At 40.2% G+C, this 72089-nt stretch overlaps 3 protein-coding genes across 3 annotated transcripts; 1 reads left to right on the top strand and 2 right to left on the bottom strand.

Annotated features, from left to right (window-relative positions):
* The first annotated feature begins 14059 nt into the window (after nucleotides 1–14059).
* LOC131683065 (ecdysteroid-phosphate phosphatase-like) lies at nucleotides 14060–15419 on the top strand. The gene is made up of 3 exons (XM_058964887.1): nucleotides 14060–14449; nucleotides 14510–14916; nucleotides 14986–15419. Exons 1-3 carry the CDS (start codon nucleotides 14163–14165, stop codon nucleotides 15231–15233), a joined length of 942 nt encoding a protein of 313 aa, XP_058820870.1. The 5' UTR covers nucleotides 14060–14162; the 3' UTR covers nucleotides 15234–15419.
* Nucleotides 15420–36843: 21424 nt separating this feature from the next.
* LOC131686249 (uncharacterized) lies at nucleotides 36844–39804 on the bottom strand. Its single transcript, XM_058970514.1, has one exon. It carries the CDS (start codon nucleotides 39802–39804, stop codon nucleotides 36844–36846), a length of 2961 nt encoding a protein of 986 aa, XP_058826497.1.
* A 4705-nt stretch (nucleotides 39805–44509) lies between these two features.
* LOC131686248 (uncharacterized) lies at nucleotides 44510–63398 on the bottom strand. Its single transcript, XM_058970513.1, has 3 exons — nucleotides 61565–63398; nucleotides 61232–61405; nucleotides 44510–44670 (listed from the first exon to the last, which is right to left on the bottom strand). Exons 1-3 carry the CDS (start codon nucleotides 63396–63398, stop codon nucleotides 44510–44512), a joined length of 2169 nt encoding a protein of 722 aa, XP_058826496.1.
* Between the last annotated feature and the right edge of the window lie 8691 nt (nucleotides 63399–72089).

Below are 72089 nucleotides of genomic sequence, written 5' to 3'. Positions count from 1 at the left end.
GGTCTTCCGTAACGATGAGTGCGAGGCTCTGTGAGGCTGATGGTCCACGCGCCCTCTCACGCACCGCCTGCTACCTATCGGAATGGAGAACGTGGGTAACGCGAAGATGGGCGGTTTTTTCTTCGATATAATGCGGCGTCCGGGATGTGTGCATGAAGAGTGTATGTGTCAATATAGTTAACGGAACCTTTTGCGACGGTAATAAAGGTAAGCACCTAATATGTTTGAGTCTGAACAAAAACTCTGGAGAAATTTTCCAATATGGAATCTAGTAGCATTGTTTATTGCAGTATCATAGTTTAAAACAATTCAGTGTCATTGGATTATGATAGTCATAAATATCAAATAAACAATATATTAAAGTAATTGCTTTTATTCTCTTTTTATAGTAAACTGACCTTACAAAAGCTTATCACTTTCAGTGACAAAACTCTACCACACATAACGGCATCCTTTCCTCATTCACAAAGTCTACGCCAAAGTTAAGTGTTAGAAGAGATTTTTCACAACATTCTGATGCATACTGCAAACTTTATAATTGCCTCGCAATGAGGATTTATGGTTCATAAATTAAATATAAGGGTACACTGCTGTTCCCACTGCTGGCAAGCCGGCGCAAGCCGTGTCGGTGAAAAACACTCTTCACGCGGGAAACTCCGGAACATCACGTCACGTGCCCCGTTCGACGCATCTTCCTTATCCCGAGAAGCATCAAACATTCCAGAAACAGCAGGCAGCAGCAGCAGTAGTGGCGCAAGAAAGCCGAGGAGAATTGAAACAAACTTGTACATACTGTAAAACGGAGGAAAAATCGCAAAGCCAAAGCTCGGTTGGATTATGTTCGCCGGAGGGCACGGCGCAGATTTTTCTTCATTTCCCTGTTTAACATTCAGCTCCCATCTTTCGGAAAGTTTTCCACTCTGTGTTGTAGTAAAAGTGAAGATGAGTTTTTCTTCGACTGCGTTTGGATTTGGTACGGCCCCGATGAATTATGATTTTTTTTTTCGCATGGTGGAATTATCTAGCATTCTTCAAAGTCTGGCGAGTCTGTATACTAGTTCAAGTATAGTTGCCCGAATAGTATTTCTGAAAGAGTTTGAGTAACAATTCAAGTAAAACAAATTATGGACCGTAATTTATATTCGATGCCTTATTTTGTGTTGATTTTAGAATTCAAAGAAACATATGTTGAAGCACGAAATCCAAATACCAACAGTCAGAAATATGAACACCATGAAAATTCCACGCATCAGGTTATGCTTCGCATTCCAACAGTCTTGCCCTCAGTGGGTACAATTACTAAAGTATGCATACGAATCCGATTTGCATCTCAAGCAGACGCGTTCTCGGAAGCGAGTGACGGAATTCATGTAGCTAAGATGATGCCAGTGAACGATGATAACGTTCTTCTGGAATTCTGACAGCGAGGGAACAAACTTCATTTGAATAATACCACAATTCGCTCCGATTTCATTCCTTTGGATCTTGTTTGAATCTTGCTGTGGGATGATATTTGGGTGGTTTGCCTTGGGCAATGTTGGTGCTTGGGGATAGTACTTCCAAGCCAGGAGTGCATTGCACTTTCGATAATGCAGTGGTGGTGCGATTTATTTGTGATATGCTCAAGGTTTGTGAGTGCTTGATCCATATCATCGCATATTTTTCGTGGCTTACCTGTTTCTTATTCAAAAAAGAAATATTATCTTGAAGGATCCCAGATTCGCAAAACAACGGATGATATTCAAATAATCATCAAACTGCAATTTGCAGATAGAATGCGAGAACAGGTATGGTTGATAAATAGAACAAAGAACAATGGTCATAGGCGAATTCCTCGAGGAACAAGCTAGAGTAACAATTCTAACGTATGCATAATATTACAACGGTCGGAAAATCGAAATACATCTTCTTTTTCTCTATTATTTATGTGCACTATCAAATTCTGAGTAGTAGAGAGTTTATTCACTCATCCAAAATGATAAACCAAATTTCCAAAAACAAGTGATTTCTAATTCAATATATTACGTCTTCAGCCACAGGTAGTGACTTTTTATCACTATTGCTTACATGATTCAGTTGATTATTATTGAGATATAATACGCTTTCGCAGTTAAGTGATTTTTGCAGTAGAAAGTTTTAAGCCTGCTTGTCGTGTGAATAAGGATCTAAACAAATCTTAAAAACTAACTTATAAACTATAAAGAGGGCTAATCGTTATAATTGATGAGTGTAACCTTTTTTGTCGGAAATTTCTTATAAAACTGTAATTCATTTATACTAAGCCACGAAGGACGCTTCAAAGTCATTTTCAGAATTTTGTTCTGAATCCTTTGAAGTACTTTCTTCCTTGTAGCACAACAACTAGCGAAAGCCCCCCGGAATGTTTAAAAAATCAATTTAAGAAATATGATATCGATTTTTAACAATTTTGTAGCCCGTTTGGTGCGAACAAATTATTGAGAAACAGTGAAAAAAGATTGCTGTTTCCAACAACCAAAAACAATGGTCACGAAACCCAGTGTGGTTTATGCTTCTGTCTGAGCCAGTGCGAAGCGAATGATAAATATAGTTTCTTTTATATTGAGCGCATTGTCTGAAGGACAAAGGAACTTCTACTATACTTCTTGCCCTAGTAATTTGTTGAGATGAGTAAGTCGCAGAAGCAATAAGTGGTGCTCCGGCCACTGAAGGTTTAACTTACGGTAGTCACCTTTATCGAGTTCTATCATATCAGGTATTCTGCGCTCAAAGCATTCAATAAATTGGCCAAGGTGAAACCATTCATTTTGAATAATTTAAAACACATGGTTGTGTGACAATGCTATAATTAAGAGAATCATATAAATGGACAGTGAGAGAATCAATGTTCGGTTACAAGACCGGATAACGCTTACTTGCAGGTACATGTCACATTTGGGAGAAATGTAGTACCAAACATAATGCGATGGTGCAATTACACATAGAATTCTTTGCACATATAAATACAAACGTTACATTACGGTTTACTCTGATCAGAAACCCTCTGAACACAAACAATTACCAAATTTGTAGCACCTGTCGAGGTAATATTGACAACGGCAACCATTCACGAATCGATGGTCTTACCGGACATTTCGAGAATTCATCAGCAACACAGTTTGCCCGCGACGGGATGTAAACTTGCTTGGCATTGTCACTCATTGTTTGTTCACGTTTCACACACTAGGTAGAAGGAATCAATTTTTTGCTTCTGCAAATAGACCAAGCGGCGCACGGGTAAATTTGATTACTTGTCCTGCTATAGCAGTAGAGCGATTTCTAGCTTCTGAACTGAGCAAGACGAGAAACTGGACTGGATTGGCACTTAGTTTCATTTTTATGTGAGGAATTTGTTCCATATTAAAACACTGTTGCGACTAAAATGTTGAATTTATAAGTTCAATAATTCCGATTTCATGTCTTCAGTATATGGCAGCCTCTTGGTCTGTTTTTTATCGATTCTGAATAAAATGAGAGCGAGATGATCAGAAATCACAGAACAGGAAAAAGAATCAGCTAATCGAAGTCGCCTCAAGAGGATCTCTTCTATCTTTTCTATGCACTCAGAACAAGAGCATTCGAAAATGAGCTCTAATCCTCTCAATTCGGTTTGAATAAAACGGCATTTTCTAAATCAACTTTCGTTACCCGCACAAACTTCAACGTTAGGTGCAACAACCTTAATTGGAATTATTTCCCAAATTTTGGTAAAACAAACCTGTAATCAAAAAGCATTACAACTTTCTTCAAGAAGTCATGCATCTCTTCCAAACTTGATGATTGTAGAAAAAACTTGAGCTAATTAAAAACGAACCAATTTTTGAGCAGATTAGTTTTAATATGTAAGAAAGTGTAACTGCAAGCATCATAGAAAATCTAACTGCCAGAAGGACTACTAGACAGTGCACATGCACATGCACACTGCGGCTGGCAAAAAATTTGCAAAAGATTCACAGGAAACGGATAAATCAGAGCCGTCTTAAGACCACTCGGGGCCCCTGGGCACAACTGAGCTAAGGGGCCCCTATAATTGAACAGATATAAACTGCTGTAGGGTAGGATGATCTAAAAATGATCCCCAGCATCAGGGACCCATCTATGCCATCTTGAGTTTTATTTTTCAAATTTAAGCCAAATCATGTGAAATATTAAAAATACTGTAGGAATTAAAATATATGGAAAAAAATGTTTAGTTTTCCATCACTACAGGTGGCATTGTAAATGTCCAGGTACCGTCGAAAAACGGAAGATGATTTTGATAGATCTTAAAAAGATATTATCATTTCTGACCAATCTGACCGAAAGTGACAATGGGCCTCACACACTATTTGCGGTTGTGGTAGTTCGAACTTACGTGAGCTGCGTACAGTGTAATTTACTTACCAGCTGCACTATTCCCCCTCCATATGATATAATCTGACCTTCATTGTCGTAAGACGTTGTTTGAGGCTGAAGAGTGCCTTCGTCAATAATGAGGAATGATGGAGTAAGACGGTGTCGATGTTTTATTCAATAATAGTCCCTACACTATGACAATATACGATAAATGTTTAGCAATATGCCAATAAAATTCAAATTGTTAGTAAATTACGACTACGTGATTTTCAAAAATTATATTGATTCGTACAATATTGTTCTCAATTTCTTTCTTTTCCGCCCTCGGCATGATACTGTACTTTGATGTGGTTCGGGGGCTTTTCCACCAAAGCAGTATTACAGTGATTATATCACAGAAACTTGGGATTCGATTATTTTCTTTTTAGTTAAGCTACATTGTTGTGATCAATTTTAGTACTTAACTTGGCGAACTTTATTATCCACCGCCATGGTCAAATAATATACAATATGAGTTTAGGGCCCAATTCTCTCTGCTGGAGGCACCCTTCTTTTGTTGCTATATATTAAATTAACACTAACACTCACCGACACAAATTGCTTATTGTCTCGTATACACTCACAATCTCTCATTCCAAACGTACAAACGTGACCTTCGCGATAACACAAACCTGGTCACAAATGCAAACGCCCGCGATCTCGCCAACATTCAAACACTCCGGTAATTAAGTGAACGTTTGAACCTAAAAATTTACTAAAGCGGTCTCAAGCATCAACCCACCGCTCGCGCGATCATGAATCGGTCACGTCCGGAAGTCTCTGCTCTTGATCCTAGCAGCCCAAACTCATGCTTTCAGTTGGACCAATAGAAATAAAAACTAGACAAGACATCCACGCGCAATCATTTAAGGATACGCGAACATGCGAATGGTCACATGCTTATAAAAATAATGTGTCCACGCGAAATTACATACACACTACGCGACAAAAACGTCAATATACGGTCGCTCAAGTCCTTCGCGATCATCCACACACAACAGCACGCACGATCTCGCATTTATAAATTCACAAACGCAGTCTCAAGAGTGAACCTCCAAAAGCCCGTGTTCGCGTGATCATGAATGAGTTTCGTCCGGAAATCCATATTCCCGACCCTAGTAGCATAAGTCCAATGCCTTCAGGTGGACCAATCACATAGGTGATGCTCATATCCACTAAACTACACGTTCCATGGCGACATAAAATTTGAATTTATAAACACGAAGTCACATACACGCGGTAAACAAATATATCATCGATCATCCACGTAACCTACACCCGCGCTCTCGCAGACATGATAACATCCCGGTGATCATATGAACGTCTCAGCACTTATAAACATTCAAATGCGATCTCAAGCGTGGCGACATGACCGGGAACTCTAATGATATGGAGTAACTCACTCCCTGTCAGAATGTGATCCGTACACCGAAAACTAAATATCAGAATGACGGTCCACGTGACACACCTACGTTCGCAATCGCGCAAACTTTATAACACTCCGGTAACAATGTGAACGTTTTAGTACTTACGGTCAAATGCGAACCCACAAACGGGTCTCAAACGCAAACCCGCAAACGTGCGCGATCATGAATCGGTCACGTCCGGAAACCTTTACTCTCCATTCTAGCAACTTAGGTCCATACATTCAGTTATAGACATAAAAAATAGAGCTCATATCCACTAGACCAGACGTTCCATGGCGACATGACTGGGAACTCTAGTGATATGGAAGAACCCACTTTGTTCTAGAATCTGAACTGTACACGAAAAATTAAGTATTAGATTCACGGTATGCTCGCGATGATTCTAGAATGCGAATACAAACGGTTTTAATATAGAATTTATACACGTGAAGTTACATACACGTTAACACACGCGACATACAAACAAACACGCGATCGAACACGTTAACGTATAAATACTCGAGTGCTTCGCGATGATATACGCGATCACGGAGTCCCTACGCCCGCACATACCTGAATCGTACAATAAATATCACATTCAGAATCACTGTCCCCTACAATTGGCCTAAAGCAGTGTTTTGGTGGGCGCCATTGCCTGTCTCGTCTGTAATTGTAGTGTGTTTCTGACGGGGAGCCCTTCCGAGGTCCGGTTGGACAACCCTCGAAAAAAAATTTTCAATCATAATTCAACTATATTTACAGTAGGCAACATTGAATTTTGCATCCATTGAAATCAGTCGATATTATGTCGATTCTAAGTGCCGATTCGAGGTTTTAGATATTCGCATTTTTCGCTGTAGGAATAGAACGAAATAGTGAAATAGTGTCTCTTCATGCCCAAATTGTTAGTGAGGTAAATCTTTGTTATAGATTCTGACAAGTTTTGTGGTTTCTTTTATAGCGAACGGTTCTGAGAGGCGACGATAGCAAACAAGTACATTATAAGTAATATCAATATTTTCATATTCAACGAATTAGTATCTCAAAGACAGCACCGGTAGTTAAATGGCAAGTCTAGTGTTTTGATGGTAGAGTCGCCACTCTGGTGTCGGTGATAGGCATTCAATGCAGAAGGAGACCGAAGGAAAAAAAATAATAATAACAATAAATAGCCTTTTCACCATTCGAATGTATAAATGTTCAAACCTTCATTGTTACGCAAACAAATGAACATAGCGAAACATCGAAATTACTCAAATCTATTAATATGAGTAACACAATTCATTTCACTAACACAGTTTTTAGGAGTTCATTCATAATTAGCCACAAACAGAAATGCAACAATTTACCAACGAAGCTCGTCAAAGACGAAAAGAAAATGCTATATCTAAGTGACTGCAATATTATACAAAATGTAAATAAATGAATAAAAATTTAAGTTAAAAGAAATTATTTCAATACCAGTCATATAAAACAGTCGAACTAAGAAACACATCAAATGCACGCTGCCGTGAGGTACAAATACTCGACTTCCTACGGGATACGTTCTATTTGAGCCAGTATATTCTGATTCCTGATTCTGACGGCCTCAAATATTTTTGATAAGGCGGAATTTCGTACAAAAATAACATAATTGGTACTATATCGGACTACGACGGCTTAGTGGAAAATGCCCAATCTGGCCGCGAAAGTATTGTGAGACCTCAAGAAGTCCAGGAGTCATTTTTAGAATGATTCGATATTCATTCTAAGTTGGGGGCCCCTAAAAACCCGGGGCCCCTGGCCCTGGCCCAGTGTGCCCATGCGTAAAGACGATACTGGGATAAATTGCAGTAATTTAAACACAGAGGAATCTAAAAGATAGTCTCTTCGGTACAGAAGAAGCAAGTGCGATGTGTTCTCTTTGATTTGGCGTAAGCAAGTACGATGCTACAATTAATGAGCTCACTCATATTTATAGTTTCTACTGATTTTGGTGGTGTGATCAATATTACATTTAACAAATTTTACGAAAATTAGAAGATAATAGTAATCAGTGCTAAGTACAGCACTTTCCTTTCGAACAGTTCTTTAGTCGATAAAATTCCGGTTAGTTTATTTAGTAGATTAATTAATTGAAACATATCTTTCGTATTGTCCAAAAATCCATAAATTCCGAAATAAAACCTAGAAGCTTCGTATGTTCAAATATAATAGTTAGTAAATCTACGTAATCTTATAGAGTCTCAACGATCTTGAAAGATTGTAAGTCAATAGAGCTAAAGTTCTTATTTATTCTTTGTAGAGAAAACAGTAGTTTTTGTACACATTTGATAAAATCTGAATACTTAAATAGGTAAATAATTAGTTGTTCTCACTTGTCTGGTAACATTGCCGAAAATAATCTTAAACACTGAGTTTTAAGGTTGCACAAAGAATGCGCAAAATTCGCAAACGAAAAAAGCAGTTTTTTTTTCCACACCGTATGTCAGATCTTCATAAAAATTAATCAGCGTGTGTAGAATGTTGTTACAGTACTGCTGATTGATTTTTATGAAGATCTGACATACGGTGTGGAAAAAAACTGCTTTTTTCGTTTGCGAATTTTGCGCATTCTCTGTGCAACCTTAATGTACTAAACTAATAAGAAGTTACCTATAATGGCTACACACATTTTTATATTTTTGCAAGACTTTGTTTGCATTAGAACTCACAAGGTTAGATTAAAATTAGAGACACTCTCGAACTGCAGCAAATTTTCGAGCCTTTTCTCTATTTGTGGGAAGTCTGTGTCACCTTCATTCAAAGTTGGATTTGGTTTCTAAGATTTTTTAAGAGCCTTTGAAAGTTTCCCGAAAGGCTGCTTCTTTCGCAAAATTTTTATTCCCAAAGAGTCTAAATGTATGTTTATTTTCTTCTTCCAGATCCTGATAGATAAATTTCATAACAGGATGACGAAAACGTGGATAACACAGCATTTTCGAATATTCTTCAAGTTAATCAGAAATTAAAGATTGACATGAATAATAAGAGTAATAAAATTTGTCTATGTTGTTAGTCTTGATAAATTCTTAACATGAACTATAGAATCACTTAAATTTTGTAATGCTGTATTTATGTCAGCTTAATTTTTTACATCATGGTCATGATTAAAATTATTCTCAATATAAGTTTTGTACCTTTCCCAATTCGCTTTGTGATAATTGAACACTGAGCTAATGATGTTGGAAAAACCTTCTTAATAAAGTGACAAAGTTACTGGAAAGTGATCAGAATCAAAGCCAGCATGTGTAATCAATTAGCTACAAATGTGACTTTGATCTGTCAAAACTAAATTTATTGTCGATGGATTCCTTACAGCCGAATAGCCCGTAGGTCCAACAAAATTGAATAGTAACCAGCAGAGTAATACCATTTGAATTGCTTTGAGCATTATTCCAGGATTGGTGTTTAGCGTTAAAATCACTGATTAAAATGAATTTCGACCGATTTCTTTTAAGTTTTTGTGAGTATTTTTGGTGTTGTCAAACGGGAATAACAGATCGGAACGATGCGTAAAACGACAGAAATCATGTATAAAAAATTACCCCAGAGGCAAGATTCGAATCTGCAACCCTGAGGAAGCAGTTCAACTTCATTTACCACCAATAGATTACACTCGTGCATTATTAACTTTGCTGATACGAAGAAACGTACACAGTAGTAATAGGACTAACGGTCGGGGTTTTGTCCTTTCCTTCAGCCGAATGCCAAATTGCTGCTAATTCATATATTAGTAATTTAATCATATAAGTTCCTATCGATTTTTGCTTCCAATTTTCACTCTTCGGATATATTCACACGATGAACTTAATATTACAACCAGAAGCAGCATTTTAGTCGCTTTCTACGGTATATAATTAATGCCGACAGGCTTGAAAATTATGTGACGATACAGCGAATAAACATCAATAGGCAATAGCGAAGAGCGACTAAATTGTTGTGACTGGTTGAATCTATAAATCAATAATTTGGGATTAACGCTTCCTGTTTTCAGTATGTGGTAATCTCCTGTTCCTGATTTTTGGTTCGTCATTGAATAAAGGATGATCATCAGAATGAAATCACGAAAAATAGCGGGGAAAACGAATCATGCTATTTTCAGTATCATCACCTACGCAATGCAGGGCTGATATTCCACAGGTTAGAAGAAGCTGAAAGATTTGTTTTGCAGAGACCTAAAACACGTGGTTAAAAGTGACAGCGTTGCAAGCAAGACTCTCATGTCTATGTAAAATGACATTATGGAGGTCAGGCTACATGACTTATCACCACGTTCCCCTCTTGTGCCAATTGATAAATACATGCCGTAATTCGGAGAAGTAGAATCTGTTTGTTCAGTTCGCAACGCGGTCTGAAGGAAACACATCAAACAGCCAATAAGAAGTCAAGGAAAAACATTGCATCAATATATGGGAACGCCGCAAAGTAACCGAACGCGCAATATCCGAAGAAGACGAAGAATAGTGAGAAAGCACTGAATCTGTGCCATTAAAGGGGGGCGTCTGGTGTCGACTTCTTTTTTGTCCGCCTAATTGTTAGTATTGAATCGCTAGAATTGTCTGCCGCAATGTCGATGGCCGCGCTGAACTTCTATATTTACTATAAAAAAGTACAGTGTAAACAATATCCAAATTTTCAAGAGAAAATACCCAACGGATTTTTTTCTACAGCGTTTTTCCCGTGATGTAAGAAACCCTTTAATAGAGTTTTTCTCGAAACCGCGTTTTTCAAACTTAAAAACTAATCAACCAATTGACTTGATCTTTTTATGAGAATACACAATAAGTGTAGCCTGTCGATGAACCACAGAAAACTGATTTTTTGCCTATTATTTTGAAGAAAAGGGAGCGAATTTTACAGTAAAATTCGAGATTTTTCGATTTTCATGAAGCCAAATTCCGAAACTCGAACTTTGCTGTATTTCTTTTTTTTTTGTTCAACGAGTAACTACAAGTGTAAGCTCCAATGTTTCGGCTTATGTCCAACCACTACACATGCGTATTTGCGACGTGTTGGGCTTGCAGAGAGTAGTCTGTGTGCTTGTGACGAGGGCTATCACGACATTGAGCACATTGTCTGGGCGTGCGCCGGGAATTGTGACGCTAGGGTTCAATTAAAGGATTTCTTTTGGGTCCGAGGTAGACCACTCAATGTCCCAGTTCGTGATATTCTGGCAAATCGCGGTCTTCCATATATGTCCCTCATTTACATTTTTATAAAAACTATAAATATCCTAATCTAGCCCATATCCTTTACCTCTCGTTGTTAGAAGTTCCCTGTCCTGCCTTTTGGAGCCGACCAGCACCAGAGTGCCACTGTGTGACTGCCGTCACCCTTACCACGCCTGCATAAAATGAGTTTAAAGCGAGAGCAAGTCGATGGTCGGATCACTCTTGAAGGAGTCTCCGCGGGTCCGAAGAATTCCACCCGTCAACCCGATCCTTGGCATCTTGGTAGCCTGAGACTCTTACTCATGCCGTTGATCTTCTTTTTGCCGGAAAGTTGTAAGTTTTGTTCTTTTCCTGTCATCATGCCTGCCTACTCCCTCTATTACTGATGCAATTGCTGCTGCTGTTACAAAAACCAATTTGTGTTATATTCCTAGTTTTAAGATTTTTTTTGTTAGGTGAAACTTTGCCACTGCGACCACTATTCAGGTTATCTTTTGTGGCTGTAGTTTTAAAATAGCTTTAAGCTTTTTCATAAATAAAACTATCGTTTCTCATCTTGTATATCTAATTGTATTCTTAGTTTTAAGATAGCTGTGAAATTTCTGATGAAACTTGTTCCCCGTTGTATAATGTATTGTATAATTATAGTCTTAAGATAGCTGTAATTTTTTTGTGGAAAAAACTATTGTACAATCTTGTATATCGAATCGTATTTTTAGTTTAAGATAGTGGTAAAAAATGTTCCTCTCAATATTTTATGTTTGTATATTGTAACCTCTTAGCTTTAAGATATTCGAAATGTAAAAAAAAAGAATTTGGCTCCGCCAAAATAACGCATGTCTATTAAATAAACAAACTGAACGAAAAGGTCTAAGCTCCACAAATCTTATTGAATTTCCTGTGTCAGACGAGCTCATCAAGAGTTATAGTGTTCACCGTGGCGCTCGTCGACGTAGAAATGGTTGGACGTCTACCGACGTCAAACCGCGATAAAGGAGCCAACATCCCAGCCGCGCCCAGGGATGCCATTATGCCAAAATTTTCTGGCACAGTCGACATTGCGACTCGATGACGCATCTTTCTGTAGAACGTCTCTGGAAAAACACGATTTGCGGTGTTAACTGCCATTCAAAAACTACTTAACCGATTTCTTTCAAACTTTGCATAGACATTCGATGTAAAAAATACCTAACCCTTACGTTGAGTTTTCGAGATAATTTTTTCATTAGGTTTTTTTATCATTTGAAATAAAAATTGTTATTTATCACGAAAAATACCAACTTTTATGAGTAAAAATCCCCTTAATTGAAAAATTATTCTGAAAACTCAACGTAGGGGTTAGGTATTTTTACATCGAATGTCTATGCAAAGTTTGAAATAAATCGGTTAAGTAGTTTTTGAATGGCAGTTAACACCCCAAATCGTATTTTTTTCCAGAGTCGTTATACAAAAAGCTTCGTGACCGAGTCGTTTGTCGATATTTTAGCATAGAAAAATTGCAGAATGTTATTTTAATGATACATTGTAATATACAAATGATTTAATAAATGCGCTTTACCCAAAATTCTAAAAAAAGTGTTTTTTTTTCACGCTGAAACCTTTAGAACATTAAGAATCGGAAAGAAGTCTGTCTAATCAGAACGTCAGGTTCCACTACGCTTTGCTTTTAAGTTCGGTGATATAGCAGGCATCAATTTCATAAAAAATAGGATTATGGAAGAATCTGAATGTTTAAATAGATAAATGAATTGCTGGTCCACTTGTCTGATAATATTGAGTGAAAGTACACAAAAGTCTTGAATGTAGTTTCATTTCAATTGAAAATGTCATAAAATTGAGTTAGCGCCAAATTTGCGTGATGCTACGGAACTGGTAGTAAGAGTTAAACCATTTGACCGCATCTACAAATCGCCTGCCAAATCAGTGAACTTAGTAAATTTCTAGAGTAAATTTCAACATTCTCTTCGCAGGCTTCGTCCTCCATCAGAATGGAACACCACTTGATGAGCAACTGCGTGTAAAGTTTTAAGAGTGCGGTTTTTGGATGATATTTTTATACTCATTCCGATTGAGCATCTTCTACACATTGTAAACGTGTAGTCCTTTTCTAGTACCACCATGGATTTTCATGTTAGATTGCCTTTAAATACTTTGAACTTTTAAATATCCGTTGTTATACCTAGAGTAAAGCTGCAACTGTAAATAATAAAAATCAAATTCAAAATAAAAATTCGTCGATGTATTGTAGGTTTTCTTGTAACATAGTACATATTTTTAGGATGAATGGTTTCTATTGTCTTAGTTTTCACTAAAAACTTTTTAAAATTTCATTCAGTTTCTAGAGAACATCTCAAACCATCGGAACTAATACATTTATGCAATAATTGTTTAATCCCCTCCCAAAGCAAAATCCTGGCTACGGGCCTGATCGTAAATAAATTCGAAATCACAATTAGTTCGATACTTGTTTTCCCTTTTAGGTATATTGTTCTGCTAGTGTTTTTCTGTTGAAGCTAGTTGCGCACAGCAAAAACGATGCTAGAAACAGTGTAGTTTAAAATGAACTACCAACAGTTGAAAGATGGGATGAAAAAGTATCGAAATCTAAAATGAAATCACAAGTTGTTACATCTTTTTCTCGGAGTGTGTTGGATTGACTTCGCACATACTCGCACTACTATACTAATGATGGCGCCTATCGGTTCAACCGATACGCGAGTGCGCGCTGCGATGAATCATAGCAACCCGCGCCAAACTGCGTTGTCATTACTACCTATTCACAGTCCAAATAGAAACTCTACCGTAAGATTGAACAAAATAGAACGATTTTATTGGTACAGTTCGTTTTGATTTTGATGCAAGATAACGATCAATATTACTCAATAGAGATAATTAAAAGGGAATATAAACACTCATCCATCCCAATAACGAATCGACGAATATTCACGTGTGTTCTAATCTGTAAGCACACCATTGTCACTCAGTGATATCACCCGCGTTGCCACTCACTCACGGGCATCGGAAAGCTCAAATCGCACCCACCAACAATGATATCGCAAAATTATAGTCCACTCTAATCGAGCGTGAGTTCGGAAATAAATACAAACGATAACGGACGCCGTCGGCCAATTCGTGCGCAGTTCTCAGTAGGTAATCATTTGGACACGACGGAATGGAGCAGCAACTCGAAGAAATGCAGCGTTTGCCCGATGGACAAAAGAGCGACGTGGACGAACTGCAAGAATTTTACGACAACGCGAAAAAACGCATCTCAGCGACGGTTCTAGCATCAGGAACCAATCGCATTGAAAAGCAGGCACCAACGGGGCGCCGAATTTACATTGCTCGGCATGCCGAGAGAATTGATTTCGCTTTCGGCGATTGGATTCCCTACAGCTTCGATGAGACCGGGAATTATATCCGGAAGGATTTGAACATGCCGAAAACGTTGCCCAAAAGGTTAGTACCGTCGCCATCTTTTTTTTTAACAGCTTTGCTATAGACTATTTTATTAAACAGAAGCAGCAGTTTATGGAAGTCAGACACTCCGTTGACTGTCCTGGGTCGATATCATGCCCGTTTAACTGGGGAGGCCATGAAGGAGGCGGGTGTTCAGATTGATCTAGTGTACAGTTCGCCATCTTTCCGGTGCATTCAAACAGCTGCGTCTATCCTAGAAGGCCTCGGATTGCAGGAATCGCATTCAATTCGTGTGGAACCTGGGTTGTTCGAGTGGACGCAATGGTATCAAAGTGGACTACCCAAGTGGTTGACACACCGGGAACTGGTCGCTGCGGGCTACAACGTAGCGACGGATTACGAGCCATTTTCCACGGTTGAATATCTGAACCAGAGAATGCAGGAAACTATACCAGACTACTTCCAGCGGAACACGGAGCTGATGAAAGAATTGATCAAAACTACGTGTATGTCACGTGAAGTTCAATGATGGTTGCACTTTTTAACCTTTTGTTTTTGTGTTTCGCAATTTATAGATGGTAACATTTTGGTGGTCGGCCATGCTGCTACTCTAAACACTTGCACCAGGCATTTCGTGGGGACCGAGATGCTCCCGATCGTCAAGTTCTATCAGTTATTACACAAAATTCCCTACTGCAGTATGGCTGTGCTTGAGTCGAAGAATTATGGCGGTAGGGGTGACGGTTGGAAACTGGTAGAACCTCCCTGTTATCCCCTGACCAATACCAAAACTGAACGCTACGATTGGAAGGTTTTACTCTGAAGTGAAAATGTTTTGAATTGTCAGTGGATTTAGATTTCAATAAGTAGTGATGCATCTGTGTCTAGATTTTAGGATTGATCTCAACGCACAATTTTTAACGCCTTTGTTTTATTGAGATTTTGGTATTAACTATGTAAAATTGGAAACGAATATAGTGTCGTAATAATGGCTGTAATACAAATACAATAGTGTTTTAATGCAAACTTACAATTATTCGGTCACCGTTTAAGTATTTTGGCGGGAAATTAATACGATATTTCAACCTTTAACGACCTTCGTTGAATTGAACGAAGAAAGTTAGTTTGTTCGTTCTTTCATTCTACACTGTGGTTTGGCAAATTTTATTTCGCTTCTTTTTTATATTTAACTATTTTTAATTAAAAATAATATCTAGGTCCCTAAGACGGTCTAACTTTTCATCAGAATGTTTAATGCTGCAAAATATTAGTCGCACCCCGTCTTATATTTAACTTATACATTTACCGAGTCAGCAAATAAATTGGTTAATCGGCTCAAATCCTCGCACAGCACAAATCACAAAACTCAGCTGGGTTGAGAAAGAAAAAAAAACTCCTATCTCACTTCTCTGGGTAGACGTGTATAATAGTGTTTGCTCTGATAAATTCCGACTTGAAAGAAAAGTTTTCTTCGGTGCTTTTTGCACCCACACCTTAGCCTTTTTGCAACATTGTGGACTAGGACTCCCGAAGGATAGCGCGCTGCTGCTGGCGGGTGTGAAAAGATTTGCGCTTGGAAAAGTTACTCACTGCTGCGGGTTTTTTTTTTTGCTTGCTCGCTAGCTTGTTTGTTTCGTTTGGGTGTTTCATACCCCAGCTGCCCTCTCTAAGATTTCAGACAGAGAGCTAAGCTAAGAAATAATAAAGAAAAAGTGTGGCTTTGATGATTGCAGCCTTCCCCAGAGAGAGGGAGAGAGAGGGAAACTTTCTCGCTTTTCTTGAGAGGTGCAAAATTTTTTATTTCACGGTGGCTTCTGTTTTTCCCCGTGTGTTTGAAAGTATTTCTAACAACTCGACTAAAAGTGATTGAGTCTCGGGAGGCAAAAAACTGGCAGAATGTTGGAGTATTAACGAGAGTCATTTGAACAAAAATAAGAAAAAATAATGGTGTGATAGAGGGGTACGAAGATGAGCAATTGATGAAATCCACTTTTGTAATATCCACTTGTCAATAAAGAAATTTCATGAATTTTAGCAAACTGTGACAATTTGTCAATTAAGAATTAAACCACAAGAGTATTTACAATGAATCTGTAGAATGTAGGAGGAAGAAATTTTAATTCTATTGTTTTAAAAGCCGGTTGTATTGGCTTTGATAGTCGGAATATCGTTTATCATGTGTGGTACGACTACCTCATCGATATTTTCCGTAAGTGTTGCTTTATTAATGACCCAATCTTCTTTACTTTCTTCTAGACCATGATAATATGTCTCTTTTCGATTTATAATCGTAAATTATTCATATTGCTAACTGGAAGAACGACCACTTTGTTTTCAACAGATGAAGCTGGCTTTTGGTCACGGTTTTAGCAAATATTATTTTATTTTGTCTGTCGGCGATAGACAAAATAAAATAATATTTGCTAAAACCGTGACCAAAAGCCATCTCCATCTGTTTATTATTCATATTTTACTTTGGATGACAAATTGAAAAACGTTATAGCTCTTTGCAATAACCTAATTGATCGCAGGTTTCTATGGACCAATTTTAGAGTAAATTTAAGGAAGGGGTAGGAGTTTCAGCTTAAATACTTTTTTTGTGATTTTTTTAGAAATTTGGGTGAAGCGAATTGATCAAAATTTGTGTGCATTATACTGTATCTTTTCAATAATATTCTGTATTTTTCTATGTAAAAATATCGACAAGTGACTCGGTGACGAAGCTTTTTGTAGAATGTCTCCGAAAAAAACACGAAATAATGCTTATTCGCTATGTTGAGTTTTCGAGATAATTTTTCAATAAGGGAGTTTTTACTCATTTGAAGTAATTGCTATTTTTCATTTTTTATGAGTAAAAACCTGGATTGGTAAACCTGGTAAAATTGTGCCTTTTTCATATCTCCAAACTAGAATTCCATGGCTAGTTTAGACCTGTGCGCCGCCGCGCCACGCTGCCGCCGCGCCACGCCGCCGCCGCCGGAAAATTTCAACAAACGCCGACGCCGAAAGGTAGACCGGCAGCGCGCCGCCGACGTTTTTTCTCTCGCCGACAATTCGCGAACTCGAAAATCATTGACTCATAATTTTATCCACAAATCTATGAACATTGTCTATGGTCCGAATATACGACGTTAACTGATTCATGATTTATCACATATTGATCTTTATTTGGTATTAGTGGTTGTGAATTAGATCACAAAATTAACAAATTCTTGATATTATCTCGAAAATCATTACACGACACTCGGAATATAATTCATGGATCCATTCTTGCTTCGTTAACTGGTTATGATTGCGAGCATAAAAGTTACAATTCACCATTCGTGGAATGGTTCACAAATTAAAAAAAAAAACACTTCCACTGTCAAGATATAGTTGATTCCTAATAATTAAGAAAACTATAATACACGTGACTCTGTCTAAAAAATCCGAAGCTCAAGACTAAAATATCACGATAACACGACGAGAATTTACGAAAATCGTTGCACATCCTAGGGGCCGATCATTCTAGAAATATATAACAAATTTGCATCAAATTAGAAAAAATGCATTTAATTTCCATTTTTGCATCAACTTTGCAATCCATCGCAGAAAAGTTTGTTTAACAAACGTCCTACGCTGATTCACTTTGTTCGACGTTTTGTTGAATGTAGGGCTAATTTTTTTAAGGGTTTTGACGTCTTACACGCAACGCAAAATACATTATGAATTTCTATTTTGATGGAAAGAAATACATTTAATTTAGCTGATTTTTAAAAATGCATCTCAAGTGATCTGCTCCTAGTGCACATCGTTCAATTCTTGACCTTTTTAGTCAATAAAGTTAATATAAATCAATGTATCATCAAGTTATGAACTAGAATCATAAAAATATTAAACACATTCAGATACAACCACCTACTAAACATTTGAGTATAATGGAATCTTTTTATTGCGTGAACTAGTTTTGTAAAAACAGAAAAAATATTTTCAATACGAGGTTTATTTATCATTAATTGAATCGTGACTTATTTTGAAATTTTTTTCTTGAAGAATAGTTGGGCATAGTTATCTTGACTTTTCGCGACGTTGGTGCACTAATGTGGCGATGCAGAGGGTAAGATTTCTGGTCTCATAAATTATTCATCGTGTGATCTAGCCCCACTCAGGAAAGATTTTCAGTGTCAGTTGCATCAGCCCGGTATTACAGACAAATAGGACGTAACCAAAACAAACAAAATGGGCTGGAAATGTTAAACTCATTCTTGACGAAGTGCCCAAGGCGGGAGTTGTTCACAGCCATTTCTTAAGTTACAACACGATGCCGATCTGTGAGTAAGCACATAATAGGATGTTAGTAAATTAATTGATTCGGTGTATCGAATCTAACTAGATGTATGCAATGGATTAGAATTTGTTGATCCCCGGAACTGCTGGAGAAATTGGCCGTGTGCAGGTGCAACGAAAACTAGAGATACGCTCAGATCATTTTCAATCAGACTTGTTTAGTGATCAGTTTCAACCCAACACACAGTGGTGCGAAACTGAAAAAAGACGGTCAAAAGTCTTTCCTGAGTTTCACAGATATTTTCATGCTTTGATGTCTTCAGGAAAGTTTCCTAGGATTACATTCTACATCTTTTAGGAATAGCACCTTAATTTTACTTAAGGTGCAACTATCATTAAAAAAATAATTTACCTCGACAATAAAAAAATTGGAATATTGTAGATCAATTTATTTTGAACATCTTTGGTGAACATACCCGCCATGTATATATTTTTTCTTAAGAGATATATACGTTGCACCTTAAAATCAGTTTTTTAACTTTCTCTTCTACAACTTAATTTTTCCTACATTGGTATGTTCTAGAAAGTTTTAGATATCATCAAAACACGTTACTTTTCTGAAGACTCCAATAGTGTATGACATGTACTTCGGGAAATAAATCGATTTTTCTCTAAAAAATGCTCTTTTTCATTACAAAATTTCTCAAAATTGTGAAACTTTGTGAACCAAAACTCAGCATGATTATATTCGCCATGTTATGTAGTATATGTAAGCGAAGTATAACAATCCGGACTTTTCGGGCTTTTTAGTTTTCATGCATTTTTATACTGTGTAATGCCCATTAGTAAATCAACACGTCATAATGCAGAATACTAAACTCAATGCAAAATATATCTACTATTAACAATCAACATGTAGAAACAAGCAAAGTGTATGAAGCACTTATTACACATTAGAAGTATTTTATATTGAGTACTAAAACTATAATTCTTGGAAAGATTATATAATTTTGGCATTATCCCTCTTATTCTTCGTTCAAGTAACATGTGATAAGTAGTACGAGACTTCATTTACAGCTTTCATACACTCGTTCAGAAATTACAGTATCGGCATTTTGCCAATCTTTTGTTTAATTAACCTGTGCTGTGCTGATAGCTTCTCAATTAGCTCGTCGTGCTTCCGGGTTTAGTACACCCAAAACGCGAACCGTATGAATTACATGCGAATAAGCATGATTCTAATGAGAATTTTGCATTGTAACTGGTATAATGCATATAAAGCGATATTGGCCCGGGACAAAAATGCATTAAGGCGATTACACCACAGAAACTTACACAAACCCACAGTTGGGAACGTATTAGTGAATTTAACGATATCGGAGTATTAGTATTAAAATGACTCCGCATTAATACACATATAAAGGACTCTCCACTCGGATACATGTGCGCTCTGAAAACAGTTTCCATTTCGCCTTTCTACTGATCACATGCTGCCTATTGGAGAGAACAATTTATAGCATCATCAAATTGGTGGGGTGTGGGTGATGATTTTGTTTTGATAATATGTTGAGCTTTCGGCGTTCTCTAAACCCTAAATTTACCAGCGATATGCGACTTCTAACCACTAGATAGTAGGGTGTCCCAAAATGACATCAAGTTAAAAAAGTCATCGGGCTCACTTCTTAAATGAAAGGTTAGGGTATTGGGACCACTTTCTTCTTCGGAGTGAGTTTGCTAAAACGCTCCCTACTGGTGGCGACTTTTGATTTTTTGAAAAATGGGCCGATTTTGGATAAAATTTCAAATTTATGCCTGTTAAAGTGGTCCTGAACTGTCTTAGATTTTTTTTTCAGCATTTTTTATTTTTCTGGAGATCCAAACGGAGAAGTTTGGTTAGTTACTTTGTACAAATTTAGAATTATAAGAGCGACAGTTCACAAATACATGAATTAAATTTAATGTTTTCGTGAGCTATTTCACGATTACGAATGGTAAGACTATTGTACTAGGAATCATTGCACCAGTTCATGAATACATGAATAACGCTTTGTAGTTTATTTATTTCATGGGCACGCATGATAAGTCGTGACTATTATACTAGGAATCATGGTACGATAGCCACAAATTTGAGATGCAATGTGTCAACGCTGAAACACTTGAAACCAGCGGCTAGTCCAGGAGGAGGGTCCGCTAGATTTTGTTAAATGAGGTTATTGCGTATCACGTAATGTGTTCATTTCAAAATCGAAATTTCAGATCCACTAGAAAATTTTGTTATGGATCCGCTCCTGCATGTCAGAAAAATATATAATATTTAATTAGCTTAAGGGGTTACACCACTGCAGAGTACGAAAAAATAGGCAGATTTCGAGAATTTTTCTTGACCCTATAAAAAGAGTTGAATCGAGATCTTGTTGAATGGGATTTATAACATAAGTATTGAATCACACAAAATAGTTGTTTCGAACAATTTGATCATAAGATGGCGGTTGTGCAGCATTTTCCGCCATGAAAGTTTTTTTTGGAAGTAGTCCACGGCCGGAAATCTATCTCCCGTAATTTTTGACCTAGAGCCAAAAACCAAAGTTTTTCTGATTTCCTATATCAGTTGCAAGCGTCATAGTAGGATTTTTTTTCGATATTTTGATTTTACGCGAAATGGCACACTTTTGAGTGAAAAAACGCAGAAAATTACATAAAAATCGACACAAAATTGCTAATTAAAAAAAAAATAGGATATAAAAAAATAAAATATGTGCGGCGCTAAAAATCAATTTTGACTATACTTTGAAAATTTCAAAACAATCAAAATGCATTTGTTCGAGTTACATTTCCGGCCAGCTCAAAAGAGTGGCTTCGAGAAAAACGCGGTTAATGTACTCAGTACACACAGGATATACTTTTATTTTTATTTTATTTTATTGATCATCTGACCTAGTTGGTCTTAATGAAAATGGGGATAGGGAAAAGCCAATTTGAGTGAAACATTAACTCTTCTAAAATTGGCAGAAAAACCCCATATCTTTTCAATTGAATACACAATACAGAACTTAACAAAAGACAATAATAACTTAACAATAAAAATAAAAGAAAAAATGTAACGAAACAGTCTAATACAAAGGAAACAAAAGTAAAAAATATAAAAGAAAAGCAGCAAATAAAAACTTCCAAAATTTGTTGAACTTGTAACCTTGAGTTTATCTGACCACGTATTGAAATGTTGCTTTTAAATCGCAGATTATCAATGAGAGAAGAACAACTTCTTTCCTTGGATACGAATCAAAAGGGGACTCGGTGAAAAAAAGAAATCTTTTCCAACCGTGAAATCTGGAATGCTTTTCATCCGGTCATGAAAATAGAACAGATCGAATGAAAATTGTTCCCAGTGTGTTGAAGCCTCTAGCCTACTCGTCTCCCGCACTGATGGATCACACATATGCGTATTTCATCACCAATGACTGCGACTCATTTAACTGGTCTGAGGATAACGACAGTGCGATTATGGATAACAAATATCTCAAACTACCTGTAATTAAATCGGAACCAAAGGCTTCGGAAGGATCATCAAATTTCAAATTCTACAAGTAGTGTACACATATATTTTTATCAATAACTTCGATAACGGTAATGCAAACTTTCAGGATAGCAAAGCATTGGAAAGAACTAGCTGGAAAATGGAAAAAAAACTTCCAACGGATTTTAAATATAAATTTGAAAACAAAGACGGAATTTAAGAAATTTAAGCAATTCTATAGAAAGGACCACATGGATCTTGTTTTTGGAAGGGTAAAAAAGCCAAAAAGTGGCCCAATAAAACGTTGATAGAAGGGTTACAGTCAGACGAGATTCGTTTGCGGCGGAGGGTACGAAAAAATGAGAAAACTGCCCTACGTAGCTTTGCAAGTGGCAGGACCTTGTTTAATAAAATAATGCCAATTCACTTCGACACACACACCTAGAAAAAATAGTGTAAATTTACGTCTCCTGACCCTGACATATACGAGCATCAAAAATGACTTAGTTTTACGTTTGATTTTAATTTTACATGACGTTTAATTTGTAATGTAAATGTAAATCATGTAATTTTATTCCACATACAGCGTTTATTCTGAATGGTAGGAAGTGTAGTTTTATGTCATTGCGCATGTAAAGTATATGTTTCGTGTAAAATTAAACGGAACACGGTAATGTTCCGTCATTTGGTAAATTACGGTTTGTTGAATTATTTCATGTTTGCAATTACGTCAACGATAAAATTCAGATTTTTTTGGTGTGCAGGTACGGTCAAATTGAAAATATCCTATAATAGTCATCTGATTCCTAGGTCCAGTATCTAATTGTGCATGTAAGGATTTATTACCACATCTTCTACATTCATTCTAAATAACGAATTCAAAACACTAATATTTTTATAAGGTCCTTTGGACCAGATTTGTATATGCTTATGTATGTATCAATTAGAATCGTACAGAGCTAAATTAGTCCAGTTCCATTTTAAATAATTCAATTCATTTCGTAATGTTGCAGGGTTTTTGTACGAAGTTTTCGATTTGATGCAACATAAGGTTGAAACAATATCTGCATATGGACTTATAATCGACGAAATGAGCTGTGATGAAGTGATTGAGTTCTGTTCTAAAAGTTCGAAATATTTCGGAACGGCGACAATCCCACCAAGTGATGAATTAGCAACTCACGAATTGGTGTTTATGTTGGCAGGAATAAGCCTTCGATGGAAGCAGATCATAGCATATTATTTCACGAGAAATTCAATCCCAAAAGGATGCCTTAAAGCTGCAGTCGATTTGATTAAGGTACACCGAGCAAGGGTAAGTTGGAACGAAAGTCTGAACCTTAATCAGAAAAGAAAATTTGCCGAGATTATTTTTTCCATCAAAAAGCTTCCTTATTTGTCGTTGTCCTACATTTTTTGTATCCTGATACTTTTATTTGCTGGTATTGATAAAAAAAAAACAATTGTATTCTGCATCATCAATTAAACAAATAAGCTGAATGTTTTATGAAACACAACGGATAAAATGTATCAAAATAATAAAAATATATTTTTTTTACACTTTGAATAGTTTCTACATACACCTGCATTGGAGAAACTTCATCCAACCGTACCTTCTTAAAGTTTCACGCAGTTTTACATTTCTTACAAAAGAAATGTATAGGATTCGCTCAAACTTTGAAAACTTTTTCCGAGGCCCGGAGGGCCGTGTTTCATATACCAATCGACTCAGCTCGACAAATTGAGACAATGTCTGTATGTGTGTGTATGTATGTATGTATGTAAAAAATGTCATGTAATTATCTCAGCAATGGCTGAAACGATCCTCATGAAACTAGTTTCAAATGAAAGGCCTAACGTTGCCATTTGACACTATTTTTTTCGATTTTTGATATGTTGTTTACTTTCTGAGATATGGGCAATTTTGTCAAAACACGGCAGGTTTTTGCAAATAACTTTCTAACAATGCAACATTGCAAACTGCACATAAATAGAAAGCTTGTAAAAATACCTTTCTAACAAGTTATAGATTGTCAAAATCCGTGCACGAGCGGCGGAGATGTTAAACATTTTGTATTTTTATTCCTCGCTTTCCGATTTTTACTAACTAAAAATGAGATTGTTTCATACAGAGTATTGCTTTACTGGTGTTTTAGGGACAAAACTAAACCGATTTTGAATATCGGGGTATGAAAACACATCTACGTGATTCAAGGAATTCGATGTTGAGAACATTTTGTGAATTACCTCTATAATAAATGAACTATTTCTCAAAAATCAATATACAAGTTCACTTCAAAGACAAAAAAATGTGTTGATAGTGAAACAGCGAGTTCTAGTATTTATCCCTTGGATTAGGCGTTGTGTTCAATCATGAAGTAAATGTTGGATGGTATATCAATACACAGATCAAAAAGTAATTCACCTAGTAGTGAGATAAAAGATTTCTCATATAATTATACTCGTGGCGTCACCGAAAGCAACTGTCTGTTTGAAGCCCAAAACTCTAACGAAAATTTAGCTCTTTTGCAAGATTTAGGTTATACTGGTTATGGCACAAAAATTACTACTTACATTATTTATGATAATAATGTAAGGAATCAATATATCGCATAATATACCTTTAAAATTAAGGTATAGCTTAGGCTTAGCCATTCCTCACACGCCCCCCCCATCACTCTCTCTCTCCTCTCTCTCTCTATCTCTTTCTCTCTATCTCCCTTCTATCGCATCTATCTAGCTATTTCTGTATCCATTTCTAAGTTGTGTGATAAGATCTTCTGCTAATCTGAAATATTTATTTATATCCAAGCCAATTTCATGTGTGCGATGTAATTGTGAAGGTTTGATAAAACAGAACTATTTTTTGTCTACTACTACATCAAGTCAAATTTAATTCAGTTGTATTCAAAGCCTGTATCTACACTATAATTAAGGAAATTCATGGCTATATCAGAAAAATATTTGGCTTAACTGGGTAATATGGATGTTTAACGATGACAATTTTCAAAAGAGACATTCCACGTGCGCTATTTAAACTATTCGTATCTCTATTGAAATTTGAATGAAACATATGCTCAAAGACTGAAAGCTGAAGCCAGCAGGATTGGACTTGCCATCAACGTTTCGAAGACAAAATACATGAGAGGAAGAGGTTCTAGAGACGACAATGTGAACCTCCCACCCCGAGTTCGGATTGACGGTGACGAAATCGAGATGATCGACGAATTCATGTATTTGGGTTCACTGGTAACCGCCGATAATGATAACAGCAGAGAAATTCAGAGACGGATCTTGGCGGGAAATCGTGCCTACTTTGGACTCCGCAGGACGCTCTGGTCGAACAAAATTCGCCGCCGCACGAAATTAATTATCTACAAGACGCTGATTAGATCGGTGGTCCTCTACGGCCACGAGACCTGGACTATGCTCATGGAGGACCAACGCGCCCTTGGAGTTTTCGAACGAAAGGTGTTGCGTACCATCTATGGTGGCGTGCTGATGGAAGAGAAACGTGGCGCAGGCAAATTATCCATGAGTTGTATCAGGTGGTGGAAGAACTATTCATCGCGCATACCTCAAAAATAGGACGTTTGCGATGGGCTGTACACGTCATGAGAATGTCAGACGACGACCCGGTGAAGATGGTTCTTGAGGGCTACCCTACAGGAACAAGAAGACGGGGCGCACAGCGAGCACGGTGGATCGACCAGATAGAGGACGACCTGCGGACCCTTCGAAGACTGCGAGGCTGGCGACAAGGAACAATGGACCGAGTGGAGTGGGGACGGCTTCTGCATACAGCAAGAGACAAAAAGGCTCTAACCTGAACGGTAAGCTAAGTATATGCCCAAATATGTCATGTGAAAACTAAGAACAACTTTTTTGTAATTATATTATTGAAAATGCACATTCGTTGTATTGGTACGAACTTTCATGAAAAATAACGGACCAAAGACCAAAAATATCCACAAATTAGATCCAGAAAAAGAAGTCTTCCAAAGTCCCAACTCTCGATGGGGAATGCAACTACAATGTGTCTTCTAACTTATCGTCGTCCATATCTGCATATACTGAGTAGTTTGAACCATTTCTTTTTCACAGTATTGGTTTGTATAGGACTTATTTATCCATATTTCCTGCACGAGAATTCCAAACGAAACAATATGCAAGCTATAAGGATGAATGGAAAGAGACTGCATTGCAATCAACTGAATGCATGGCTTTTATGCTATCGACATAGCCCAGACATTCCACACTATTTACTTCAATGCAAATAAAAACTTTGAAATATCTACCTGTCTCATTCACGAATCGCATTCTCCCTCTGTCGTTCTCTGTTCAAGGTACTTGAAAGCACATGTGACCTTGTCTCACTTTACTATATTCAATTGCGCGTTAAAATACTGGACCAGTAAATTCTGTTCTGCACATAAATCTTTTTTCGGGAATATGTGACCAAAAAGTAAACTTCGAATTCCAAAGCAAATTGAGCGTTCCAGATTCCTGATAACTAATTAAGGTCCAACAATAAAGTAAATACACCAGATAATCTTAAAACGACGCCGTCAAGTAAAGAAGCATGAAAACGAAAAGAATAAAACCAAAAAAGACGGAAGCCCTAGAAAGTCCATTGTATATTTATTAGCCTTTTCTCAGAAGATGGGATTTTCAAAAACATTTCAAAACTTTCTGATGCAATGGTTCTCAAATTCGTACAATCCGGTTTATTCATTTTCTTTATTCAAAAATGTTTTTTAACTTTAAATATATGATCATTTCATTTAAATTACTTATTCCATTCAGCATATTTTTATTAGTTTTGTTCATCTGCGTCATTTTACTTACTTTATTCGTTTCATTCTTTGGATTCGCTCTGATCAGTTTAGTTTTTTTGTGCATTTTACTCATATTATTCATTTAATTTATTTTATTCATTGTTTTCATTGCGTGCGTTCTATTCATTTTTTACAATTTATTCATTTTGTTCAGTTTCTTCATTTTAATAATCTGACTACTTCTTCAGTTTTAATCATTTCATCCAAATAGTTTATTTGATACAATTAAATTTAAAGAATATTATTTTATAACCTTTTACCATCGTTTAATTTTTCATTTTAATCAATGCATTTTATTCTACTCATTTTCTTTTTTTATTTATTTTATCACTTTAGCTCATTTTGTTTATTTGATTCCTTTGTTTTATTTATGCATTTCATTTATTTTTTACTTTATTCATTTTGTTCATCCATTCATTTTATTCATTTGATCCATTTCATTCATTTGATTCATTGTATTCACTGGATGAATTAAATCAATTTGATTCATTTGTCTCATATTTTACTTCCTTTCTTTTTATGCATTTTCCATGTAAATTGTCAAAAAATCCCATACAAACTTCAGGCACGTTGGTCCGGAAGCTAGACTTGTCCGATTTGTTTCAAATTAGGAGCAAGTACTCCTGGTGGGACTAGGAATCGACTTAGGGGTGGGCACAGTGGCGTAGATGACCAGTTTAATTTAAAAAAAAAAAATTGTTAAGTAAGAGTTTTAGAAGTTTACTATCTGATCACAACAGTGAGAACTTAATATATTAAACACTGTTAGGACTTTTGGTAAATTGTGGCAATGGGATTTTTTAAATGATCTCTTAGTGAGGAGCTTATAATTGACAAATCATGTCAATATGAAATAAAATATCTGCATGGAAACATCCACATAAAAACTGATGTAAAAAGGCATTTTCCGTTGGGTTCTAGTAGGCCAGGATCAGATTTTATGAGAATTTTACTTTTTTTTGGGATATCGATTGTTTAAATAGCCATCAAGTAGGATCGAAAATGAAAAAAAAAAATAAAAAAGCACATTTGAGTACTGAATTAAATGGCGTAATACAATTAGTACTGAATTAATGGCGTAATTTCGTATGCAAGGACTCGTTCTTATGTTATGAACTTTAATAGCGAAGAAAAGTAAAATAAATGCTTGAAAACAGTTTTTTCGCTCAATATCATAAAGTCAACAGTTGTTACGGCATTTAATTAGCAAGGGACTGGAAGGTGAAGTATATTTTTCAATATTTAGAGCCATAGTACTCAAGGGAGAGCAAGGAGTTGAAGAGAGAAAGTTTAGAAAAGCGTGGAAGGATCATATATGCAAGCTTAGAGCTCACCGGCGACTTAACCTTTTGTCTGCTACCGTAGGAGTCAGGGTCTTTTGGCATTAGAAATGCGAATCACCTGAGTCTACGGCATGTCCGGACAAGCGTAAAGTAACTTGTTACTTCATGCTGTCGGAACCGACAAAAAGTTAAGTCACGGTAAGCTTCCACACTAAGCATTTGCGACGTTGAAACTCATTCAATGAGCCAGTTTTGTTTGCCTATATGATCCTTCCACGCTTTTCTAAACTTTCTCCCTTCAACTCCTTGCTCTCCCTTGAGTACTATGGCTCTAAATATTGAAAAATATACTTCACCTTCCAGTCCCTTGCTAATTAAATGCCGTAACAACTGTTGACAAATTGACTCAATAGGTCGTTAACAAAAATGGTTAACAAAAAAAAATGGTAAAAATAAATATCATAAACCTTCGAAACAGTCAGCTTTAGAGGTTTAGTATTTTCGAAGAATTTTGCAACGTTAAACATCTTCTGGTAAAATAATTTTGGTGAATAATCCTCCCAGATGGATGCATTAATTCTTCAAACAAATTTAGTCTCGAAAAAAGTGGTGCCTTCAGTAAAGTTTTCGAGAATTTTATTATAAATAACCTGGCTGAAGATATGAATGCTGCATGTAATCAGGGTATCGAGATATATTTGCTATTTGCAAAAGTGAACTCTGATATTACTGTATATGATCAATTTCTTCTGCTGTTAATAAACAACAAAATAAACATGTTTTCCAAGACATGTGTCTCTGAAGCTTACAGTAACATTGAAGAAAACTGGATTTAAGAATAATTACATAAATCTGTAGAGGTGTTATTTTATATTCGAAAACTTGTTGCCAAACTTTCACTTAAATTTTTTGTTACCAATCAGTCTAAGACCGCGTTGTCCTTTGCTGTATCAAGAAGTTGTCTCCAGTTCACTCGGTTCATGGCTGTTTGTCTCCTCGCAGGGCACCCGCCTAACACCCTTTTTATAGATGGGCATACTACTTCCTCCATCCAATCCTCCCGTAAAATCTGTTTCTTCCAGATCTTCAAAACCACCCAGTGGAATGCTCTAACCAACGCCTCTCTACCGTGTTTCAGCAGCTCACATGGCGGTTGATCATTTCCAGGGGTTAAATCGTTGTTAGATCCGGCGCTGGGAATCTATCGTCGGCTACGCATGTCCTCAGGCTGATTCTTGCGATACTCTCGTGTTCTACGGCTATTTCGATATTTGTCGTACTACACTTAGCGATCAGCTCACACTCGGTCGTGAGAAGGTCTCCATTAGTATCTCTCTCTATGTCGGCCTGTGGCACATAGCCTTTGCTCGAGCGATTTACCTACTCGTAGAATTTTCGTAACTCTACTCTACTCCATCGTTTCGGTATTCCGATCTTCTTGAAGGGATTCTGTATTTATATTCGCACTGCGGAAGATGGGAACATTTGTGATGTCGGAGAAGAAACCTCTGTTCATTAGAACGTAGTCGATTTAGTTCTCAGTTTGTTAACCAGGTGATCTCTAGAATGGCGTTCATACCGCTGATGAGGTGCTTTATATTCTAACGCGGCCTCCAAATGCGCGTAAAATCCTTCTTTCTCGTTCTCGGATCATGCTTTGTGAGGGCAGTGCTCGTTGACGATGTTGCAGTTGTAGAAATGGCCGTTGATCCACAAACATCATTTTGCGGATTGTCTGCTACTTGGTTACGGGTTGGCGCATCTTGCCTAATAAAATGTAACCGCTTCATGCCCGCTTTTCCACACATTCTGTCCCGCCAAGCAAAGTTCCTACAATGCTACTGCTTTCAAGTTGAGAGTTTTCAGTTCATCGTGTAGGATTTGTTCGAACCCAGGGAAGAAAAGTGATTTTCAGTTCGATGTGTCAAGTTTTCAGTCATAGTCCTTTTTTCGTTACGTAAGCTTTGACCGATTGTTCCGATCCGCCTTTTCTTAATGATTCTTCGTAACGTGGTGTTTTCTGAGCGGTTTGTTGGGTTTGACCCAACCTCCTGTCTCGTCGAAGAACAGGCGTGCGGGGTTTCTTTGCCACATCACGTATTTAGTTCTTTCTACGATAGGGTTAGCGCCCATACCCACTCGCACCTTATCATTTCGTTACTACTGCAGAAGGCGGTAGTACCTAGTCGATACCGGCCTACAGCTTAAATGTCATCAATAGACGCACAGGGAAGCATGAGATGGGAGCTTGTGAACACTGGGAAGTATTCACCATTTGACGACCAACCTTTGAAGTTGGTTTCGAAATTATGTGACCGTAAGAGAAGTTGTCGAACATATATTCCACTTTATAAGTGTACATTCTTTGATTTTATAACATTTAATAAAAGAAAGTTGTCTATGAAGATATGAATGGCATTCCTCATTTTTTTTCTCATTTGTAGGATGGAATGGTAACTGATGAATTGTTTTTTGTTTCTGAACTTTCAATATTTTATCAAATTTACATTATATTGAAGCATTTTCGAAAAGTTAACGATTTTCATCAAACCCCCCCCCCCCCCAAAAAAAAAACCAAATTTCTGGCTACGCCACTGGGTTGGCCGATTGAGTTTTTAAAAATTCTTCTGGGCAGTCTATTGTATACCCTTTACGCTATGGTGCCTTATGTTTAATTTTATTCGTAATTATTTATTTTGTGAACATTTTACTTGATTTAAATTAAGTTGGTGTTCGGATTAATCACAAACCTTTTTTATAGCAGCCGTATTCGCGCAGCCTAAAACTGCAAGTATTATTTAATCAGTAAATATTCTATCATTTAGTTCAGAATAATTCGCTTACATGAATAGTTTCTCTTTTTTCTAATCCTAACTGCTTTCAGCTTTTCCTTCAATCACCGAAATCTGCATAAATTTAATCAAATTGGGTTTTGCTAAATTATATTCTTTTCTTATTTTTTACTTACAGGTACCGAACTGCAACGTACAGGGATACCACGAGGTGAGTCTTTGTACTTATCGTTTCAGAAACCGCGGACTTCGTACAGCAAATATAATTCACCTATCGGACACAAAATGTTATAGTTGTAAGCTGATTCACCCAAATATTATAACTCTGTTTTACTTACAATCTAAACGTATCGTTTGCTAAATACAGCTATACTTCAACTGCCTTCAAACGCTTATTTTAACTTAATTTCAATCCGAGAAATTTTTGAACCACTTTCATCAAATTTTTACTTTTTGTTTACCATCTAACTCTTTCTATGCTCCCTTTTGACAAGTCGTCGCTGTTGTGCTATCTTATGACAAGCACCATTTTGCACATTTCGAGAAAAACGATTTTTAAAGTTTGAGATTGAATATCATGAAACTTATAAATGGTAGAAACATTTCAGAGAAGACAATTGATGCTTCTACCTATTCTGTACTAATCTCTCAAATATTACGAAGATCGGTTGACTATGTTGCGAGTTTTCACTAAAAATGTAAACAAAAGTCGCACTCACACGTGTCATAGGTGTGTATTAATGAAACAAATTGTATGACGTGTCATAATCGTGCATGGAAAATTTTCCATAGAAAAAAATCACCAATTATGAACTTTTATTCATATCTTTGGCTTTATTTAGTCTATAAACAAGCGGTTAGATGCATTTTGAAGGAAATGAGTCATTAAATCTAGAAAAAATAGTTATTTTTAGTTACAGTGTTGCCAAATAGGCAATATTTGCAGTTTAAAGCTAAAACTGCGTTTTTCTCCCAATACATGTATTTTTCTTTTGAAAATTATTATGTCATTGTGTTCTTACGACATTTTTACATATAAAAGCAACTAAAACTTTATTAGAACTTGAGCCAATCCCAAGATATAATGATTTGAAGCAAAAAACTGACAATTTCTAATCACTTTTCTCGCTATATTTCAGTAACTAAGCAAAATTTCAAAATTCTGGAAACGCCATCTTGTAGAGATTCGTTAGACGAGTAATGTGGCATATCTAACTCAGTTTACCCCAAAATGGCGTTTGTCATAAGATAGCACAACAGCGACGAAGTATGATTTTCCGTTTCTCCCTTCCCAGCGACCTCTGACATTTCGAATCAAGATAGTGCACCAAACAGGTATGCGCAAAGTGCCCTGCTGTGCTTACATAGCCCCGCCCCGTAAGACTGGTGTTGGCTCCGCCTTGAAGCCAGATTTACGATCTCTCACTTCGAGCACCGCCAGCTTAGCTACCGGTCGCTTCAACTCTCCTTTTGTAGTTCCCGCAGCGCTTCTGCTTGGTTGCTTTTTGCCACCGATTGCGTGATATCTCCTGTCACAGATGAACGCAGGAAATGATTTGGAGTTAGTGCTGCTTCCATTCCTAGTTTCACTGGGAGATACGTCAACGGCCGTGAGTTGACAAGATCTTCTGCTTCCGCCAACACGGTAAGAAGTAGTTCATCCATCATCTTCCGACCATCATCTAGCTCGCTGAGGGCTGCCTTCACCGAGTGTACCAATTGTTCCCATGCCCCGCCCATATGGGGTGCCGAGGGTGGATTGAAGTTCCACCTAGTTGTAGCATCTGTGAACGCCTCTTCGCAATCTGCAGAAATACGTTTTACAATCTCCTTACTCGCACCTTTGAAATTCGTTCCGTTGTCTGAAAAAAACTCAAGTGGAGTTCCTCGCCGGCAGGCAAACCGCCTTATCGCCATAACGCATGCTTGAGTCATCAGGCTATGGGCGACCTCAAGATGTACTGCCCTCGTTGTTAAACATGTAAAGAGGGCAACCCACCGTTTTTCTGTTCGACGCCCTACGGTAACAAGCACCGGCCCGAAATAATCGATACCTGTGTAACTGAACGGGCGCTGAACTGGAAAAGGTGCCATTCTGGGGATCACTGGGTTAGTCTTCCTGATGCTACACCGTACACACTGTCTTGCTACGCGCTTCAGCTCTGCTCTGAGATGCTTAATACAGAATCGCTGTCGCATCTCGTTCACAACAGTCTCAGTGTTCGCGTGACCCATTTTTTGATGGAAATATTCCACTAGCATCGTAGTAATGCGATGTCCCTTCGGCATAACAAGTGGACAACGCAACTAGAACGGAATGAACGGAGCATTATTTGTCCTTCCTTCCATTCTTATAACGTTGCTATCGTCTAAGAAAGGAGATTTGTCGTAAAGTTCACTATCTTTCTCTAGTCGATGGAGGTCTGAGCTAGAAAGTTGTTGATTTTTTAATAGAATCTTCACTTCCTCCTTGTATACTTCTGCTTGTGCGACTCGCCATAGATAAGATTCAGCCTTCTGATGCTCCTCACGCTTTAGTGGAACTAAGATAACTGGATGTTTTACTTTTGCGAGTTTTTTCACCTTCTCTGGTACTGGAATAGCTTCAACACTCAGCTTTGCTATCATTCGTCGACAGTTTGTTATGAAACGATACACGCAAGCTACAGTCCGAATCAGAACCTTCCACTTAGAGAATCTGAGGGGGTCAATAACTGCTTCCATAACTGAGACATCGTGAAACATATTTATTGCCCGAATTTCCTCCAACACGTTTGGATCTACTTGCGGTTGCCGCGGCCATAGCTCTTCGAAATGATTTAGAAAGCTTGTCCCCTTGTCGTCCGGATTAGTAAGAGAATGGATCTCTCCAATTCGAAAAGCAACATACTGGTTGTATTTTAGCTGGTCGGAGTGAATCCAAGAAAGATCAGTTCTAGAATCCGTCCAGAGGTATCGTTGCTTTATCGGCAATGAATGTGTTTCGATAATGGTGTTTAACAGCCTGGATCCCAGCACCGCCCCTTGCAACTCCAGTCGTGGAACCGTCAGCTGCTTTAGTGGAGCTACCTTGGACTTCGTCATCACAAGAGAACAATTACGGTTTTCCAGCGACCAAAATCCGGAAATACGCTGCGCACCCATATGCGTTTGCGCTGGCATCGACGAATACGTGGAGCTGTAAAGTACTGTAGTCCGCCTCCTGCCCTTTCACGAAATGATAGCGAGGTATCCTAATTTGTTCAATCTCCGGCAACCGTCCTATCCAATTTTTCCTCATCTATCTATTCACAGCCCGTTCGCCAGAGATCCTGTATGAGCATCTTTCCATAGATAGTGAATGGGGCCATCAGCCCTAGCGGTTCGAAAAAACACATCACACAACTCAGGACTGTTCTTTTGGTTGGCCATTGCTCACCCGTTATAAAGGGAATCAGCTCATTACGTAACCTTGTCGTGAAACAAAACTCGTCACTTTCCGAATTCCACACAATTCCTAGAACTCTTTTAGTCCCCGTATGCTTGTCTTCGTTAAAGTGTATTCGCTGTTCTGGTTTGGCTTCACCCAGAGCCTGAAGGACTTCACTAGAACTTGCTACCCAGTTTTTGATTTCGAAACTGCCACGAAAATAAATATAACGTACCTCTTTCGCCCGTCTTATTGCTTCGCCCACCGCACAGTGGCTGGAGGCTGGCCAAAACCTCAAAAATTTTGTTTTTGAAATATTTATATTTTATATTTTTCCCAAATTTCTCATGTATTGAATGATATATATTCAAAATTTTATGGTCATTGGATAAGAACAAGATTTTTAACAAGAGTTTAAACGTAGCAAAGTCCGGATTTTTTAATGATTTTCATTTCCGAAACCACCATTGCTCTGTTCACTTCATATGCATGTTGCTCTTTTGATTTTGGTCCGATTTTAGCACAACTACCCTCATTGTGTAGAGGAACGAAAGTAGTTGGTTAGTGAATAAAATACATTTGGTAAATTTGCTTGGAACTATGACTTTTTAGTTTAAATATGTTTGAGGTGGTCAGATCAAAAATACTTTTTTCACTAATGTATTCTGTACAAATTTCGGAAACATTTCGGAACGGTCACATAGTATACATTCTATGGGAAATAACCTCTACTTTTCGAATATCATGGTCTCGTTCTGCGCCTAGGTGCGCAAAAAGTTTTAAGGAGATTTTGAAGCTTTGTTGCTGATATGGAGGCGCATGGTGTTTTGTGTAAAATAGTTAGACAATCTACAGTAAACCAACACGTTATACAATGGATTTAAAGTAGTGTTCTTCATTTTTATGATATTGCTGACATTGGTGAACAGTAACGGAAAATCTATCATGAAAACGGAATCATAGTTATAAGAAAGGTTCAATGACACTGTATGGAAAAATGCATTTAATATTTTACGACTTTTGACATCAAAAATGAGCTCAGCACCTCAAAATTAGCTTAAATTGTGATTTTCAGCCAATTTGGGTAACATTTGAGGTTTTGTCCGACTTTTGTTTGAAGACCCGCCACTGTGCACCGTGTCGGTACTGTCAAAATAATCGTCGACATAGTGGTTATCCACAATGGCCTTCGATGCCTCCGGATACTGTGTGGAGAATTCGTCTGCGTTCTTATTTTTTATAAATTGAGCGGAGCACGGGGAACAGGTTGAGCCGAATGTAGCAACGTCCATTACATATACCTTCGGATGCGAGCAAGGGTCGTTTCGAAACAATAACCGCTGAACCTGCTGATCCTCCTTTCTGATACGTATTTGGTGGTACATCTCTTTTATATCACCTCCAAACCCGACTTCACGTTCACGGAAACGACATATAACAGAGGGAAGAGATGTCAGCATGTCTGGCCCCGTAAGTAAATGGGAATTGAACGAGACTCCACCCACCGCTGCTGCCGTGTCCCACTCTAAACGGAGTTTATCCGGTTTCCTGGGGTTGATCACGATGTTCAATGGCAGATACTACACGTTGGGAGCTTTGTGTTCTTGCAATTCTTGGAACGTTGCTTTGTGTGTGTATCCTTTCGTTAAATATTCAGCAATCGTGCTTCGTACCTTGTTGAACAGACTTTCATCTCTCAGAAGACGCTTTTCAAGGCCTTTCATTTGCCTTAATGCCATAGAATAGCTGTCCGGAAAGGCCATAGAATAGCTGTCCGTGGAACACCTTGTTTATAGTCCATTATTGGTATGTCGCGGAGATGCTTGAATCGATTAGAAATTTCTTCAAAACCCAGCGTCTGCTTCGGCAGTTTCAGCTCTTCTACCGTGTGTGGATTCTTAATTTGGAAGCGCTGTATAGAGTCTCGAGTTGAAATCGACAAGTCCAGCCTCTGTGAGTGTTGGAACGGTTTGTTTCGGCGAGAGGAAAACGCTATTTTAGTAGCAGTTGACTGCACAGCTTCAAAACTGTAATATTTAATTCAGTAGGGTAATTATTAGTGTACATTATCGACAAAAGGCTTACTTATTAGTGTTTAATCCACTCCCTATCCGAAACCACCAAATCCAATTGTGAGATCGCAACAGTTCTAATGGGGGAAAACAATACATTATATCATTCCATTAATATTTGCTTATCAGTCACCTACACTCAATAAATTCAAAGCTAGAATGTAACTGTTCGATCAAAGAATTCGACAAAGAATACTAGCTAAACTAAATTGTATAAATTTGAGTGAACTATGAACTGTCTCGTAGTATGGCGAGCACGCTATTTAATTTTTCCCGCTTCAGTGGTAGTGACAGTTCTTCTTGTCACTCTCGGTGCGTGTCCGGAATTCACGCCACTATACTCAGCTGATATCCCACTGGTCTTATCAACAATCCCCCGCCCGTGTATTTCCGGCAGCTGCACCGCGTTTGTTGAGTGTTGCTCGCCTCCCACGTCTAGCAAGGCCAACTTGATAGCAGGGCGTGTCATCTGTCCTGTTGTTGTCTGCACGACCGCTCTTCGAACCTGTCCGTCCTTTCCATGAATGACCTTTATGATACGTCCTCTTAACCAGCCGTTCCGTTTCTGATCTTCCACTACGACCACAATATCCCCGGGTTTCAGAGGTTTACTAGGCTGGAACCACTTGGTGCGCCTAGTTAACATTGGCAAATATTCGCGTACCCACCTTTTCCAAAATAGATCGACTAGATGTTGAGCGAGTTTCCAGCTATCTCTTAAAATCTGCCCATTTACCTCGACCGGTTTCAATGGTTGTGTGATGCCATGCAACCCATACAAAAGAAAGTGGTTTGGAGTTAAAGCTTCCTGTTCCCATGAATCGAGTGGTAGATAGGTAAGGGGTCGAGAGTTAACAATCGCTTCCGATTCTAAAGTAATCGTTTCAAGCACTTCGTCACTAGGGTGGCATGGATGACCAGCGATTACTGCCATGGCTGCTTTAACGGATCGAACCATACGTTCCCATGGTCCTCCCATGTGTGGCGTCAAAGGTGGATTGAATTTCCAGGTCGTTTTCGAATTTGTGAATGTGTCAGCGCATTGTTCATTGATGCCGCGTATCTGTTTTACTAATAAACTCGCTGCGCCCGTAAAGTTGGTGCCGTTATCCGAGTAGAAAGTGGCTGGTGCACCTTTGCGAGCCACAAATCTTCTTATCGCCATCACGCAGGATTCTGTTGACAGAGAGTGTACAATTTCGAGGTGCACAGCTCTCACCGTCAGACAGGTAAATAGTGCTACCCAACGTTTCACTAGACTTCGGCCCTGTTTCACCAAAATTGGGCCAAAATAATCGACCCCAGTGTGGGTGAATGGTCGAATATATGGTGTTAATCTTACCTCTGGCAATGGAGCCATCAGTGGCGCGCGCGGCATGGTTTTGTAGATACGACAATGCTGACAGTTTTTTGTAGCCCTTTTGATTGCTTCGCGCAAGTGAGGAATCCGAAAGCGTTGGCGCATCTCATTGAATACAGTTTCGTTGTTCCCGTGCAAATATCGGATGTGGTAACTGTTAATAAGAAGGTCCGTTACTCGATGCAGCTGGGGTAGGATAATCGGGTATTTAGTGTCGTATGCTGCGTTGGGTGCAGCTCCGATTCGGCTGTACATCCGAATCACCCCGTCTTTGTCCATGCAGGGAGTGTCTTGATAAATAACACTCGACGCTTCAATTGTTCGTTTGTTTGGATGTGATTGGTTTTGTAATAGCAGCACGTATTCATCGGGGTACGATTGCATTTGAACCTGCTTCCACAGCTGATTTTCGGCCTGGCATAATTCTTCACTGGTTAGACGTCCTGAAAGTGTTTGTTTCTGGAATCTTCTGGCAGCTCTTAGAACGTAGGCGGTCGACCGTAGTAATCTGTTCCAATTTGAGAACCTCTCTATATCCATCAACGGCTTCTGTATCATTTCCCGATGTATACACATGGGTCGAAGTTCCTCCTCTGTAGTGAATGCTTGCTTGGATTGTGTCGGCCAATTCTGTTCTGTTTGAATAAAGAAATCTGGTCCGACAAACCAACGACTTTGTGGTTTGAACTCAGGCCCACTGCCCCATTTCGTTGCTTCATCGGCAACGTTGTGCTTTGTGGGTACATACTGCCATTCATCAGCGCAAGACAAACTTAAGATCTCTCCAACACGAAATGCTACAAACTGATGATAACGATGACTTGAAGACTTTATCCATGCCAGAGCGGTTGAAGAGTCAGACCACAGAAACCTTTTCTTTATTGGGAGGCTCAGCGAGGTACAAATTTTATTTAGTAATCGACTGCCCAACAATGGCGCTTGTAGCTCCAATTTTGGAATAGAGAGTGGTTTCAAAGGGGCGACCTTGGTTTTGGCACCTACAAGTACACATCGAGGCTTTCCATTATCAACGAATCGGAGATAAGCAACGCTTGCGTAAGCAGTTTCGCTCGCATCTACGAAAACATGGATCTGTAGATCATCAGGTGCAGTGCACGAGGCACCGCTGAAGTAGCAACGAGGAACTTGAACTTGGTCTAAATTTGTTAATAGTCCGCTCCAACGGTACCAACTATCACAAAGATTCTCCGGTATCTCTTGATCCCAGTCGGTACCAGTTCGCCATATTTCCTGCATTAGGGTCTTGCCATGTATGATGAAATGGGCTACTAAACCCGATGGATCGAATAACGACATTATTGTTCTCAACACTTGGCGTTTAGTTGGTACAGCTAGGCTATCTACCAACGTTTTGATGTCGTCTCTTGTTGCAGTTTCGAAAGTGAAAACGTCCACAGTAGGTTTCCACGTCATACCAAGGACTCGTTCTGTACCGGACTGCTCTAAGTTCATGAAGATATCTCGAGGGATATTATTTTCACCCAAACGTAGTAGAACCTCCGAGGAGTTGGAAACGAAATTACGAATCTCAAATCCGGCCTGCAAATGTATGTGTTTCACTTCATTGCACAGACGTACTGCTTCATCAACGGTGTCTACGCTATCCAAAAAGTCATCAACATAGTGATTATCAACAATAGCATGAACTGCCCTCGGGAATCGGGCTTCAAACTCTAAAGCGTTCTTATTTTTAATAAACTGTGCCGAGCAGGGAGAACAGGTCGCACCGAATGTCGCAACGTCCATCACAAAGATCTGCGGGGGTTGTTCTGGATGGTCTCTCCATAAGAATCTCTGAGATTGTTTATCACGATCACAAATCCGAATTTGATGAAACATCTCTCTTATGTCAGCCACCACGGCAATGTTTCGTTGTCGAAAGCACATTAGAATAGTGGGGAGCGATGTAATCATATCAGGTCCTTTCAGTAGCATGTCATTGAATGACGTCCCGTTCACACGTGCTGCAGCATCCCAAATTAATCGGAGCTTTCCGGGTTTTTTGGTGTAGTCACGATCCCTAGTGGCAGATACCACACACGGCTTTTGTTGGTCGACTGCAGTTCTTCTGGTGAAATTCGGTGTGCATATCCCTTTCGTTCGTAATCGGCAATTTTTTCCTTGACCATTTCTCTGAGTTGAGGTTCCTTGGATAAACGCTTCTCCAATGACTTCAATCTGCGCATCGTCATTGGAAAGCTATCTGGGTATGCGAGATGGTCATATCTCCAAAGTAATCCCGTTTCGAAAGCGCTTCCCACACGACGTGTGCTAGTTTCCAGCAAAGCTTGAGCTCGTTTGTCCTGTTCAGCGACCAGTTTTGTCGTACCGTTTGCTTCTTCGACAAGAAAGAACGTTTTTATTAGGTCGTGAAGTTCTCGGTTCTCGATCTCAGAATGGGAGTATAATTGTTCTATTGGGCTGCCATCTTTCGATTGCCTTCCAAACACGCACCAGCCTAAGCGTGTTTTTACTGCTACAGGATCATTTTCACCACCTTCTCGCACCTTCAACGCAGTTAGCAGGCGTACGTGCTCTATCCCGATGATAATTCCCGGAGTCGCTTCTGAATAGCTTTGGACTGGTAGTCCCCTAAGATGTGGATACATTTTTTGCAACTCTTCGTATTGACATGTTTGGCTGGGCAGTCTCAGTCTCCTCACTGTTCGAACATTATTAAGCCTAAACTGTTCCCTCGATCCGCCACCCGAAATCACAATCGATACACGTTGAGAATCTTTCTCTTCACGTGTCATGTTATCTGTCCAACTGAGCCATAGAGTGTCAGCTGGACCCGAGACGCCTAGTTCGGACGCTATTGTCGCCTCGAGCAAAGTAGATGTAGAACCATCGTCTAGAAACGCATATGTTTCAACTTGTTTACCGTTGCTTTGGATGGTGATGGGGACGTAACGAAAGAGTGAATACGGTATCGCAAAGTGATGGTTCTGGTGAGCCACATTGTTGCTCGGCATGCCAGGTTGTGTATTTCTAGAAGTCCTGTCAGCATTTACCGTCGGCATCGCTTGAGAGTGTAGGAGTGCATGATGACGAATGCGACAGCCATCCACCCCACATTCTCTTCCCGAGCGACAAGGCCACTTTCGGTGGGGGATCAAACAACCTCTACACAAGCCTTTCTGTCGAATAGCTTTCCATCGACCATCAATATCCAACCCTTTGAATTGCGGACAATCGGCTACCATGTGACTGGGGTCGGAGCAATATACACAATATTTCTCTTCATATTGGTTGGAGCGCTGTGTATGCTCTTTGTTGTTTTCTTTAGCTGCTTTGCCTTCTGCGGTGTGTACATATAGCTTCTGTTCGGCAGAAGGTTGTGTGTTTTCAATACCGTCGCCCGCAAAGTTGCTAGACTCTTCAGAATGTACGTACAGCCTCCCTGTCTTGGATTTTGACTGTGAGTGAGAGGGTTCGCCAGAGAGATAAGAAGGGAGTGTTACGTCCGAGGCGATATTCACTAGTCTGCCCATGAAAGTGCTGAATGTCGCTAGGTTGACAACAGTGTATGCGGCTTTAAAACAAGCCCATTCCATTTTTAATTGCGGTGGGAGTTTTTCTATTAACTCGTGCAGAAGCATCGGATTACCGAGGTGATCGTGAAGGTTTGCGATAGTCATATGGTCAACTAGGTTTTGGACGGCAAGTCCGAAAGCGATAATGGTGGGAAGGTGTTCGGTTTTCGGTGATGGCACAGTGCGTAATCTGTGGAGCAAGGTGTGTACAAGTACCTCTGGTCGACCATACAATTTTTGAAGTGTATCTATCACATACGGCACTGATTCTGGCATCAAGAGACGGCTCCTTACTGAATCTAATGCTTGGCCTTTCAGACAGCGTTGTAATCTTGCTAAGTTTTCTGCATCTGTAAACCCACATGCTTCAGTGCTGTTACGGAACGAGCTCAAGAATAGCAGCCAGTCTTGTGGATCTCCCGAAAATAGGGGCAATTCCCGCGGCATAACTTGACGTGCCGCAAGCTGTGCCGCTGATGGTCCGATACTCGACGGTAGTGCACTTTGCAATGACTCATGCCCAACCGGTGGCATCACATTCGAATGTCTTGAAATAGGAGCGATATAACTATTCCCGTCGAAAAACTCAATCGTTCCCGGGTGCAAATTGGTTGGGTTTTGCTTTGTGATTGGCACTGTTGCGATAGACGGATACGCTTGGTATCGACTGGTCCGTGAAGTAGCTGGTATTGGTATGCGTTCCTGCTCAAACGCTGACATACGTGGGGCACGACTATGTAGATTTTCCGTATACATAACTGGTGTCGTGAATGTAGATGGCGGAAACATGGGGGCAACATTCGGTGTACTATATACATTTTTTTGTAGGTGTGATGTTTCGTACAGCGATGTAGAGAAGTCTGTTACTGATGGGTACAGTGGTAACCTCCGTGGTGCGTCAATAACCGTCGTTGGAGGACCCGACTGTGCATATAGCACCTGTGGGGGGACCGTAACTGGCGGGCACGTTGGCACGTACATTTGTGTGGTCGCTAGTGATTGGATTCCACCCGGCGGAATCACGAAATCTCCCGGATAAGAAGTATTGTGAGGCATGCTCGTCTTAGGTTCGATTACTGTTACAGAAACTGGATTATGTGGGGTGGAAGATGACTGTGGTGCATGGTAGGTTGGAACTGAAGCCGTTACTTTGGTTGCCACCATCGATAACTCTGTGTATGTTGGCTGCCTCTGATGGGTTTCGCTTTTCTCGGTTTTGCTAAGCCATTTCTGCACCTTGTCTTTGCCGGCTCTACTACTCAATTTACTACGCCTGCTAGTTCCCTCTTCTTCTTCGTCCATTTCTGCGATTGCCAACTCATACTTCTGGTTAAGAAACAACTCTTCAACTGCAAGACGCCTTTTCCGCATAGCTTCGTCTTCTGCGGCCCTTTGTTTCCTACGATCAGCATCTTCGATTTGCTGCTGTTTGCGACGTGCTTCCTCCTCGGCTTGTTGTTTCTGGCGCATCTCTTCCTCCTCCGCGACCTGTCTCTTCCGGGCATCATCTTCCTCAGCCAACATTTTCAATTTCAGCATACGTTGTTCCTGTAACATCTGGAGACTTAACTCTGCTCGAGATGACCGCTTACTCGCGCGAGAACTGGCTATCGAAATCTTGCTAAAGGAGTCGAGGGCACCTTTACAGCCGTCGCACTGCCAACACCTTTCTGGGTCCGCGATCGAGTCACTAACTCCAGCACATTTGTAGTGCAACCACACTTCACATGTATCACACCCTACCATATTATCCGCGGAATCCGGCAGGTCGCATTTCCTGCAGTTATGTTTATCCATGGTTTGCAGAGACTTACTTGTCAATCCTCAATAATAATTTTGAAGTTTGTTGGAACGGTTTGTTTCGGCGAGAGGAAAACGCTATTTTAGTAGCAGTTGACTGCACAGCTTCAAAACTGTAATATTTAATTCAGTAGGGTAATTATAAGTGTACATTATCGACAAAAGGCTTACTTATTAGTGTTTAATCCACTCCCTATCCGAAACCACCAAATCCAATTGTGAGATCGCAACAGTTCTAATGGGGGAAAACAATACATTATATCATTCCATTAATATTTGCTTATCAGTCACCTACACTCAATAAATTCAAAGCTAGAATGTAACTGTTCGATCAAAGAATTCGACAAAGAATACTAATTAAACTAAATTGTATAAATTCGAGTGAACTATGAACTGTCTCGTAGTATGGCGAGCACGCTATTTAATTTTTCCCGCTTCAGTGGTAGTGACAGTTCTTCTTGTCACTCTCGGTGCGTGTCCGGAATTCACGCCACTATACTCAGCTGATATCCCACTGGTCTTATCAACAGTGAGTCTTCCAACCGTGAAACACCTGCAGTCCACGTTACACGAAGCGGTTGCATAACTCCTTCAGCTGTTTTATCAAAGCTTTCTCTATTAACGTATATGAAGAACCTTCGTCGAGGAACGCGATCGTGTCTACCGCATACAGCCCATTGTACAGTGTTACTGGAATCATTTGAAAGATCACCGATTGCTGCTGGAATCGATGCACATTGCAACTAGCGTAAAATTCTTCCGGGTGTAGAAGCGGATTGTGTGATTCACTGCAGCTGCCGACATTGCAGCGAAAACTGAGTTTGTAAGGGGAATTCCCATGGTCATTTAAACAGGTTTTACACAGACTCCATTTTCGTACAGCCTCCCAGCGCATCGCCAGATTTAATTTACGAAATTCGGGGCAGTTACGGATGCGGTGATCTGACCGAGAGCAGATTTTGCACGGCTTCTTTCCTTCTACCTCGCGTCGAGTATCACTTTCCGATGCGCAATGAGCATTCAGGAATTCTTCGCGCTCTTTCGGTTTACCTTTCCCGCTTCTTGGATGACTTTCAAGTTCCGAATATCCTCCGGAGTACAACGTGGCCTCGCTGGCATCCCTCACAATCTCCGACAGAAAATCGGATAATGTTCGAAGAGTTACGCGGCACTCTCTTCTTTTGTAGCGCACCCACTCCATTTTTGTACTAGCTGGTAGTTTTTTTTACCAATTCTTGGATCAGCATAGGCTTCACCAAGTGGTCTTTTAGAGCAGTTGCTTCTAAATGATCGACGAGTTGCTGCACCGTCATTCCGAAACCAACGTATGTCGCCAAACGATCGGCCTTGGGTGATTCCGCCTTCCGAACTTTGAACAACAATGATGCAGGATATTGGAAACCATGGCAGTCGGCGTTGATAATGTGCATGAGTGCAATTCTACGACTGCAACAAACTTTTTTTTTGAAAAGTATGGCTACGACATTCTTATGAAGTCGAGGTTCACACAAGATTGTGTTACGAACTTGTTCTCAGTAGTTAAATTTAATAGCGCCGGCCGACTCCAATACAGTACACAATATAGGCAGGAGGTGAAAAAGGTGTCTTACGATATGGATGATCGGGAGTATCTTTCCGGTTATATGGAGTACTTGGATGAGAAAAAAAGCTGATTCGTCAGACACAGACCAAGCAACGGTTGTTTCCCTTCAAAATTTCATGAACTACAAACGTTGCGAACGATTCGAACATAATATGTACAGAAACATTTCATTCCACGAACGATTTATTGGCTTTTCCAGAAGAACTGCAAGCGAAGTATGATAATTCAGAAGCCAAAGCGTTATTTCATTGTGATACATTGTGGGAACTATCGGAAGAAGCATGAAAACATGCAGCTTGTGCTTCAAGCACTGTTATATTGACACTCCATTCGATAAAGTGTATGAACGATTTTCGAATCTCTTGGCCAATGCAAGGGTAAAACCATTTGTATTTGTATCAAAATCGATATTTGTTTTTTTTTTGCATGCATATAATTTTTAACGTCATCTAGCCGACAAACCGAGCATCGACAAACAGTCTATCAAATCACCGGAAATTTCTTTTAACGGTCTACTGTTGCGAGTTCCAAAATGGCATAATCTGAAAATTAAAATGATTCTTCGCTTTTTGCAATTTAAGCTGAAAGCAGATAGAAGCCGTAAAACTAGGAAAAAAACGGTTCCACAGCCGCAGCATGCTGAACTGAAGAGGCGAAATAAATGGTTAATAAAAAAATATTTTTTGAAATATTTCTTGTTCAAAATCATGCCAATTATTTGCACACAATAACAATACTTCGCCCCCCCCCCAAAAAAAAAAAGACGACTGGCTGCATTTAACAGTACCCCCTGGCTGTATTTGACGTTCGATTTTTTCCTATATGCAAGTCTCCTCTCAGGTGTGTCCCATGTACAAAAAGAGTGAAGGCTGGATTGCTGTCACTTCCAAGCAATCACATTGCGAATGCGCCTACAAGGCAGCAGGGCAACTCACTTTAAACAATTACTAAAAAAATGAAAGTGAAATTTATTGAACAAATTTATTATTTGTACCCCAGTGCAACGTTTTAGGGTTAAATGACAGTTCGGAACAACAAAAAAATATTTGCGAAAGTAATTATGCATATTGTACGCGTTGAGAAATAATGTCTTTAATAACATAAATCATTACTAAATTCGCGGTGTTCTTTAATGGCATTTTCGTTTTTGACAGTGCATTACACCGGTGTAATCGGTGCTACACTCATTCAAACTTGGGTGTAACCAGTCTATCTCTTTTTTGCAGTACACCGGTGTAGGACCAGGAAAAAACAAAAACGCTATAGCGTAGCGTTTGTTGAAGAGCATGCAGCATGCTTAAGCTGACCAACCGTACGGAATTTGGGAGGACAGTACGGATTTTTTGTCGTGTGTCCGGAAAAAGTGCTTGTACGGATTTGTCCGGAATTTGCACGGAATTTTCAACCTCGGTGAAAGTGGAAGTACTCCTGGGACAACAAAAAATCTTCCACAAATGGAAACAGACTAAATTTACTCGATTAATTTTCGTTTTGAAAAGTATAGTGCTCGATGTACACATTTGATTCAACTCAATTTGCCTCCTATGAAGGTATCCGTATTATACATTTTCTATTTTTAATCTTTTTCGGAACCAAATTATTACCGCTGCAGTTCGACTGTTTTCTGTAGTTCTGAAACATAATACGAATAAAATCTGCAGTAGGAACTCTTTCAAATTTTCCGTTTACATATGTTTACATATATAGATTAATAGGTTTTTCCTTTAATTTGATTTGAAAGGTTGAACCGAAAATTTCAACGTACTCGAAGAACATTAGATACAGAAACGAGGCTGTTAAGTACAATAGAGTATTTAATTTTACGTTAGATTTTCAGCCAGATGAGCTGATCGGGCAGCTTGCTACACACAAGGCACACGATGAGCGTATGTGCAAAATTCGTGGACACTTATTTTTATATTCGGTAATCAATTTCTTCTTGTGCAAAGAAGCAGTTTTTTACTATAATATTGTGCGTTTATAAAATTATGGCATAATAGAAATTGTGTTATATATCAGGCTCGTTTGTATCAAAAACCGTTCACATTTACTGCTGTAAGTTGTCGAGAAGAGATTTTTTACTTCTATTTCAGTGATTGGGGTGATTTTATTTTACATGGAAGCCTCTTTGGTCATAACCGGAAACTCTAGTGATATGGGAGAACTTACTCTCTTCTAGTATCTGAACTATACATTGCAAATTAAGTATCAGCTTCAGGGTCCGCACGCGATAACTCAAGAATACACGCAAATATACGAATAACCACACGGTTATAAAATCGAATTTGTACAGGCGAAGTTTCATACACGCTAGCATACGCGACAAACACGTTGACATACAAACGCTTGAGCCTTTCGCGATCATCCACGCATACCTACGCTTACGATCTTGCTAACAGGATAACACTCCGGCAGGGATGCATGAAACACAGCACGAGAGCCTAAAACGCTTTGAACGAACCAAATGCAAAAAGCACTGACAACGCTCGTGCTAGGTATCCGTCGTGCTCGAGCTGTAGGATTCGAAGAGCTAGCACAACGGGTTAGCACGATGAGCCAGCTCGGTAAGCTGGCACGATTTTGCTCAATGAATTAGCACGGTAAGCCTACCCGATGAGCTAGAACGGTGCAGTAGAGTAAGCCATTAAACGAAAGAATAGGACAAAGCGAAAAATATACGCTGGTAAATGTGCGACAAGTTTCTGCAAAAAAGGATGCAAGCATTGTTATTCACATTAACGCGTTGTATTTTTCTACTTTGCTATAGCTCGAAGCAGCGGTGCTCGTGCTACTTGCTAGCTCAATGAACTTAGCTCTGATACATTATGAGCCAGTGCACAGAAATAGTACACGATGCAGCACCGTTCTTGTGCACGCCTGCACTCCGGTGAACGTGAACGCGGTCTCAAGAATGAGCCTTCACACGCTCGTGTTCTTGCGATCATGAATTAATTACGTCCGGAAGTTCTTCCTCTTGGCTCTAGCAGCCTAGGTCCCATGCCCTCAGCTGGACCAATCAGAAAAAAATGACGCTCATATCCACTAGACAATACGTTCAATGGAGACATGACCGGGAACTCTAGTGATAGAGTTGATAGTGATAAAGATCTTACTCTCTTCTAGCATCTGAACCATACACTGAAAATTAAGTATTAGATTCACGATCCGTGCGATCATCCAAGAACACACGCGAATATGAAATGGATACCCGGTTTTAAAATCGAATTTATGAATGCGAAGTGACACGCCAACACACGCGACATACAAACGCCCACGCAATCGAACACAATAACATACAAACGCCCGAGCCCTTCTCTATGGTACACAAAGACGAACATACAATCGCGATCATCCACGCACAACTACGCCCAAGATTTCGCTAACACAAAAACGCCCCCAATAATTTCGTGACCCCTACAGCACTTCGAATCCCATTAACGCGGTCTCAAGTACACACCAATAAACGTTCATTCTTGTATTACTTACTGAATTCCTCCAAAATTCACTGAATCTGTTGGGAAGTGCCAATTTGAACAATAATCGCTATAATACTTTAATTCTTGCCAAAGTGATCGTTTAGTGAAGAAATGTGTGAATATGAAAAACAAAAGAGGAACTCTGGTCAAAGAGCGTGACTTCGAGTGACTTCATATTAGTCCGAGTTTTTGGAATATTTACATACAGGTTTCATAGCTTAGCCTTGCGAAAGTCACCAGATGCTATCATATCAGACATCCAATAATGATAATTTTCGATAGATTGCGCCAGGCAAATAAAATCATGTTGCAGAACAATCTACAAGTCGCTGATCGTGACGCGTTAGAATCAAATTCAATATCCTCGTGTTTATGGATAATGGCAAAATCGACATTCGACTGCAGGATATGGCATGTCGCTGTACAGAAAAGTGGAATCATTACAAAGGACACATGAAAAAACCAATTATTCCTAGATATTTCAATAGTGGTTACGCGGTAAGTTTGCGTTCTTCCTGCCTGGACCAACAATACAAAACACGACAGTATAAATCTACAAACCACGCTTGGCAGTTATCAAAGCTTCGCGAGTGGAAGACCCCTTAAATAACAAATGTACATGGAGGAAACTGATCAGGCACTAACACAGGAACTCTGACATATAATTTCTGTGCTCCATCAATTTCATTGAATTCAGAAAATATTTCGATTATAGAGGTTTTGAAATTAGGGTCATTTGCTTCTTTTTGTCGTGGTAGAAAAATCTCTTTTGAAAAAACTCTAGCCCTGTGTGCGGGGTTTGGAATTGAACCAATCGATCCACCAAATACGCTGTGCCAACCTCTAAAACCATTGTTAAAAATCTCATTACCTGTAGTAAAATATAGTAAACAAGAGAAATACTAAACAGTCTAAATTTAGTGTTCTAAATTTTGAGATAAAATGTGTACGGAATTTTCCTAGCCCACAGTTGGTCAGCATGCTTAATATGATTGCCAGAGTTAGAAAAATGACCCTAATGCTCATACTCTCTTCCTATCTCTATTCATTATTCGGTTTAGTATCCGTTTGGTCAAATAACCTTCGTCGTAACGGCCATCAATTTGATGACCGAAAACCGATTGAAATAAGCCAAGTATGTCAACATTCGCGAATCTCGTTCCAGATCAAGTAAAAACCATTAATCGATTACGATGCGTCGGAGCTTGACTGGCGTCATCACCCGAGTCAACCAAACCGGGAAACATGTCGCTATCGCAAAGTGGGTAATTCAAATTCTTCCCAAAGCTGCTATTCCTTAAATACATAATAACACCGAAATCGTTAGCTATTTTCCGGGCTGGAGGAGCTGGTGCCCATTAGAGGCAATTATCCTGGGGGAGTTTGAGGGTAGATTTTCCCATATCAATGAACCAATGAGCAGGAAACAGACTTTATTGGATAACGAGTAGCGGAGGTGGCATATTAGTGGAGGAGATTCTTTTGTTCTTTGTCTACTTGCGATTCCCGTAGCAGAACGGCGAACGGTGTTAGAAATAGACATAATGTACTCTAATCACGTTCGCAAGGTGTACATTAGTAATAATGAAGCCCGTTGTGTATCGGAATTAAGAGTGACGGTAATCATGTTGGTGTATGAATATAACATTTCGGTGATTTAATCCCTTTTAAGGAAAAAAAGCAGTTCTCGAATTGCTTTCAAACGGCATGCAGTGCAAGAAAAACCACAGCTACTTCCCAGAGTGACATGTACGAGTTGGTTTATTCACTTGACTCTCAACCGCACTTGCATGCACTGCTGCCATAACAAAACGTATACTCCTCCGTTGGCCAGTTTGCCACTGCAGAAGTATTCCCAGAGCCGTTGTTCTTTGGCATCTACACTCGCTACTCGTTCAAATCGTTAAATTTTATTGTTTAATTCTTACTATTACGACTTTAATTTTACGGTTAGTTGCTCTCCTTTTTCCCAGTATGTATCTCGGGTCAGTGCCGGAGCAACACTTGTGCGCTTTTGCTTGATCCTCGCGTCCTAGACCGCACCGAAATGATGTTGATGATGAACACGATAATGACACGGTGATATCTTCCGATGGAGTGACCCGGAATGGATGTCGAGCGGAAGCTGAGCCGCATAAAGAAATAACGACTATCAGCTCGGTAGACGAGAGATTCAAAGTTAATGAAGCATGAGAAATCCAAAGTGCATTTAAAAGCAAGAGTTAAATTGCTTCTCGTCAGGTGGTAGTTTCGGATTTTTTTTGATTGCTGTTGCTGCTGATAGTGTGAGGATAATCTGTTAATCTTCTAGTTTAAAATCGTCTCGACTTTTTTTAATCTTCAACTCTACCATTTTAAATTAATTGGTTGTTCTCTATTTCAAATTTAATTGTGTGCTAATAAAATAAATTAAAACGGTCATTGAATTCTCACCTCAAGTACAGAGTATATTTCATCGACTACTACTTCTCCAGCAAATGAACAAAGATTTTTGACACTGTTTGGTATCTTTCTTCTCTATACAGGCATGTCATTTCATATTACGTGTCTGTTTTCAATGCCACGTTTGAGCAATGTGTTATCATTCTATTACCTTCCAACCCTGCTAAATTATTCCATTACATTACAATATAATAAAGCACATAACAAAACTCTTATTTGATTTGTGAATATCCTGAAATCTTCATCCTACCTCTCGGATCGGTATTCGTTACTGGGGTGCGCACACAAAACTAGCAAACGAATTCACGTAGGTGCAATTTGCATACCGGATCTCGTTTTACTTCTGGAAAATATGAGCTATGCACTTGACGTTTTCTGGAAACGATAAGAGAAGCACCTCTACTTCCTCCACCTGCTGCACCATGGCAGTAGTCTATCTATTTTCCGTCGTTCAAGGGTCATTGAGAAGATAGCGCGCTCTGGGATGAGGCGGAGAGCGGGAAAATCCTACCAGGTAAGTGATTTATAGCACCGAGGGTGAAGTCTTATCTGGGTTAACAATAATTCAAATAGTTTGGTGAAATATTTTTGCAGAACTTCTCTGCGAATGATAAAAAATGGTTCGTTTTGGAATGCAATGTTTGATTGCACCCATGGTGAGTTGAAGATGGAAAATTGAAGGATTTGTTTACAAATTAATCTAACCATCATCATTCGGTTTGCAACATTTAAGCAACTTTGAAATATGATCAAATGCTAATCTGTGTTAATCCAAATTATAAAATAAACTCAGAACGATCCGAGAGTCCCCATCAGTTGAAAATTGTTCAATTTAGTTCAACGGAATATTTCCAAGATTATGATCTCGCTCGGGGATGAAATAAAAATGCACGATCCAGTTTGAAACGAGATATGATTTTCCTGTTATAAATATAAAATTCACATTACACTCTTAACGCCCCGGCACTCGTACCATATTTGGTAACACGCTTGGTTTATCGCTTCTCTTAAGAATACCGATTACGATTTATTTACCGCTAAACACAAACAATTACCAAATATGTGGCACATGTTCAGGTAATATTGACAAGGGCAAAAGCTGCGTCAATACCTCAAAATCAACAGCCAGCACAATCATTGAGGAAATTCACAATCATAAAGGCAACAAGCGAACATGTTTGCGGACATAAAGGCAGCAATCACGATTATGAAACGGAAGTGTTCAATAGCGAGATAGATATGAACGACCCCCTATGCGCAGTTGTCGAGAAAAAAATATTTCCCTGCTTCATAAACAGGTATCTACGTGCAATGGTTAAGAGCATGCGTGAGATCTGTTGGACAACCAGTAAAACTCATTTTATTACTTTTATTGTTGGAAATAGATATAACTAGATAACAGAACCACTGTTTCGATTGGCTCAAGCATAGAGCCGAGTTCATTAATGAATTATTTAAAAAATAGTAGAAGAAGTTTAATGGACGACTGAGTACTAAAACTGGTACAATGGTCGGCAATGACTGGGCAGTGCGTAAGCCTCTTGTACCTGAAGGCATAAAATAGACCCCACTTGCGGTCCTTAGCTTCCTGCCCAGTAACTCCTAGCCCTGGCCTCCTCGTGGCGTCGACTGGGATACGAGTAACCTTAGTGAAGATCGGGTAACCAACCCCGGTGGGAACTTTGGTCGTATGCTGGCAGGGAAGGGGGGGGGGGGGGTTACCCTTCTTCGGAAGGTGTAAACCTGTCCTGGTGCCCAGGTGGGACCTTAAGCAGTCCTGGCACGATGGCCCACCGGCGAGACAGGTGGTTGGCGTAGGCCCTATAAGCCGCCCCTTAAAAAACCCACATAACGAACAATACAGAAGAGAATACGACCCAGAACAATCGGCAACGACCCAGGCGACGAATAAAGGATCACGATTGGAAACTCGGAACATGGAACTGCAGATCGCTCGGCTTCGCAGGATGTGACAGGATAATCTACGACGAGCTACACCCCCGCAACTTCGATATCGTGGCGATGCAGGAACTTTGCTGGACGGGACAGAAGGTGTGGAAAATCGGGCATCGAGCGGCTACCTTCTACCAGAGCTGTGGTACAACCAACGAGCTGGGAACCGGCTTCATAGTGCTGGGCAAGATGCGCCAACGTGTGATCGGGTGGCAGCCGATCAACGCAAGGATGTGCAAGCTGAGGATCAAAGGCCGTTTCTTCAACTACAGCATCATCAACGTGCACTGCCAAAAAAAGGGAGAGCCGTCGACGAGAAAGAAGCGTTCTACATGCAGCTGGAGCAGACATACGACGGTTGCCCTCTGCGAGACGTGAAAATTGTCATCGGCGACATGAACGCACAGGTAGGAAGGGAGGCAATGTACAGACCGGTGATCGGGCCTAACAGCCTGCATCCCGTATCAAATGACAACGGCCAACGATGTGTGAACTTCGCAGCCTCCCGTGGAATTGTAATCCGAAGCACCTTCTTCCCTCGCAAAGATATCCACAAAGTCATCTGGAGATCACCGGACCAAGTAACAAAAAATCAAATCGACCACGTTCTAATCGACGGTAGATTCTTCTCGGACATCACAAACGTCCGCACTTATCGCAGTGCGAATATAGATTCGGACCACCACCTGGTTGCAGTATGCTTACGCTCAAAACTTTCGACAGTGCATAGCTCTCGTCGAAGCCGAACGCCGCGGCTAAACATCGGGCGGCTACAAGATGGCAGAGTGGCTCAAGAATACGCGCAGCAGTTGGAAGTGGCACTACCAACGGAAGAGCAGCTAGGCGCAGTTGCCCTTGAAGATGGCTGGAGAGATATCCGATCCGCCCTAGGTAGCACCGCAGTCACTGCACTAGGTACGGTGGGCCCGAACCGAAGAAGCGACTGGTACGACGTCGAATGCGAGCAGTTAGTCGAAGAGAAGAATGCAGCATGGGCGAGAATGCTGCAACACCGCACGAGGGCGAACGAGGCGCGATATAAACAGGTACGGAACAGGCAGAACTCGGTTTTCCGGACCAAAAAGCGCCAGCAGGAAGACCGAGATCGCGAAGCGATGGAGCAGCTGTACCGCGCTAAAGACACACGGAAATTCTACGAGAAGTTGAACCGCTCGCGCAGGGGCCACGTACCACAGGCCAACATGTGCAGAGATACAAACGGGAATCTTCTCACGGACCAGTGTGAGGTGATCCAGCGGTGGCGGCAGCACTACGAAGAACACCTGAACGGCGATGCAGCAGAAGACGAGGATGGCACGGTAACGCACCTGGGAGCACGCGCGGAAGACATTACACTACCGGCTCCGGATCTCCAAGAAATCCAGGACGAGATTAGCCGGCTCAAAAATAATAAAGCCGCTGGGGTTGACCAAATACCAAGCGAGCTACTAAAACACGGTGGCGAGCCACTGGCTAAAGCGCTGCACTGGGTGATTACCAAGATTTGGGAGGAGGAGATTTTACCGGAGGAGTGGATGGAAGGTGTCGTGTGTCCTATCTACAAAAAGGGCGACAAGCTGGATTGCTCTAATTACCGAGCAATCACCCTGCTGAACGCCGCCTACAAGGTACTCTCCCAAATACTATGCCGTCGACTATCACCAATTGCAAGAGAGTTCGTGGGGCAGTACCAGGCGGGTTTCATGAGCGAACGATCTACCACGGACCAGAATGCCGCGAGTACAATGTGCCCACACATCATTTGTTCATCGACTTCAAAGCCGCATACGACACTATCGATCAAGATCAGCTATGGCAGATTATGCACGAGTACGGATTCCCGGACAAACTGACGCGATTAGTGAAGGCGACGATGGATCGGGTGATGTGCGTAGTACGTGTCTCAGGGACGCTCTCGAGTCCCTTCGAATCACGCAGAGGGTTACGGCAAGGTGATGGTCTCTCGTGTCTGTTATTCAACATCGCGCTGGAAGGTGTAATAAGAAGAGCAGGGATCGACACGAGTGGTACGATTTTCACAAAGTCCGTTCAGCTACTTGGCTTCGCCGATGACGTTGATATTATTGCACGAAACTTTGAGAAGATGGAGGAAGCCTACATCAGACTGAAAAGAGAAGCCAAGCGCGTCGGACTTGCCATCAACACGTCGAAGACAAAGTACATGATAGGAAGAGGTTCACGAGAAGAGAATGAGAACCGCCCGCTTCGAGTTTTCATCGGTGGCGACGAAATCGAGGTGGTTGAAGAGTTCGTGTACTTGGGCTCACAGGTGACCGCCGACAATGATACCAGCAGAGAGATTCGTAGACGCATCGTGGCAGGAAATCGTGCTTACTTTGGCCTCCGCAAGACACTTCGGTCGAACAGAGTTCGCCGTCGTACGAAGTTGACCATCTACAAGACGCTGATTAGACCGGTAGTTCTCTACGGGCACGAGACCTTGACCATGCTCGTGGAGGACCAACGCGCACTTGGTGTCTTCGAACGGAAGTGCTGCGTACCATCTACGGTGGAGTGCAGATGGAAGACGGCACATGGAGACGGCGAATGAACCATGAGTTGCATCAGCTGTTAGGGGAGCCGCCCATCTGTCATACCGCGAAAATCGGACGACTACGGTGGGCCGGGCACGTAGCCGGAATGTCGGACAATAGCCCGGTGAAAACGGTTCTCAATTGCAATCCGACCGGTACAAGAAGACGTGGCGCGCAGCGAGCACGATGGATCGACCAGGTGGAAGACGATTTGCGGACCCTTCGCAGGCTGCGTGGCTGGCGACGCGCGGCCATGGACCGAGTGGAATGGAGGAATCTTTTGTATACGGCACAGGCCACTTCGGCCTTAATCTGTTAATAAATAAAAAGAGTACTAAAACTCTCCAAAAGTGATCGCATCATCGCAAGTAATTGTCTCGTTTAACAAAACTCAGATGTAATACTCAATATTGGCCACTCTATTTTAAATTTAAATGACAGGTTTTTGAATTGTACCCAATTTGAATTACTGTATTAGGTCTGTGTACTCTGTACTCTTAGTATAAATACTAGACATCACATTCAAGCGTACTAGGCAAAAAAATATTTCAATTTACTGAGAATGATATAGCTGAGGCGACAGCTTTTCCTTTCGCTTCATTTTAACGCATCATCATTTTCATCGGCACTTAATTTCACTTTCATGGGAGGAATTCGTTCCGTTTATGCGAGTTCGCAACACTGTTGCGACTAAAATGTTGTGACTGGTTGAATCTATTAGTCTAATAATTTCGATTTTATGTCTTCAGTATATAGCAGTCTCACGATCTGTTTTTTATTCGTTTTGGACTAAAATGAGAGATGATCAGAAATCATGGAGGAGGAAAAAAGAATCAGTTAATCTAAGAAGCCTCAAGAGCACCTCTTCTATCTTTTCTATGCACTCAGAACGAGTGCTTTCGGAATTTCGCTCTGATCCTCTCAATTCACTTTGAATAAAACAGCATTTTTGAAACCACATTTCGTCTTCGTTATCCGCACAACATTCAACGTTAGGTGGAACAACGTTGATTGAAATTGTTTTCAAAATTTCGGTAAAACAAACCTGTAATCAAAAAGCATTACAGATTCCTTCAAGAAGTCATGCATCTCTTCCAATCTTGATGATAATTGTAAAAAAACTTGAACTAATTAAAAATGAACGAATTACTAAGATGATTGTTTGAATTGACTTAGAAAGTGTAACTGCCAGCATCTTTGCATCACGAAAACTGCCGCTGACAAAAAAATTGCAAAAGATTCACAGAAATCGGATAAATTACAATAATTTAAAAACATAGAAATCTGAACGAAAGTCTCTTCGGCACAGGAGAAGCAAGTGCGATGTGTTTTCTTTGATTTGTCGGAAATAAGTGTGATTCTAAAATTATTTAGCTCACCCATATTTATAGTTTCGAGTAATTCTAGCGGTGTCATCAATGTTAAATTCAGTGTTTCGAAATTTCAATATCAGTTAACTATTTCTGCTTATCGAAACTGACATTCAGATTTAACGCCTCGGTCATTAATTAACTTTCCAACTGACTGAAATTTCATGCAGAATCGAATATTCGAGTGCAGAAGAAATATAAATTCCTTCACCAACCAAAGCATTCATTTGTTATTATGTAGACAGTTCGAGCATTAGTGGGCTGCGTAATCTATGTCTAGTTCATTTTCGCTCAATAAGCTAGCATAGAAATAAAATTCAGTTTGCTTCTGAAACCGAACATATGCGCACCCGAATGCACTATGTCGGGAGAATGAATGACGAGGGAAACGAACCAAACATTTTATTCATTGCGACGGGCAGGTATTAAATTTCGGTTCTCTTTCAAGTTCACGCAGGGATGTCAATTTTTTGTGCTCTGGTTACATTTAACAAAATTTACGTAAATTGCAAGATCAGGGGATTTCCTTTCGATTAGTGAACAGTCCTATAGTAGATAAAATTCCGGCTAGTTTAGTAAATTAATTCATTGAAACATCTCTTTTGTATTGTCCAAAAATCCATGAAATGCGAAATTAAATCTGTAAGCTTCGTGTGCTCAAATATAATATTTGCTTAATCTAGGTAAATACAGCTATAGTTTTTATTTGTGCTTTGTAGAGAAATCAGTAGTATTTTTTGTACTCAAACAAAATTACTGGTCTGTTTTTTGCCATAGTTTCAAGGATCTAGTAGAAGAATTGCTTAGAAAAATAAGCCTGTCTAATGATATAAAAAGTATCAATTTCATAAAATATAGGATCTGTGAAAAATCTGAATACTTAAATAGATAAATAATTAGTTGTTATCACTTGTCTGAAAATAGTCTTTAATGTATCATCATTTAAATTGAAAATTATTATAAATTTGTGTTGAATAGAAGTTGAACCGTTTCTGCGCATCTACAAATCGCCTGCCTAATCAGAAGATTTGGAACGAATTTCTCTTGTATTTGTATTTAAATAATTGAGTCTTAATGAACTATGCTAAAAAGAAATGACCTAAAGTGGCATGCGCGGAACTAATGACGAAGTCGAAGATGTCGTTATATTCGTTGAAGCGACAGATCATTTCTAATATCGGTTGTTGGCAGCGTAGTTAGTGTTGTGCATTTCAGAGTGCAGCAGTGTTCGAGAGCAGAGGACACGGTTGGTGTGATAGAATATCGGGAACATCATATTCAGCCATAAGAAGCTTAGAAACGAAGGTAGCTTACGACGCGGGTCTACGATCTCCTAAAGTGTATAGTCCTAATAATCGACAACGATCTTTGTATGGTTCAGATTTAGCGGATCGTTCCAAGGCAATTAACGTAACGCATATCGTATGAATCTGCGCAGGACAGCCTTACTTCGCTAGCTTCAAGTTGTATGATGGGGGCACCCACCAGACCACGTTTGCAAATTCCAACGGTGAAAATAGTAGCTTAATAATAATTAATAATAAAAACCAAATTCAAAAGCAAGAATTCGTCGATGTACTATACCATTTCTTGTATCAGACAACATATTGTCTATTTCCTTAGTTTTGGAACTGTTTCACTAAGAAATTTTCAAAATTACATTCAGTTTCAAGTGACTATCTTAAGTCACCAGAACAAGTTTTAAGCCCCTCCCGAAACAAAATCCTGGCTACGGGCCTGACCACCTCGTTAACGAACCCAATAACTTCAAAGCCCTTTTCCGCAAGTTTATCGAGTAGATCGTCTACAATAAGCGACAATACACCTACTTGAGGACATTCCCTAGTGGTCATTATGGTTATGAATGATTCTCCCAATTCAGCAGATACTTCTTTGCTATTCAGCATTTCCATAATCCAAATTTTAATGCAAGATTTTGTGGGGAAGCCACAAAAGATAACTTAAATAGTGGTCGCAGTGGCAAAGTTTCCCCTAACAAAAAGGGATTTGGTAGTAAATAATTTGATTTTAACAGGTGTTCAAAATAAAGTGAGATTTTTTTTAGTCATATGGTTAAAAAACTAAAAAAAATTGAATTCAGTATTTTTTTTAATTAAAACATAATGTTTATTGTTAAAAAAAAAACGTCAATGAATATTAGAGAAGGGCGCTGGTCAGCCATACGACGCAACTTAGTTGCGATGCTCTCACAAGAGCGCTGGAGGCACTGACGTCCATCTTCCGGATACAATTCCAGATCAACTACTTCGTATCCTTGGCACGTACGGTATCTTTTTCTGTTTAAGATACTCCAGCGTCTTCTTGGCGTAATGGGAAGACGTCTTGTCCGGCCAGAAGACGTACTTGCCATCCGCATGACGCTCTTTTAAGAACGGCAGAAGAATTTTCTCAAGACACTCTTCTTGATACTCTTGTTGATTGTTCGGCCGATGTCACGCAAACTCGTACCGTCCTTGTTGTCGAACAGCTTTTTCAACGCTTCCTTTTTCTTCTTCTTCGTCATTATCTTCACTGGACGGCCGCTACCGGTCTTCCGCTTCACGCTGAGAGATGCTAGGATCCGGTGAATTCGCGGGTACTCACGGGCACTTTATTGTCTCGAAAGTGGTGTACCGTAAATTTTTTTCCACGATGACCATGCGTTTCGTAAAACCGTACAACACGCTTGCGGAGTGCTTGCTGTTTTGACTCCATCCTGGATTGAACTAACAGCACCCGATCAAAAAGAAATATGTCACCCATTTCTAGGGAATCAGGAATCAGAACATATTGGCTTAAGTGCCCCGTATGTAGTCGAGGATTTGTGCCTTACCCTGTGTTTAGTATGTCTCTGAGTTTCAGTCGTTCAAACATGGTGTCGTCTATGTAAGGACAGCCGAAAACTCGAAATCGCAATTGCGCTACTGTTGGACAGTTGCATATCAGATGATATGAGGTTTTGTAGTCGGATTCACAAAGATCACATGAAAAAGACTCAGCGCGCTGAATAGTTGCCATGTGATAATTGAGTTTGCAGTGGCCGGTTAAAGCCCTGGTCAGCATGCCGCAGTGGAGCTTCGAAAAATGTAGGAGATTTTTCGAAATCTCTGAGCACGATTGGTCTAGAAACGCCTTTGTTTGGCGACACGTTTGTAGATTTCTCCCATAATTGCGGTGCTCGGACGAATTCCAGGACCGTATTTTTCTCTTATCCAACTTGTCGAAATGAGCAGGCCGGGCTCAGGACCAACTAAGTCAATCGCTGCACTTGTCCCGGCCAACAGGTCAGCTCATTCATTTCCAGTAATACCGGAATATCCGGGCACCCAAACACGGTACATAGTGTTGACATTGCTTAGTTCTTCGATTTGGGTTCGGCACGCGATCACTAGTTTGAACCGTGATTTGTATGAGCTAAGGGTCTTGATTGCAGCCTGGCTATCGGAGCAGAAGTTTATAACTTTGCCGGACAAGCTCTTTTGAAGGGCTGATTGTACCCCGCACATAATCGAGATGCTTTGTCCTTGAAATACAGTACAGTATCTACCTAGCGAATTTGACTGTTCCAATCTTATTTCTCGACAGTAAACACCGTCCCTCCATCAGAGAACCGTGAGTGTAACAGACCACTTGCGTTTGTTGTTGTCTTTCCATACAGGCAGGCAACCACTCCTCTCGAGAGGGAATCTTCACATGGAATGTCCTGTAAGGAAAACTACATGTGAGTGTAATATCGCTGGGAGCAAGAATATCTTCACCCCATGTAACCATTTGTGACCACAATCGTGTATGACTGGTAGCAAGATCAACATGATTACTAGGGTGGGGCAAAACGACCGTTTTTTTCAGCACAACACTTTTTTGGTTCCATTTGGGGTCCCAAACAACTGTGCAAAATTTGGGGGCGATTGGATTTGACCCGGCGTAGCGCATTGCCTTTGAAATTTGTATGGAAATTAGTATGGGAAAACCTACTTTTTTACATTTTCAATTTTGCAGACTACAATTCTTCCTGCAGTATACCCAAAAATAGATAGAAGTGTAGTCCAGGATATGCTGAACAACTTTTTAGAAGGATGCATGGTGCTGGAATGTCTCTACAACAAGTTATAGTTGTTCAAAGTTGGATAGATTGAATTAATTGCCAAAAATCATTTTTTTTTTGCCAACACTGCGGGTGTACCAATGATGTTTCATATAGCATACCAAAATAACATCATATACTGTATATTTACCACATTTGTATGTTTGGATGAATTATTCAAAAGCCTTAGCTCAATTTCAATTTTGATTGGATTGTACCACCGCAACGATGATTGACCTGGTACCGGTTCACCCTTTGATAGTGACTTCCACTCCTTGGAGAAAGTCTCCAATTGCACACGGCGAACTAAAACACATTCTGCTTCCCGTAGCTCGATACTAGTGAGAAACCCTGATCGACGGTCTTCCTTCGGCGTGCGCAGTAACTTCATTAGTCGCAACCAAATTGCTGTCCGTCGTACCATTTCCGAATATGACGAAAATTTACCGATATACCAATCGTTGAATTCTGTCACTGATGAAGCTGGAGCTGCAATCGCCGTACGACGCCTTTCCTCTTCTTCCTCCTCGTTATTCAAATCACCAGGATACTGGGGCCACTGATCACGAGCTTCTGCCAACCAGGATGGACCATTCCACCAGGATTCGTTGTTTATAATATCTTATGGGGAAATTCCCCTGGAGATCAAATCAGCAGGATTATGTATTCCGGGAACATGACGCCATTCCCCATGTTCCGTTAGGTTTTGTATTTTCGCCACCCTGTTGGCAATAAACGTGATCCACGTAGATGGTACCGCTTTAATCCACCGCAACACACAAGTGGAATCTGTCCAGAAGAAAACGGGAGAGTTGATTCGAACAGACTGCTGTACCTTCTCATACAATTGAGCAGCTATGAGCGCTCCACAGAGCTCAAGTCTCGGTATCGTTTGGCATTTTAAAGGGGCAACTCTCGATTTGGATGCAAACAGACGAACCGCCACCTTCCCTTCTGCATCTTGGCTCCGAATGTAAATGCACGCTCCATATGCCTTCTCAGAAGCATCCGAGAAGCAGTGTAACTCTATTGCCACCGCACCGGGTAGAATCACACTTCGGTTAATTCGTATCTCGTTCAATAACGGTAACTGGAGGTGGAACTTTCGCCAATTCTCACCCACCGTTGGTGGGTCTAACCTGTTGCCATCCTCGTCTCTCAGCGTCCATAAAAGTTGCATGAACAGCTTGGCGGTTGTGATGGTGGCTCCTATGAGTCCCAATGGGTCAAACAGTGTGGCTATTATCGAAAGAATACGACGTTTGGAGAAGCCATCCACAGTATCAGGCGTCGGAATATTGAACTGGAACCTGAAAACATCGGTATTGGGCAACCATGTAAGTCCCAAGGTTTTCACTGAGGGGTCTGGGTCCAAGTTGATCCCATCAGCATCGCGTATCGCTAAGTTTTCTTCAGCGATTCCATCCAAAACTGGAGCTGCGTTGGAAGCCCATTTCCTGAGACGAAATCCCCCGCTGGACATCATCTCATCTAATTGAATTCGTAGCTTGATCGCTTCTTCAACGTCATCCGATCCTGTTAACACGTCATCCATGTACGTGTCCTTGATAGCTGCCTGGGCTGCCAACGGAAATCGAACTTCTTCATCTAACGCCAGTTGCTTTAGTGTGCGCGTTGCTAGGAACGGTGCTGGTTTGGTACCGTAGGTTACCGTATTAAGTTCGTACGTTGCTACATCATCCGCAGGCGATGGGCGCCAAAGAATACATTGCAGTGGTCTCTCCTCCTGTTTGACATCTATTTGCCGAAACATTTTTTCGACGTCGGCTACAATCATGATTTGCTTGGTTCTGCATCTCATGATTATCGACCGTAAATCCTCCTGAATCACCGGCCCCACCAGTAGTACATCGTTCAACGAGATGCCCGACGAAGTTTTGCAAGATGCGTCAAAGACCACTCGAACCTTTGTGGTCGTGCTTGCCTCCTTAACTACCGGATGGTGTGGTAGATAGCAACGCTTGATTGTATCGTGCGGATTAATATCGACCTTTTTCATGTGTCCCAAACGACAATACTCGTCCATAAACGAAACGTACTGTTCCTTCAAGTCAGCGTTCCTTGCTAACCTGCGCTCCGTTCCCAGGAGCCGTTGGAATGCGATGTCCCTTGAATCGCCCATCCGTGCAAGAATTTCTTCGTCCTTCGGTAGAGAAACAGTATACCGTCCATCTGTTCCACGTTGGACCGTTTGTGCGAATAATGCCTCACAGCGCACTTCCTCCGGAGAATAGTTTACCACCGATTCTATTTCTTCACAGTCCCAAAACCGTGTCAGTAGCGCATCCAGACTATCCGACATAGATAAATTGCAGTTGATTTGTAGCGATTGATTGGGAGCTGACAGACCACCGCACACCACCCATCCAAACACCGACTCGTTTAAAGCTGGCGTTTGCTCGCCAAGTGAAATTTTCTGACCAGTTACGAAGAAGTCAAAAAAGGCTTCAATGCCGAGTACTATGTCCACACTCTTGGAAACACAGAATGACGGATCGGCCAATTGAACGCCATTTGGAATTGCCCATCCTGTTGCGTTGATCGTAGCCGTAGGTAGATTTACAGTTAGCTTTGGCAATACGAGAAAGCTCATTTATCGTGAAAAATCGGAAATTCGTGACCGAATCGTTGTTAAAATCCGCTGCTTGACCTTAGTGCCGGCCTGGCTGATTCCGAGCACCGAAATATCTACTCTCTGCCGTTTAACCTTTAATCGTTGACTCAACCGCTCCGTAATAAAATTACTCTCTGATCCCGAGTCCAACAGAGCACGAGCTGGAATATGTCTACCATCATCATCCTCGACAACGATTACCGCAGTAGCCAACAGCACCTGTGACGAAAATTGCTGAGCTGGATTGGATGCTGACACGTCGGTAGCTGCAAGGTTAGCCCCTTGGGTGGAAGAAGATTGAGGATCCTTCGCAGTAGTGGAGTTTCCATCATTTGCAACGATTGATCCCTTGCCGTTGCTATCTTTCTCGCGTTTGAAGCAGACCATGGTATGATGCCGACCCTTGCAATTGCGGCACGAGAATTTGGACTGACAATCCCTTGCTTGGTGACCCTTTCACATTAGGCGGCTTCTGTTTCGAAGGCGCTTGTGTCTGATGGATGCTCCTGTTATCCATCGACCTTGGTGGTAACGACTCCAGTACCTGAACTCGACGATGAAGAAACTCTGTCAGATCCTTCAGTGTATCCGTCTCCTTGCTAGCCGAACATTCTTCCCACCCTCTACGGGTTACTGGATCCAGCCGCACGGTGAGAAGATTGATGAGCAGGAGGTCCTTATAATCTCCAGGCTGCACAGTTTGATCAAGCGTTTGGATGACTCTCTCAAAACCTTCCAACAGGATGTGTAGTTCTGAAGCGGACTCCTTCGAAAGACTGGGCAACTTGAACAGCGACTCCACCTGTCGCTTTTTCAGCAGCTTGCTGTTGTTGTACCGTTTCAACAGCATGTCCCAGGCAATTAGATAATTTGCCTTTGTGATCTGCAAAGGGTCAATTAGGCTCTTTGGTTCGCCCTGCAGACACCCCTTGAGGTAGTGGAACTTTTCCACTTCCGGTAAGTCAGACTTCCAATGGATTAAGGATGTAAAAAGATCCCGGAAACTCAGCCACTCGTCGATGTCCCCGTTGAACGACTGTAGCTTTATCTGCGGGAGCCGCACGTGATCCAACGTACCCTGCATCGTCGTGTCCCCGACACGAATGGACTGTTCCAAACTCGAATGCTCCTATCGCTCTTTGACCCGATCCAAGAGAAACGATTTGGCCCTATAGTAGTAGTCGCTGAACTCCTTTCGTTCCTTTTCATAACCGTCACCATCGGCAGGATAGTCATCGTGAGATTTGATTTCAACTAGAATGTCACCAAATCTTTCCCACAGCTCGTCGAGTTTCTGCAGGCGTATCTCCGCTTCGGTGATTGTAGCCTCTTCCGTGAAGTTCTCTAGGAACTGCCAGATATCGTTGAATGATGATTGGACGTCCTTCAACTTCGTTGTCAACAGCTTTAGAGATGACCCTTTCTTGGCAGCGGATGATGCAGCAGGAGCCATAGTGTTAGTTTGTCACACGTGAGAGGAGAGGAAAACGGTGTAGTATACTGCAATACGCCCTAGCTTCGCCAGGCATATACTGTTCTGTATTTTACCTGGACGAAAATACTGCACACCAAATCCAAATTGAAAATCCGAGACTAGTATCCGTATACCAGCGTGACTTAATATGGCGTCAAATAGTGTCTCACAATGCTCCGGGTTAGGAATAAGAAGAGGAGAAAACCAGGATGTACTATCAAATAGACCTTGGCCACGGCTGGCCATATACTGCTGTAGCTCACTTGGAGAAACTACCAGCAGCACAGATTAAGAATCAATCCAAATTGCGATTTTCCAAAATATGATTTTAAATGATGGTAGGTACTCAATAGCGGCCTCAGTTGCTTATGCAACCACCAACCGGAATTTTTCAAAATGGCGCAGTAGAAGAGGATGAACAATAATCAATACGTATAATATCTGAGATCCCAGCTTCGGCTGGCATATACTATTCTTCACTAACCTGGAGAAACAGAATATGGTGCTCCCTCTTCGTTTTACGTTCTCTGGTAATTGCCGATTTCGTTGAAATTAGTGGATGGTATTTTTCTTGCACCGGCAAAGGGTTTTCGTTATCCAGGAACCGATGTATGAATAATGTGCTATGTAGGTTGGTCCAATTACATGCACCTGAATTGTTTTAACTGACTAGCGGAACTACGGCAGGAAGTTTTGGTATCCACGAAACGCAGCTCGATGGCCAACGAAAATGGTAAAGGCGAGTGTTAGCACTGAGTAAGGTGCCAGCTTCGGCTGGACATATTGTAGTGGATCAACTCACCTGAGAAAAATCCTTTGGCGCGAATGTCCAGTCGAAGGTTTGATGCTCCGAAAAGATGGCGAATCCTTAGCGTCGATTGGGTTACGCTATTGTTCTGGGTGATAATGACGCCAACTCCTAGCGTCATGTAGGTCGCGATGGCGTCCGAGTACAATGCCAACAGCTATAATGGCGCGTGAGTAGCGCCGATGGGTCCTTTTGGAATGTCCGTGGAATTTAATGCCAGTCCGACGATCCGGCTCGAAGGACCAAAATGTTGGCTCCAATGGGTCCGGGCCAACACCGATGGGGTAAAAATCCTTTGCCGGACTGTTTCTGCACTCACCATGGATTGAAGATGAAAAATTGCTGCTGCTGGCTGGAGGTAATCGGGAACGGACGGCCCACGGGTACTCAGGCGACGGTCACTTGTGTATTGGATTTTCGGGCATCAAAATGACCAAAGAACACTCGCGATGTACCATTAACACAAGCTTTAATAAACTACATTTATTTCTAACTGATAATAATTTTTAATCTATTTAAACTATGGTACATTAATTCATTTTTTAACGGCGCACACGGTCTTCCAAGACCGATCTGATTGCTGGTTAGTACTGCACTGACTTGATCTTCGCTGATAGTCGGTCAGCAGACCTTCCGATGTGGTCTGCGATGTTTTTGGCAATCCGATCTCTCTTCTTCTCACGATGTGCTGCTATCAGTGTGATCACCCTTATCAGTAGTGGTACCGTGATCACTGCTCTCGCTCTGCCGTCGCGACGATGATGATGATGACTCTCCACCATATTTCCTAATGTGAGTATGGTTGTAGTTGTCTCTGGATTAGCCTGCTATCATCCACTTTGCGCAGCATCTACCTGCTGTGCTGTTGAAATCATAGTAGTGTAGGGAACGGGGTTGAGTGATGGGACGATGGAGGGTTGTATCATAGGGTGGATCCTTGTAGTTACTAAACACAATTTGTTAGTATGAGTTAATTTATTCTATTAATCTTATAACTATTTCTAAATATAATCTTAATTTTTATGTAATAACCTAACCTAATTTGATTCGTGAATATTATAATTTTAATTTCCATTAATTTTTCTACTCATTTTATAAATTTAAAAACCTATTGTTTCATTTTTTGCTTTTCTTTTTATTTCGGTCGTTTTGTTGATTTCTATAATTTATTCAGTTTATTCGAGATTTTATTCGTGCAAGACTAGAAACTGTTTTCATCCCACCTCTAGTTGGGTGCCTACTTCTCGTGAGTTCTGCAAACTAATCCAATAGTGAAATGTGTGAGAAATGTCTCATCTCACCGCTAGGTGGATTAAATCGGTTTTTCAACGATAAATCAATAAATGTTATGTTATTGAATTGTAACATGAAGAAAACGGAATTCAATGTCAATCTTGGAATGTCAAGTTCACGAGCAGTTGCACGAAAAAATATTCCCACTTGCATCGGAGAAATTGCTCGTCGAATACTATATTCATCACGTTTTTGTGTCTTTCGTTTGTAATTATGAACTATTGTGCAAAAAATAATAATAATAACAATAAAAATATACTTCACTTTGATAAATAAACATTTTCTTAACAAAGAAAGCGGTCGGATTTACCCCACTATTTTGAGGTCGGATTTGCCACACCGCGTCATTGTTCATTTCGATGCAATTAAAAAAATATGAAAAAAGTTGGACTAAATTCATCTATGCACTTTGTAGGACTTTAATCAAAGAATTTAAATCCACTTACATTTTTTGTGCAATCTCTTTAACAATCAGAAATATCCTGTAGTCAATGATGCAAAAAAAAATCAAAACAAAAGTTGTAAAAACACACTTATTGTCGTTTGAGCATCTCAATTTGGACTAATAAAATGCTGTCATGCCACCATTATGATTATTTTCGATGCTCTACACGACAACATAGATACTAGTTCGCGTGGTGCTTCCGATTTTCGATAACAGAAAGGGGTCGGGTTTACCAAACGGTCGGATTTGCCCCACCCTACCCTATGCTTTTAATTTATATTTATTAAATTCATTTTATATAACAGTTAAATTCATTATATCAACTGGATTTGTTAGTATATAAGTTAATTATTTAATTATTATACCTTACATTTGCTATATACACAAATTCCTTTTATATTCATAAATTTCTTTTTATTCCGTCAATTTATTTCATACTTGTTATTTTCACTATTCGAACTATATTCATTACATTCGTTATATGCTTTCTTATTTGATATAGAGGAGGAACCGCCTGAGCACCCTTTGAAACGTATTGGATGGGGAGAGTGGGAATGCCAGCTCCCTATAATAACAATGCGTGAAAAATGGGCGGGCTCATCTCCCCACCCATTGGAACATTTCTTTATATAATGGCTTGCTTCACAACTTGAAATATGATTTTGTCATTGGGAGGTTAATCTTTATAATGCCCGTGGCATGCGCGTATCTACTTACGGGTCCACCCATATCCCTTTTGGCCCCTAAGAAAATGACAGGCTGAATCAGTTCGGATTGGAGAGCCGAAGGCATGGGACGTGTTCATTCTTTTCGCCTAGTGTGCTCTTTTTGCATTGCTTCGCTTGTGTATGTCGTAGCGCTGTTTGGCTTCTAGCTCAAGTGTAGTCGGTTTGAAATGAAAGTTGCATGCTATTGTGAATATGCATTGTAGTATGTCCAATATAAGAGATTGGTTTTTTGCTACCACTCGGTCTTTCGATGACGCTGTATAAACTGCTAATAAGTTTAGAAGTAGCTTGTGTGTGTATACCGGAAGAATCGCGGATACATAGTGCAGTGAGAGAGAGAAGTGGAAATTCGATGTGTTGTGGTGTATAGAGCAACATATAGAACCGTGCACCAAAACCTATACATGTATGGATGGATAGCTTCTTTTTTCGGGTGAGCTCGTTCTAAAACTATACATATACATTCCTAGATGCTAATATGTTATTAAGCGCATATACATATACATTTGTCTATTTTTATTCGATCTTTTGGCTTCGAACTCTTGACATCGGAGCGCTTTCTACATGTGTGCATCACACGTTTTTGGTATGCTAGCTGGAAGCAGTTGAGGTTGAGTAGAGAGTGGGCAAGAGTCGGGAGCGAGGGGGGCGGTTTTTTTTCGCAAAGTGTGTTGGATCTTCGTAGAGATTAGTCAGCAGTACTGAAATAACATTCTACATAAGCTGATTGATTTTTGTGAGGATCTTGCAGGCGGTGTGGAGGGGAACTGCTTTTTTCGTTTTCGATTTTGCCCATTCTCTGTGCTACCTTAATGTTAGGTACTATACAGCGAAATTGTGTTGGTGGCTGGTATTCTTTCATCTTCATTCTCTTCGGGTGTTCAAATATGTTCGGTACGGTACCGGGACGGAGAGTTGTGTATGCTCGTATACTGCCTATAGTCGCAGGTCAGTCCCATGTAGATAGGGAATCCCATAGAACATGGGACTGACTTGCGATTGTGGGCAGTATATGGGGTGTGTGGGGGAGTATTGGTGTAAGTGCGCGGCGCTGGGCCGTCACTAGGGTGGTTCGGATGGATGTAAATATTGCTTTATTGTTTGCGGCCGTTTCCTCCATTTTGTACAGCTGGTCGTCGGCACGGGTACTGTGTTTATGGGCATGCATTACAGGGGACGCTGGTAGTGTCACACTTTTATTATGCGGGTATGCTGCCCATAAAAGCATAAGAGTCCCATATTGAAAAACAGCAAGACGTGGTAAACGCTGTTCAAGTTTTTCATTTCCATTGAGCCTTATGGATGGGACAACCATGTGTTGATATTTTTTTCAATATTTACTAAACAATGGTGGTACAGAATTCAATCTAAACGATAACTCATTTTCGACAAAAATCCATAAGAGTCCCTATAGGCAGTATGGGCCCATCTATGTTTCTATCGCCAGTTACTGCAGCACATAGACTGTGACCCGATCTAGATTTGCAACTTCACTGCGTCCCATTTAGGTTCTGTGGAGCCAGAATGTTTTGAATGTCCTTGCACCATCAAAGTATTAATCAGTAAATCGTTTATTGTCAACAGTTGTTATTGCTCTTGTCGTGGTAGTAGATCCTGTAAGGATCATTACGTGTAGCATTTAGTTGTAATGTTTAATGTGTATTTTATCTTTTAATCCTTTACAGAATCCTTGATTAATTGATTTTCCCATTCGGCCCTAAAGTTTGAAAACACTTGAGAAAGATTTTCCTAAGGTAATAGCGGTCAAAAACAACTTGTACTCAGTGTTATGTATAGTTTTATAATTGGCTGATTATTCTGAAACATATGGAATTCTTGCAATTACTAAGAACATAACACTTGACACGACACGCATACTATATAAAGTGTTTCTCAGATAGAAAATGAACACACACGATATGATAAATCAGATTCAAATGTCAACATTAAAACGCAATAACATTACAAACTTAACATAATTCGGTATATGTGTTGATGAACAGTTTGTGCAGGATCGTGAAACATATCAAAACGAAAAAATAGAATAACAAAGTCTTACAATTTATACTAGAAAAACCTGTTTTAATCCACCTAGAGGTGCAATTGTGCCTTTCTCATTTCTCCAAACTATGATTTAGTAGCTGGTTCGTACAATATAACATTATGGTAATGTTTTTCATTCTTATTACACTTGGTAAGTATATATAAGAGCACCTTTTTGCATTCACCGCGGTTTTTGAAGCAATTGCATAACCTTTCTATATGAGAAAGGCAAAAGAATAATATTTAATTAGCTTAATAAGCATGAGTTCAATGTTATCTTCATGTGATTATAATTTGGAAAGGTTGGTGGAATGGGTTTGAACATGTAGGGAATGGGGGGTTAGTAGAGTGGGAGTGGAGGATGCGTCAGAAATCCTTCATCTTATTTTGGTATACGGGGTGGATGAAGGAAATGCGGGCGTGAGGGTAGTCCAAGAGGAGGGGAGTGATGAAGGAGGGAGGTGCAAGGGCAAGGCGGAGGGGGGGGGGAGGGCCGGCGACGCAATACTCAACTGCATATTTTGCCTTCCATTTGAGACTTGGTTTGAGAAAATCGGTTCAGTCATCACCAAAGAACCGATTTGACTTTAATTGTGGAATATGCCCGGAATTCCGGAATCGTCGATAGTGGACAATATATTCAAAGAATGTTTGATTGGCAATCAGTGATCTAGATCTGCGATTATAAGTTATTTGGTGACCATTTCAATAGTTTTTAGCCTCTGAGGTATTACGATTGTACCGATTTATATGGGAAATTCCAGTGTATCCTTACTAACACCCCTGTAACTCCGGAAGCAAGAGTCAGAACCGAATGAAATTCAGCAGCAGTCAATGGCATTACTGTATCTTTCATTTGAAATCAAGTTTGTAAAAATCGGTAGAGAATTCGTTGGGGAATGGGTGTGATATTAGCTTAGGAACTTGGCGGGTTCCCCGGGGGCGTCATGAACCGTCATAGGTGGCCAATGTGGTCAAAGCTACTTTGATTGATCATTAGTGATCCAGACCCGCAAACTAGAGTAATGTTACATCAATTTTAATATGTTTTACATCATTTGAACATCATGGTGGTACCAGTTTATATGGGAATTTGCTGTGTGACCGCACTCTTCAACCCGTAACTCCGGAACCGGAAGTCGGATCAACTAAAAATTCAATAGCAGCTTATGGGAGCGTTATACCTTTCAGATGAAACTAAGTTTGCGAAAATCGGTTCAACCATCTCTGAGAAAATTGTGTGAGTTTAAATGACACACACACATACACACACATACACACACACACATACACACACAGACATTTGCCGATCTCGACGAACTGAATCGAATGGTGTATGACACTCGGCCCTCCGGGCCTCGGTTAAAAAGTCGATTTTTACAGTGATTGCATAGCCTTTCTTTATATGAGAAAGGCAAAAAGCTGATAACAGACAATTCTATTGGAATTAAACAATAGTCATTTCTTTAGCATATTCAAACTTCTAGGTTATACTACTGTCACACCCCTGCGTGACGTGCCTCCGTTTATTTGGCAACCTTGTTGCTGATCCCATGCAGCACGATTTCTTGGTCAGTAGATGTCAGATCTATGCGGCCTGAGCTCTCGATCAGTAGATGTCAGAAGAAAGTTTCCGGTAGAAAAGGTGGTACTATATACTTACTAAAAATAATACTATATCTTGAATCTAAGATTTGATGAACAATTTGAACTTACATGCTAAATGAAGAAAACTATATACAATTAATAGAAGTGTGAGGATAGTATGAACTATATCTATATAATTTAAATCTAATGCTGAGCCGTGACAGGTAATAATTAACAAGGATTGAAATTGATATAAACCTAACCTAAACAATTTTGCAGTACCTCCACATGA

The sequence above is a fragment of the Topomyia yanbarensis genome, chromosome 2, assembly GCF_030247195.1.
Source record: "Topomyia yanbarensis strain Yona2022 chromosome 2, ASM3024719v1, whole genome shotgun sequence".
Taxonomy (NCBI): Eukaryota; Metazoa; Arthropoda; class Insecta; order Diptera; family Culicidae; genus Topomyia; species Topomyia yanbarensis.
The sequence above is the reverse complement of the archived record's forward strand: the minus strand, read 5'-3'. Positions and strand labels throughout refer to the sequence as shown.

Coding starts and splice junctions, on each gene's coding strand:
- LOC131686248 (XM_058970513.1), bottom strand. CDS start 63,398: ATGAGCTTTCTCGTATTGCCAAAGCTAACTGTAAATCTACCTACGGCT. Junction 61,406..61,564: donor CTTCTGGACAGATTCCACTT/GTGTGTTGCGGT, acceptor TTTCCCCATAAG/ATATTATAAACAACGAATCC. Junction 44,671..61,231: donor ATTCAACGATTGGTATATCG/GTAAATTTTCGT, acceptor TGTTGTTCAAAG/TTCGGAAGGCGGAATCACCC.
- LOC131683065 (XM_058964887.1), top strand. CDS start 14,163: ATGGAGCAGCAACTCGAAGAAATGCAGCGTTTGCCCGATGGACAAAAG. Junction 14,450..14,509: donor CCGAAAACGTTGCCCAAAAG/GTTAGTACCGTC, acceptor TTTATTAAACAG/AAGCAGCAGTTTATGGAAGT. Junction 14,917..14,985: donor AGAATTGATCAAAACTACGT/GTATGTCACGTG, acceptor CGCAATTTATAG/ATGGTAACATTTTGGTGGTC.
- LOC131686249 (XM_058970514.1), bottom strand. CDS start 39,804: ATGTTTCATCAAATTCGGATTTGTGATCGTGATAAACAATCTCAGAGA.